Below are 61,533 nucleotides of genomic sequence, written 5' to 3' on the forward strand. Positions count from 1 at the left end.
TATATATCGGTGGTGATTGAAGTGCAAGCTCTGTGGAAGAAATCAGGAGTCTTCTCTCAGCCTCTTTGTTAATCCCTTTTTTGTCTCAAAGGCTCAAATTAAAATACAACTCTTACCAAAGAGTCTAAAAAAACCACCATGGTTTAGTTGTATCGTTTTTAATACTTATGCTTGTCATCCCTTTAAGGGGCTCGAAGATGTGAACCTACTACTCACCCCTTGGGCACTTCTACATCATGGCCTGAAATAAAAATGATTGTCCATGGCATTTCCAGCTTCTAAACATTGACTTTTTAGCATATATATTATACATGGTCATTACTACAATATAGTTATTTCTCTACGGCCCATAATGGAATGCCATCAGCACTTTTAAGACGGGCTGATATGTTTTACACCCCCCTCCCTCTTTAACAGCGGATGAACTAAAATTCCCATCATCCCCCAAGAAAGATGCATCCACTCCAAGGCCATCTTCAGTAAGCATCTACTGCATAATGGGCTGAGCTGGGAGATCCAGTGCATATTTAACTATGCATTATGCAGGGCCAGCTAAGATTCTTTTCCTGATTATTATTGGGTTAAATCCTGTACTGTCAATTTGATTGGTTGACAATTAACAGTATAAATAGAACTATATACCATAAGACTTTTTTTTTTTTTTTTAACCATTGTAATGTAGAGTGTGGGTTGTTGACCCAGAATTGTCGGAATAATTTCAGGTTGTGTTATACTGTGAGCGTGTATATAGTACATTTAGGCTAGAATTATATCATTTTCAGTATTTCAGTTATGTGGATCTATGTAACATTGAGCCAATACAACTCATGGGTCAATAAATGCCATTTTTTACAGTCATTAACCAAGGAACTTTTTTTGAGGCGGAAACTGTGGAATGATTAACCAAGATGAGTTTAATTTTTAACTTGTACCGTAGTTGCCTCTGCCGTATAGTCCGATTGCTTTAGTTTTATATCGTATGTTTATTCTTTGGAGAAGGTGAACGACAATGGGTTTTCCGCCAAGCTTGATGCTGGTTATTGTATTTATGTGTTTGTATCAAAGTTTTTTTTTAATTATCTTGTAGAAATCGTAAAAAAACAACAAAATGGAAATAGAAAAACGAGGGGTGCTCTTTTAAATGTAAAATAAATCTTCTTCTGTGATATAAAATCTCAACCTACTGAATCAATGTTAATGTGTAAAGGACCTCTGTGTCCTGCAACAAGCCTGAAGCCACATCATAGTTTGTTAAAGCGCAGACAAAGCAGGGTTAAAAAAAATAATGGAAAAAATCTTATTTTCAGTTAAGCCGCCCATGAAGTCCTAATTCCTGTTTGTGAAGGATCTACGTCCGTCCCCTTAGTAGTCCTATCTCTAAGTGTATCCAAAAATATATAATAATTCAACTAACTGAAAACAATATAAAAGGTTAAATGTGGATTATAATAATAGTTAGATGTGACACATACCAACATAATCTTAATGGGAATGATGAGATTTTGTTTGGTTTTTCATTGCACCATCTTTGAGACCTGGGTTGCTCTCCAGCTAGCTTGTAACAAAAGCTACCGTGATGTAGCTGCTTGAACATAGTTGCTCCAGCGTCATAGTTGTTATAGTTAGAGAGCTACCTCTGCTGTTGAATGTTTTAGGTCCATGCACCTCCCTGAGTATCTGCTTTCCCAATCAATCAGTAATTAAACAATTAACATGTTGGATCAGAGAGCAGCGAGTTAGATCATCCTGAAAACCAGCGGTGTCAGTCCCTGGAGGTCTGGAGTCGGATTCTCATCCCTAAAATATGGATCATTCGCCATTCATTCATCCACCTACAACTTAATCCCCTAAGAGTGGATGAATGTTTCACAGTTGAATAAACAGGTTGAATTCTGGTCTTTTGCTAGCAGGTTTTTGTGTTAAGGACCTTCACACGAGAAACAGCACGGTCACTTTAAATGACACAAAAAATACTAAGGGAGCTCTTACCCCCTCACATTCTCGTAACGCATGCAATTAATAAACCGGGCCTCACATATGCTTACATGGCCAAGGTTTTCCGGTGTGCCCTAAAGAGCTTGCAATCAGTCTGCAGCAGCTCAAGAGTTTCACGGTTTAGTTCACACTTGAGCGCATCGGCTTATCTATTCCAGCGAGAAGAAAGGGAACATCCTTAAAGTGGGTGCCCTGTGCATATGGTAGACCCGCCATGTTTAATGGGAAGTCCAGCGCTATCCTGAGTATAAGGCACTTTCCCACCAGAACGTGTGTCCGGATCCCAGTTTCGAGAGCAGCTGTTGGTAATTTTCACAGGTTTCTATTAAAGAGCAATTGTTTAAGCCTCATCATTTTGGAGTATTATGCCCCTTTAAGGGCTATGGTACGGTCGTTAACCCCGTAAATGCCAGAAGTGTATACAGTTTTATGCAGCGCGTTCCATTTGGTTATGTGCTCACAGATCCAAACCCTTTTCTACCCAGAAGTACACGTTTTGGAGTGAAAATTTGATCATTTTTAGGCTAAAATGCTAAATTTGTTGCAATCAGCATTTTCATACCTTGCACGACACCTGCAGGTGGAATCGTTCACCGTTTAGGGCTCCTGGAGCAATGAAGAACATGATACTGAAGGATCGGCAAAGGGTCGTTTCCACTTACTGCTTACATGATTTGTGGGTTCTGTCCGTGTTGTAAAGCATCGGATTTATGGGGAAGAATAGATAATAATAATATCTACAGAATCCAAAGACATGAGTGCGTTTCTCCTTCATATATTTTAACCAAATAATGATCAAATAATGAAGTATAATGCACATAAATGGCATTCACTTTCGGTATCACATCAAGTAAACATATCAATAACAAAACAGATAACCCATGGACCTAGACTGTAATCGAACGCCAACTCCCATGATCCTCCGACAGCCAGTGACCCGTTTCAGAGCAGATCCCAGATCTACATTGCTTTATTATTTAGTTATTTGCTTTAACGATTATCGCTTTCCCATCCAAACGAGAGAGAGAGAGAATGTGCAGCTCAGTATCCGAGCCTTTAATTTGTTTCAAGCATTTAAATACAGAGGCAGACAGAATAGATATTTAAATACAAAAGAAAAATACGGTAATAACAGTGTTCGCAGAATATATAAACTATAGAGGTAAGACATTTGGACACTTTGCTTTTATATTGGCTTGAGACAGTAACAATAACAGCCCCGACCCAATCCTCAATTGTCAAAAAACATAACTTTGATTATGACCCCACGGCCGTTCTTTCAGGATAAATTTCCCCTCGTTGGTCCTTCATAATGCATATTAGTTCAATGCTTCAACTCATCGTTCTGTTGTAGACCCGATTTGTCTTAAAAAAAAACCCCAAAACCCTAAAAATGTAATATTTTGTTATTTTGTTCTCTACATAATGCACAAATCACACCTTTTGACACCATGTAGTATTTCCAGTAGCTTGACACATACAGATGTATCCTTAGTTTCCCTGTTAAATTTAATCCACAGAGCCGACCCCATTGACTTGCGTGGGGTTTTGTTGATGAATACTAAGACGTTGCAGAAAAGTCTGGCTGCATCTGGATTACTGCGGCCCCGCGTAACGTTTGGTAGCATGAGATATACGGTCTACAGAACCGACTTATTCTCACCCAGTAACGTATAAAAAATAGAGTCCCAAAAATAGAGTAATATTCAGTTTCCTCCGTGCCTTCAAGGAGACTATCGATTAGCGGCAAAACATCAAGAAATACATTTCATTAATGCCGGAGGCTACAACGAGTATGGATTTTTCTGATTTGCCATAAGCCCATAAAACACTGTAATTGCAACCAAACCATCCCATCACGCTGAGCGGAGGAGAGGAGGACACCTGGCGATAGGGAATTTTGAGCGCGTAGTCCTGGGGCGAGCCATATTTCATGAATGATTTGCAATTAGCCTTCAGTTGCCAAGTCAATGTTTAGATCATCTTGAAAACGTCCAACCTCCAACGTCCTCGCGCTTCAGATAAATCGCGTCTCCAGTGGAAGTGATTGGATCTGGCTTATGTTTCAATTAAGTACATTTTTATATATATATATATATATATATATATATTCTTATTTATATAAAATAGATTCATTCTTTGGAGTGAGTTAAATACAGTCTATTAAAAGTTCAAGGGACCAGATGAATCGTTCCGTATTCTCAGAGGCTGACCCTTTCCATTTCACTGTCCACCTTTTTCTTCTGTCTCTCCATCACGGCCTCGAGTTCTGTAGTTTTTTTAGAGTCCTATGAAATACGTAAAGAAAAAACATGTATATCAGGGGTTTGTTAAAAATATTCCAGTTAAGACATATTTTAGCAGGCGGCACATTCATGGAGTCCAACATAAGATTTTTTTTTTAACAATTTTTTCCTAAAATGTTCCAGGTATCTTTGAATATCAACAAAATCAAATCATTTTCAATTTTCTATTTACATTTTTAGTAATAAAACTATGTATAAAAGTTGTAACACAATATACCCTGAAATCCAACATTTTGGCCAATTTTTTGATCAGTTTGATTTGTGCATGCGTACTATTTAATCTGAATGTTTAAGACATTTTCATTTATTCTATGTTCCACTTATTAAAAGGTAGGAAGTGAACAGGTTCATGAAAGGTATCTAAAGATTCTTTTTTACATATGGCATTTGTTTATTTGGCAACTTCCTGGATTTATCCGATTGGATGAATTTAGGCCACCAATTTAGGCAACACACAAAGCATTTGTTTTATGGTAGGTCCCCTTTAATCTCTGTAAATCAGGTTTTTGATATATAGATGATGGGAGTGTTACCTCAAGAAGGGATTTCTGCACCATCACTTGGCTGTATACTCTGGCTCCTTCTTCAGGACTCACTTCCTTAAACTCCTCCTTTTTGAGACTGAAGAGCTGCGCTCCATTCAATATCCCCAGCGATCGAACGGTGCTAAAACAACACACAACCATTAAAAGTCAACTTACATATGGCAGGGAAGCCAGCTAGCCTTGCGCGGGACAGTACTGATTTTGCTGCTCTATCCAACTGTCCAGCGAGCTCTACCGTCAACTGTCCACCGAGCTCTACCGTCAGCTGTCCACCAAGCTCTACCTTTAACTATCCACCGAGCTCTACCGTCAACTGTCCACTGAGTTCTACCGTCAACTGTCCACTGAGCTCTACCGTCAACTGTCCACTGAGCTCTACCGTCAACTGTCCACTGAGCTCTACCGTCAACTGTCCACTGAGCTCTACCGTCAACTGTCCACTGAGCTCTACCGTCAACTGTCCACCGAGCTCTACCTTCAACTGTCCACCGAGCTCTACCGTCAACTGTCCACCGAGCTCTACCTTCAACTGTCCACCGAGCTCTACCTTCAACTGTCCACCGAGCTCTACCTTCAACTGTCCACCGAGCTCTACCTTCAACTGTCCACCGAGCTCTACCTTCAACTGTCCACCGAGCTCTACCGTCAACTGTCCACTGAGCTCTACCACTAGCCCACATTTCAGGACAGAGGTTGAGCTTGATGGGAAAGCACTATTCGGGAAAGTGAGATGTCTGTGGAAAATGCATGAGCAAAATTGTGCGCACGCACAGTACCGCTGCCAGTTTGAGTGATGCTCCTGTTGGGAGGTATGAGCTAGTAGCAAGGCACGAGCCAATTTGGACTCCTATGCTGGAATGGTGGAGGTGCGATGAGCCACACTCAACCTTAAGTATATATGATACTAGGTGAGAAAGGGAGGTGGCGCGCCTGCTCATACCCCTTCACACTGCACAAGCCGGACAGAGCCAGGATCAAGCTAAAGATAGCTAAATATGGCATCTCCATTTGCTAATAATTTGTTAGAGGTTTAGGCCGAAGAAGAAGAGCACCACTGATAATTATTTCTGTGACATGAGCACTAAATGTACCATGCCTTATGGTTCCTTAAATTCACACACTTATATGCATTTAATACTCAAGACTCACAGCGTGCTGAAGCCTTTGGCCTGCAGCCATGCCGTAACCTCTGAAGGACTGGACTCATCTGTCAGGGGGATGGAGGTGTCGGACATCTTCTGAATGCTGAGGGGTCTTTGTGGTGCAGTGCGTCCATTTGCAAGTCTGATAAGGAGTTCCTCATTCATGTTGCTCATTCTCTTTTCTGGGGAAATAAATAAAAAGTGGTTATTTTAAAATATTTAAACACAAATTATTTAGAAAGTGTAAAAATATATTGTGGTAGAAGGACGGATAATTTATGAAAGTGTTCCTTTGGGCCATGTTCCTGCTTAGTAAGTCTTCCAGAGTTTAGTGGCTGCAGATGTTACAGCTAACGGGATGTCTGTGGACGGCGTAGGTCCAGGAGTTACTGTTGGGGCAATTGATGGAAGACAACTGTTGGTATGAACCAGAAAGTCTTGGTGGTTTTTAGAAGGATGAATCATGGAAAGGTCTAGCAGACCGATTTATATCTCTACACTGGTGGAACTGATGGAGCGTTTCTCATTCTCCAGGACATTCAATACCACAGTTTTTAAAGTCTACCAATAAATATGTATCAACAAACCTCTGCAAATGGAAGAGCCACCATTACATCATCAAGTCCAGTCACTCAACAGTGAATTGCAATGAGAAGAAACGTAACTTTATCACCTTGACTGGCTTTGCAGGGGTTGGCCCTACAAGGTGTCATTAAGCTTCCCATTAAGAGAGAAGACAATCCGAAGTTTACTCAATAGAAAACCAGTAGCAATACTACCAACAACAACCGCACAATATATTATCCCTTCCAGAATTTTTGGGGGTTCCGACACTGCTGCTTCATCCCGTGTTCCCCGTTTTCATTTGCTGGACATTACCTTGTGTAGAATTCTGTTCTTGGTTCAGACCATCCGTTGTGTCCCACTGACCACGGCTGCTCACACTCAATGGTTTCTTTGGGGGAGTAGGCGGGGGTTGTGATTTCTAGGTAGGTAAAAACATATGCGTATATCTGGTTACAAATATATCCAGCAAAATAAAACAAACTTACTATCTTAAAGTTGCTCATATATACATTTGCTCCACAGGTGTTACCTGGGAATAAGGAGATTATTCACAAAGCTGGAAGTATGCAGGAGAGCTGCAGTTTCAACACATTGATATAACTATGTATCATAAAGACCAAAACCTGGGGAGCTTCACATATAGAACAGCTAACTTAGCCCTATATAATGCATCGGACTGGCCTTCTGGCAAACTGGGCAAATAGCCAGGGGACTGGCACTGGATGGTGCGGGTAACTTATGTTTACTGTCATAGATCCAGTTCGTTAGTGTGATGGCTGCACGTATATAATTTATTCCCCAGTCTGACCCTGTCACCAACTGGACTTTGCATAACGTATAACGAGGTTGGAGTTAAGATTAAAAAAGCAACAATGGTGTCCACGTTGTTTCCGCCCTAGCACGAGAGGAAAATAAGCTGTCTCCCTATGTCAAACATATTTTGGTTTACCATTGTTTATAGGTGTCATAGAACACAGTCAGAATGGATTGTGGCAAGATATATAATGCTCCAAACTATCTCAGATGATGTACCTTCATCGGGCTCGAAGGTTGGGAGCCATTCTGTTTGGCTTTGATGATGTCCGCTTCGGTGGCAGGAGCAAGGATGTTAAAGGGGACGTATCCGATTTGTCCGAAGCGATTCTGCACCTTCCACCACTTCTTGGAGTCATCTATAACCTTAACAGAAAGAGCAAGATAGAAATAAGTAAAAGTAACATTTACACGACTACTGTTCCAGCGTCTGGTTTGAGTAATAATATTATTCACAAGTAAACCTGAGACGGCCTTTCTAAGGAATGGACTTTCTGGTCTTCTAAAGGAGCGAAGCTGTACAATTCCTACAGTGGTTATCATGGGGTAGCGCACGTCAATTATTACTTTGCTATTTGTACAATCGTAGAACCTTATAGGGAGGTTGTCAATATACATTTGGATCCTCTATATTATTTAGTGTGGTCGTATTCTCTATGACAGGACATCCTTACATACTTTGAGAGCAGAGGACAGTATAGAATGAAGAAGACAGCTGGGATTTTATTATATTTGTGTATACTCTATATTTTCTCCTTTTTGTATAAGGTGGTGATCCAGTAGCATTTATTTTAATAGATTAGGTTTTTTATTTTTATTTTATCTGACTTTGTTACGAAAGTCTCCGGGGTTATGGTGTAGGGAAGACCCTCTTGATTTTTCAACTAAAGGGGGGCTACAGGATTTCTTTGCGTTATACCGACCTCTAGAACCTCTCCTTGTAACACTGATAGCTCGTTACTGTTCCTCGCAACAAAATCGTAAGTACAGCTCACAAGTTTCCGGTCTGTTTCCTGGTGCCTGGAGATGGTGAGAACAAACCCAGTAAGTACGGGACAATTTATTAAATTACTTATTTAGCAATCCTACTCTCAGAACTCTTTCAAGTGAGGTCTTGAGACACATTAGCCAAATTGGTTAAAAAAAACCTGTTTATAGAATTCTTTAATTTTATTTTCTCGCATCTTACATATCGTGCGCAATCTTAGGCAGGGGCTTAATGTCTCTATGGGAGCACCGGCTCTGTATCTGCACACAAGTTAATTTGTAACATAATGTTTTTACTGGATCATAAAAAGCTTAGCAAACTAAATCTAAAAATAACAAATTATAATAAAACAATTAAAAAACAAAAACTAAAGGCGGTGATATTACATACCCGTTTAGAGCAGGAGGAGGAGTTGGCTGAAGAATCTGAGGAGCTGATTGCTATAAAGTAAATAAAAATACTTATTTAATCATGTAAAATTTTGCCTCATTTAAACTTTTTTTTTTGGGGGGGGGATAGTATAGACTACTCTTTAACTCTTAGGGAATACCTATTGGTTCTAAAGTTTGAAAAAAATGATTGTCCCCACTAAAATATTTTAGATGCACCTACAGAAACACAATATCACCCCTGAGGCTGAAACTTGACCCATATGAGAGCAATTATTTATCCAGCGGAAAAAAACAGCGTATACGAGCGCTACGGGTGCAGATAATTCAAAGGTGCACCATATACAAGCCAGATTTCTAGGCATATGAAGTTGGAATTGCAGATCAGCCTTGGTTTACATTAGACGGAAACAATCCTAGCGCGTCCACCAAGTGCACCTTATAATATGGAAATATGGAGTGCTCTTCTTCACCACTGATGATGTTGTGGTCTAACACAATGTATCGGCCGTTGGTTCTTTCATAGAGTAACCTACTGGAGTGTCTTTGCCTAATAAGCATGTTCTATCCCACAGTTGGGAAACAAAAATCAAATAAATGAATACAATATATTTTCAATCATCTTACCTGAGACCTCAGTTCTTCGTGACGGTGCTGCAGTTCTATGGGATCATCCCAAGGTTTGCCATCACTGTTGGTGGGTACCCAGCCGCTCCTGAAGGTGGGTGTGTAGGCCTCTGAATAGTCACGCGGTAACTCCAGCCTTCCAAAAACAAAACATAATGAAGGTGATACTTCAGCAGACCATCCATGGACATGCTCTGATCTCAATCATGAATCATGGAGCATTATCTGGCAGGGTCCGCAGTAACAAATAAAGGGGAACAAAATCAGGGCAGATTTACTAAGACACGCAAGGCTGTTCTTGAAACCACAACCATTAAAATGCACCGTAGACTATGTATGTTTTGCCATACCTTGGCTTTGTCCAATTGGGGCCCAGGGACGTCCATAGTTCCATCTCATTGTCATCCAAGCATTCATTCAATAGCACAACAGCCTCTTTTGTTAACATAGGACTTTTTACTGCTGCCGCCATCTCCACACCTCCTGAACTGTCCACCAGCTGAACCAGGAAAATCGGAACAATACGTTTAATAATCAGTCTTTACCGATATTTATTATTAAAGCACAATTTATCATTCAAGGCCCAGTGCCTGCTGGAGGAATGAGTCTCCAACTAGGATAAGGAGGGCAAACGTCTGGGAGCCTGAAAGCTTCTCATCCAAAGAGCATGAATTCTATGGATCTACAGATATCCACAGATATCCACACAACCAGTATGAGATCACTTCTAGTTTTGGAAACAGGGTTATGAGCAGTAATTGGGGATTTTGTAAAATAAAAAATTAAATAGCTAAGTCGATTAAAAATAAGTCAAAATGAATTAATTCACAGCACATATTAAAATATGATTATATTATTTGTTTTTTCCTAGCTTACCGTTTTAAGTGGACCAAACAAGAAGTGAATGAGCTCAGTTGAACTTGGGTTCATAATGTTGTATTTAAGTCTTGCCTGAGAAAGGAAACATGAAGCTTTTTAGGTGAACTGGTACATAAATACAATTACAATTACATACACTATCGATCTACCTAATGATCCAAAACACTTCAGTATGATCCACACACTTAATACGTTCTACTGAATTGCCATATAATGCAGTGGATCCCAACCATGCCGTGGGGGCCCTTCCTAATTCCAAAGATCAGCGGACCCCACGTCATCTGCACATGATGATTATAAACCCTGTGGACCATCTTGTCAATATTCCCAGCGTATTAGCCTCTTGCTGATTGCATTATTTGGGACTTATAGCTCACCAGAAGACAAAAGCTGTATTTGAACTTCTGCACAGCATCCTCGTACTCATCCAGCGAGGGGGGCTTTGCCCGAAGTGTCAGAAGCCCCTCTGTCGTCAATGACAAAAAGAGAAATTAAAAAAATAAGTCAACATATAAATCAGTCTAGAAAAACAGAACGCCAAAAGCAGAGACAGATAACTACTAATTATCCTGAGCAGCTACCTAGGGCCAGGAGCACACAGGGGGCACCGCTATGAAGGGGGTCCAGCCAAGGTGTTAGTTGGGGAGATAAGAGGAGTTCTCAAACCTGATCCACTAAGGACACGAACGAGTTGGAGAGATGTGATGGGGCTTGTTATATTTTGGGAAATACTCTGAGGGAGAAGCTTATTATGGATGAAGCCTCAAGCTCCATGAATTAGTCCTCCCCATCCGCGTCTACAAATATGAATAAGTAAGACTGGGGATTACGAACATATTTTAACATTTTTAAGGGGTATGGAGGGGTTTAACGATGCAGACTGATGTCTATGTGTATAAGACTAGATACTTTTTGCTTTACAGGTCATTTATCCATTTCATTTACTGATTCATATTGAATAATTCATTTTTGTTCCATATATATCTTACACATTTCTTCTATTAAAAAGGTTTGCTATGTGTGCTTTTTAGTATTTGTTTTTTAACCCTTTGAGTGTCTTATGGCAATAAAGCTCTCATTATACACTCGGCGCATTTAGCCACATCCACTTTTATCGTGCCAGCGTTTGGTGGTTTATTTCATATATATTAAGAAGGGTTTATTTATTATTGTTTCATTCATTTCATTCATTTATCTTTAGCTTTATGAATGAAAGTAATATTGTATTATATCATTTATATCTGGGTTTTGCGCATTCTTTCTTTGTTTATGACGACACATGGATGTTGATCTTCAAACACATTAAGCAATGTCTACCTACGTTAACGGGGGAAGTAAGTAACAGGGCTCACTGTTAAGAGACCCACAGCAGGTGAACACACGTTGCGTTACATGTGTCTGTACGGCAATTTTTACCTCCGGCTTCTTTTTTCTTGTTCCTTCTGGATTTTTTTCTTTGGTTCAGGACTTTAAAAGCCTCGGCAGATTTCTGAAGGTTTCCCATAAAGAACTCAATATCATCAAAGCAGTGGTTCAGCAGATCCTGCGTGGGACAAGCTATTAATTAGCGTCCATAATACCACCAACAAGTTAGAAAGATGCAAAATATGCCTTATGAATGTTCAACCTCAGATTTCTGTTGCCTTCTAGTGTTATGTTACCGAATTAAAACCCTAACTCCCTGTTTAATGAGTAAAGTGATGGGCATCGTTATACCCGACACGTTACAAAGCCTCAAAAAAACACCAAAACCAATTTCCACCCACTAAAGCGAGGGATACTCAGTGGGGAGAAAAACTCTTCTTTAAACTGGACATCTCCCCTGTACCATATTACTTCACGCAAAACAAAACCTTTTGGACCGTTCTCCAAATTCTGAACCATGGAAAAAAGTTTATGAAATAATGAACAAACAATTGATTATTGTGGGAAAATGCTTCATCTCCATGCGGGTAGATTTAAAACATCCATTTACAATATCAACGTTTTGCATCCCAAACATCCCAATTAAAGAAATCCATAAAACCAAGACCATTGGTGATCCTTGAAGGCCTGTTTGGGAGCTGTTGTCCTAAGTCGCTCGTCTTGTATATGTTACTTGATAATGTTTGCGTGGCTTGTACTATATTTCACAAAGACTCATGGGTAATAATATGCAGCCCCCCACATTGAAGACGTGGTCAAAACTCACCACCTCGCGCCCAGCTTTGATGGTCATTGGATCTAGAGGTTCTCCATCGACTGAAAGTGAAAATTATTGGGTCAGTCCTTTTGTTTCCATTATCAATAAGTAAACAGTAAAGTTCTGCCTTTACTCAATAACCCAAGACCATAATAAATCGAGAAATTAGCTCAATTCGTACGCTAAAGACAGTTCATGAAATAATAATGTTATATCACACAATGCTTTGCATAAAAATATCATATCATAGTTACCAACTGTCTGTTGAGCAGAGTTGTTCATCTGTTTCTGCTGCATCTGTGGGCTTCCAGAATTTCGGCTGACTTTCTGGGATCGCTGTATTTGGCTATATAACAGATCCTATGCGATATAAAAAATATAATATAATAATAATAATAAAAAAAATTTGTATCTACCAGACCGATCTGTACTGCATGATACCGGCACAAAACTCTGCCGATTATGTCAATAGTAAAGTTCTGGGGCAAAGTTCTAAATACAGAGCAGTCACCATGACAACCAATAAAATGCTCTTGTTGATTTTTCCAAATTTAGCTCTTTACCCCAGAATCGCTGATCGATATACTTCAGTTTGTACAAAAGGAGCAAAAGGTTTAATAAACGCTGGTTTAGGTTTAGTCACATAGGAACGATGCATTCGTGTAAAATAAATTACATTATCTATAAAATCCTTTTTTTGGGGTTGTTAATTAGATTTTTCTGTGGTGTGTATTTCAAGTGACCAAGATCACAAGGAGGAGGTGGGATGGTTGTCGGACATATTATGCCTGTTATGGTTTCCTAAATGTTAAAAGTTAACCCTTTATCGTAACGCAGACGGGAGCAAATTGCGTCACCCTACCTGTTGTGGGTCCACTGACTGCTGGATCTGAGGAGTGGGATTGATAATGACTTTGGGGTTCAGAGACGGGCTGTTTGTCTTTGAAGTCGGTCTTCGGAGTGCATCCCTCTCCAGAATTTCAGCAGGAGTCACGTACTGGGTCACCGGCTTCTTCCACTGTCCTTGCACGGGGACAGGAGAGGCCTCACCGTTGCTCTGCTGATTTATTTTCTCCTGGTTATTCCTTTAAAAAAATCAGATATGGTTAAAAAATGAGAAAAGTGCTAGAAAATCCCTAATATATATATAAAAATACATTGCAAACACACCAAAATAATACAAAAAACACTGACTCAAGTAAAAAAAAAAAAAAGTATTTTTTAAAAAACTATTAAAATGCTTTTTAAAAGTTATTGTGTAATCTGGACCCGAGTTGAGTTTCATGACTTTATTCCATAATTCTATTTATGAATAATAGTTCCTGTTCTAACAACTACTTTATTCCTCTAAAAACACCACCGTAAATCCTGGGTCTTCACTATTATTATTCTGGCGGGGAGGGTGCAATACAAAAATGTCTATTCCTAATTTTAAATAGAGAATAGAGAATAGCCGACTTACCTCAATGCTTCAGGTCTTTTTGAATTGTTGCCTGTTCTAAAATCAGACACAGCGCTAGTAATATCTTCCTTGATTAACTCTGCCTGCAAAATAAGAAGAAGCTTTCATACACTGATGACCACGATGACATATTTTGCTCCAAGGTCTCATTCAAGATGGCTTACCCCTACGTCATCGCACTGGAAGAAATGAACATCGGCGTTGGGCTGGTATTTGTCCTGGCAAACCAACAACAGCAGGCTGCGGGTTCTCCTTTCCGGCAGGACTGCGTCACATCGCTGGACAGCAGAGAGTGGAAACACTTCCAATTCCTCCTACAATGGTAAAGGGTCAATAAAATATGGCCACAATCACCCATGCTATGCCATTAGACCTGACATCCTATCTTAGCCTTGATGAAATGGAACTCTCAGCATTAAGTCGGTAGACAAGACATATTGTGGGATGTATGGAGAGCAGCGGTTGGATTGGGTTTATGTGTTATTGCTGTGGAGGATGCTAAATCACTTACATGTTGGGGGTTCTATGCCTTTGGTCTTGTGGACATATTTTATTGTGATTCTCATTTTTTTAGGGTATTACGTAACTGTCCCAATGGACTGTCCCAATGGAGTATTGGCAATATCTCTATTAGCTTAATTTCCAGTGGTAGACTGCATGTTGAAGAATACCCGGATGGGCTCACCTACTGTGGGCCACTTACATGCCTCAATAGACCCATTATTTCCATATTCACAAATGCTACTGTAACTGTGGTTACAATTTGTTAAAAAGAACGACAGGTCCGTAGATCCTGCGTGACAACTACTCGTCTTCCGTGAGTTTCAGTGAGCTAAGGAGAGTGTGTGAGAGGTGGCCGCACCTTGTTCTCTATGTCGAGAAGCTTGACAGCAGAAGTGTTTATTTGCACGATCATCTCCTGCACCCAGACTTTGCCCTTGGCATCCATGGCATTAAGTTTTCGGATGGCATCTTCCACTGTGTGAACGTCGTCGTCTTCATTGATCGTGAACGTTACCAAGTGCTGAAGGAAATACAGATAATCCTAAATCTATGTTCACAAACGGGATTCAACTAGGATTCTGCAGGTTGTTTGGTTAAAGCGGCAATTTATGTACCCACTACGAACGAAGGTGTCACCTACCAAGAGCTCTGCCTCCTGCCAATACCCTACATAAAACTAATTCAGCCTAATATATATTTATATTTAATCTATATTATATTTTAATATATATCACTGTCTATTTGCAACTGCTGGATTAGCAGAATATTTCATGGCTCATTATACAGGATTATTAGCCATAATAAATCTTGGAGTGGGTGCGACATTATTACACAAGAGCTGACACGGAACAAGCTGCGTTTCTGATATTTTTACAGTGACTGTGCGTTGCATTAACTTACTCAGATTTATTTGCATTTGCAAAATATTTTTTAGGGTGGGGCGAACATCATGCATTTGTATCTAGGAGCCCAGCCCTGAAATTCTCCTCCGTGACAGGTATAAATAATCTTACACACCTCTGGCAAATACATGTGTCAGTACCGAAAATAAATATCACATAGGTTCTAAATCTGGAACATTACGTAGCATGAAAAAATTCTGCTATCGGCAAATCATTTCCATTTTTTATAATGTTGTTGGTAGGTAGATAATATATTTTTATTGTTGGTCTGGGCGCTTATTTGCTAAATCTGAGTATTAAATAATAAATCACTTAAATGCCTTGATATGATAGGAATAGTCTTGAAAGCAGGACACAAGGAACATGGCACTAGGTGGCCACAGTGTGACATGATGTCTAATTGCCACCCACACCCGACGTCAACATCACATTCTGTCCCAGGAGGAAAAGAAATGTACACAAAGCAAATGTATAGATCAAAAGACAAGGTCCACGTCTCAGCTAAATGGGTCTCGGGGCTAGTCCTACAAAGTAGTGCCCCAATTTCCCAACCTCATAGGTAGGGCTTGGTTACTCCAGCCCTCTGCTCCCTATTAATGTATTAAATGCTAATAAACAGCAATAACGAAAAAAAATTAAAATAGTAAGAGAAAGAATAGAAAGTAGGCGAAGAATACATAAAATTGGGTCGATCATCAGTATATCGGACATAATTTTTAGGTTAACGTTATCAATATGTGAACGTCACAAACATTCCATGGAATGATAAATGATTGTCCATTAATAATTGTCCTGCAATGTGCCACGGCTAGAATAATATATTATCGGGAGTCACGTGGGACATAATGGACGGGTCACAATCCAGTCCTTTGTAATTAACCAAAGAATGGAATGGCTCACATTCTTCACCGGTGATTCAGACTATAGTTACAGCCACGTGACTTACATTAACTTGGTACTGGCTAACATCAGCCATGATGATATTTGAATACTTCTTCCTCTGTTCTGTGAAGAAATAGAAATAATATGTAAGGTTCATAAGGGAAATACACATCATGGTGTATCACATAACAGCGTAATAATTAAATGTCATTTTATAGATGTGTTCCTTGGTTTTCTTGGAAATTGCAGATGAGACACATGTGTTTTAAGTAACGTTTCAAGACATTTTACAGGAGTTCATTTTATTCTCTGCATTCACAGAGATTTACCAGTAAAAAATGAATGTTGTTCTGCATGCTAGAGAATGTTGTTCAAGAAGAACGTTTATTTCACTCCACCGTTTTGTGTGTGGTTGTAAAAGCGACATAAAATGTAAGGTAAAGAAGGGCGTCCTTGAAGAGAGATACGTGACCAAGAAATCCAGAATTTCTGAATTGCTTATTCAGCTTTCCTTGTATGCTTGCTTAAAGCAACACTCTAGCCGTCATGTGCACTTCAATGCATGTGTCAGCTAAGTGGCCCCTACGTTTTCATGTGGTCCCCATCTGCAGAATCCCGTTCCCCATGCATTTGCTCGTTTCCCATCCTCTAGTTCCTTGGCTTCCAGGAGATATGTTTGGACCTGAGAAAAAGTAGTATACTCAGCTCCAGTCAGTTTCAACTCTGACATGGCGAGGGTCGTGGTCTAGCGAGACCCCCCCATTATGAAAGTGGGCCCCGGATACACAAACATCAAAGAAGGGGCCGCATGATCAGGCCTAGCATGATCACCTCATGGCTAGGTTGCCATAGGTCAAGAGTTTATGGTGGGGTGGGGTTAAGGGTCTTTAAATGTGGCTGCTTTTCTCTGACCCTCTACCATTTTTTCTTTAAACAGGAAGGAGAGGCAGTGAGAAGCGTTTCCCTCCCACCCTCCCTTGTGTTTTTTCTGATGGTTTTTTGGTGTGGCGGGGAACTGAGGTTCTCGTCAGGTTTTATGGTTGGTTTATTCATGGTACGGGGTGAAATTGTCGCGGTTTTCATCCGAGGTATGGAATCCGTGGTTATTGTGAGTTATGGTGGGCCTTTTTTCCACGGGCAGGGTCCCATGGGAAAGGGAGGGCCTTCGTTTACACCACGAGCTAGTGCAGCTTTACGGCTTGTGGTTGGTGTACGCGGCAACATGTTGGTGTGAGTTACCTGTGTTGAGGTATCGATGTTAAGTCACTTAGTTGTCGCACGGTCGGTGGTTGTAACCTCCTTGATTCTAAAGGGTTAAGTCTGGCGGTTCGTACACTAAGGTTGGAGGTTACACAAGTTTAAGGAAATGTATGTTTTAAAGTTTGAATAAAGTTTTTTACGTGTCACAGTACTTTCATAAATAAAACTGTGGCCTTTCAAAATCCAATTTGGTGTCTGTCGTTATTTATTGAACATACACTCTCAACATGACCCACAAATGTATCTAGTGCCTTGATCATGTCTTAAGTCCCAGTGATGGCCAATCATTCTATGCCCCACAATGTCTGTTCCTGGTAATTGAAGTCCAGAGGACTCCATCTATCACTCCATGTAGAGGTCAGGAGAAGGGACCTGGGGAGGCAGAGCTGGTTGGACTGAGGGGCATGGAGTGATAGGTTGCCTGTAAAAGCTTGCGCAGGAGCGCACATAACCATGTGTGGGGCGTGTGAGAAGCCACCTTGGATGGTTTCAAAACCTGTAACAATGTCCTGTGATATTCGGAACCGCCAGGGGATATTCCTAGAGGTTTAGCTGCCAGTGGCAAAATCCACTGGACCAGTTCTACAAGGATTACAAAGATGTTGAGGTTTTTTAGGTGCTTTGGGTGCAAGGAATTTGCGTTTCCCTTGACCCCATTGCACCATTTTTTTGAGGATTGCATTTAGTTATTTTTTTAAAACAGTTTGGAACCCCTCAGGTTAATTTATAACCTAAGAAATGTATTTTATGTCTTCTAGTGTTTGGACTGAGACTAGGAGTTTGGAATTTATTCATATACAAGGGAATTCATGCAGTCATATGGGTCCAAGAGAAGATGGAGACTTTTTTCAAAGTTGACCTTTTACTGGGTCAACATAGAAAAAGATGTTGAGTCACATATGTTTGAGGTCTCGGCTTTAATATACACAAATAACCCCTTACAAAAAATTACTGCAGTTTTTCTGAAGTAATACTGCTGTTTTTTGGACATGAAAAAACTGCAATACTGCACTTTTACTGCAGTTGTACTGCATTTGTACTTCACTGTACTGCAGTTTTACTGCACTTTTTTTTTTATATTGCAAACCTACAGTTGTACTTCAATGTACCGCAGCTTTATTGCATTTGTACTTCCGTACAAAAATAACTGCAGTACAACTGCAGTACAGTGAAGCACAAATGCAGTACAACTGCAGTAAAAGTGCAGTAATACTGCAGTAAAAGTGCAGTATTGCAGTTTTTTCATGTCCAAAAAACAGCAGTATTACTTCAGAAAAACTGCAGTAATTTTTTCGTAAGGGACCAGGTCTATTTTTGGAAATATTTTTGGAGTTCCCTGATATTTTACCCATAGCTTCTCTTCCAACATGATATAGTTGTAAGAACAGAGGGTAGCCTTTACTCACCGGTGACACAAACACCAGCTTGTCTGCCTTCCTGTACGGGACCCACCCTGGTTTTCAAGGTACATGAGCATGAATATGAAGCTAATGACATGGATGACTGATGCACATGCATACAGTCGGAAGGAAACGCAGAATGTGAGATTTATCAAGCACTAAACAAAACATATAATACAACAGACTGGAATGTTCATGAACAAACACATGGGTAGGAATGCGGCTCCATCGCTTTAGAACGATAACTCTCAGCATTGGTGGTCAGTATTTGTACATAACTAACCTACAGAGCCAGGGTTACGGTTTCAATGTGGCCCCAGAAGTCTCCACCACCTCTCATCATACGAAGGCAGGGATAGGGAGGACCCACTGCGAAGATGGTGGGTCAAGTATGGTATGAAAATGTATGATTTAATGTTTAACCCAAATAAAAAATAACTGGTGCTTTATTACAAGCTTTATATATGTTTTATTGGAACAACTCAATGAAGACAACAAAGATGTACTATTTAGTTATTTTTTGTACCAGCCTTTCTCAAATAATAATATTATTTTTAACAGATTTTATTGAAGATCCATTAATCACGATGCTTTATAACCAATGATCTACTTTACAGTACTCCCAGCTTGCAATAACAGCACTTCAGCTGTTGTCAACTTATCAAAGCAAGTACAAGGAGTGGAGCTACTGGAAGCCATTGCACCAAGGGGCATTTAAAAAGGTCCTAGTGGTTATAAAAGACACAAGCCACTTGCTGAATGGGGTTAGGCAATAAGACAGTTTAGTTCTTTGGTTTGTTGGACTCCAAGGACTTATACTGTGTTTACTAAAAATTAGACTTGGGCACCAGGGGGCTCTTCGTGTTCGTCTTCGTGCTCGTCTTCGGCAAAAAAAAGAACTTCGTATTCCGCGAATATTCGCCTGGTCCTGTCTTCTCTTCGGGCGAATATTCGCGGACATTCTTCGTGCTCGGGGTTTCTTCGTTTTCCCCGGTTAAGGGGTTAAAACGGGGTTAAAGCCGCTCTGGCGCCAGGAGTTTAAATGTCCGTATGAGCAACTCTATTGGTCGTCAGCAGGGGGCTCGTCTGCCATTGGTTGATGGCAGACGAGCCCCCTGCTGGCGACCAATAGGGTCGCTCGTACAGACTGTTATACTCCTGGTGCCGTAATTGTCCGGCAGATCCCGCTGGTCTCCCTGTTCTATAATTTATTAACTGATAGAACAGGGAGACCAGTGGGATCTGCCGGGTAAGTTACAGCATTGGGGTTTTAAAAGTCTGCACGAGCGACTCTGTTGGTCGCTCGTGCAGACTTTTAAAACCCCAATGCTACAACTTACCCGGCACATCCCACTGGTCTCCCTCCCTGTTCAATTAATTAAATGTCCGTACGAGCGACCAATAAAGTCGCTCGTACGGACATTTAACTCTGTACAGGGAGGGAGACCAGTGGCATCGGCAGGGTAAGTTGCAGCATTGGGGTTTTAAAACCCCAATGCTGCAACTTGCCCTGCCGATGCCACTGGTCTTTAACTAATTGAACAGGGAGGGAGACCGATGCCACTGGTCTCCCTCCCTGTTCAATTAGTTAGTCCGTGCCGGGTTAAATGTCCGTACGAGCGACCAATAAAGTCGCTCGTACGGACATTTAACTCTGTACAGGGAGGGAGACCAGTGGCATCGGCAGGGTAAGTTGCAGCATTGGGGTTTTAAAACCCCAATGCTGCAACTTGCCCTGCCGATGCCACTGGTCTTTAACTAATTGAACAGGGAGGGAGACCGATGCCACTGGCCTCCCTCCCTGTTCAATTAGTTAGTCTGTGCCGGGTTAAATGTCCGTACGAGCGACCAATAAAGTCGCTCGTACGGACATTTAACTAATTGAACAGGGAGGGAGACCAGTGGCATCGGCACTGCCGATGCCACTGGTCTCCCTCCCTGTTCAATTAGTTAGGGGTTAACCTTTTTTTAAAGGGTTAAGGGGCCGTGCAAGTGAGCCTATTGGTCGCTTGCACGGCCCTTTAACCTATGGATTTCTGCTCCCGTTAACCCCTTCGATGCTGTGTTAACGCAGCATCGAAGGGGTTAACGGGAGCGGAAATCCATAGGTTCGCTGTCAGGGGCTACAAAGACCGTGCGAGTGAGCCTATTGGTCACCTGCAGGGTCTTTCTCTGGCATCAACCAATTGGTTGATGCCAGAGGAGGTCCCTGTAGGCGACCAATAGGCTCATTCGCACTGCCCTGTAACCCGTGACGGCGAACCTGCGGATTTCCACTTCCGGGAACTGCCGCGATGCCGCGAAGCCGCGAAGACAAGACAAGGTAAGATGAAGGGGGGGAATGGTAGACGAAGACGAAGACAATCACGAAGATCTTCGTGGTGTGTGTCTTCGTCTTCGCCTACGTTTTACCGCCGCCGTCTTCTCTTCGGCGTGTCTTCGGAACGAACACGAAAACGCACTCTTCGTGTTCGTTTCCATGTTCGCCCGAAGACGAATGCACAAGTCTACTAAAAATATCAACTTGCAAAACCCATTGCATTGGGCAAGAGCTGTCCAGGGTTTCCTCTAGCTCTTTAGGCAGATGGGGAAAAAGCCAAAGCTTTTTGTTTTTAAAAAAACCCTTGTCTGCCCTTTTTGAACTCTACACTCTACACTTGTACAGTGAAGACATTTTCATGTTGATTTTGGAAGCCCTTCTCACTGTATGCCTCCTGCTGGTGGACACTGGCCTTCCAATTTAAAAGTAGGCATGATATAAAACAGGGCCCATCAGATGCACCACGTGTAGTTTAATGGAAAAAGTCATGAACAGGATGTCAGAATTAGACATGATCAGAGTATTGGGGATCGATGTGCAGGACAGCATCGTCAGAACTGGCAAACTGGAGAGAACCATCAGCAGAAGTAGCTGGGGGGTCATGGTCAGAGTAAACGAGACATAGAAGAGGATTATTGTTGAGGGCACCAGAATAATAAGGAATGACCCTTTCAACAAGAAAGTACAGTGGCATTGTTGTCACATGTACAGCAGTAAATAGTGAGGGGACACACAAGTACTGTGGCCCACTGAGGACGGCGGATAAAGATACATTTCCCCTACTGAGAACTTGATGATACCATGACAGCCACACATTGTATAAGCATTCTTAAAATAACAATGAAAAGAATGTCAGCCTCTGTTGGACTGAAAGTTTCTGTAAAAGAACCAAAACCTACCTGATTAGATCAGATGTTGCAAAGGAAGATTCTAAATGATCGGCCAGTAAAATACTAGAAGAATGTAACTTGAAAAAACAAAAGGAAAGAAAGGAAGACTCAACCAAAAGTGAAAAAACGTGAATGAATGAATGGCTGTTATATATAAAGGAGTCCTCTGTATATCAGGCATTCAGCTACAATAATGTCGATATAGGGAATCTTAATTTCAAGTAAAACAGGAGTATTCTATAGACATTTTTTGTAAATTATTCCCTTTTGTCTGCCATTGGGGTTTGTTCATGCTGAACTTAAATCTCACGTCTGTAATGCATAAAAGATGGGGTACAGTTTAAAGGGAAACTCCTAATAATATATTTTTATTACTAGTTTGAAATAAAAAATGTGCTATTTTTTTGTTTAAAAAAATCTATTTTAATAAAGTATGTTCTTAGACAGCTGCATATTAGTTATAGGTTATCTACTAGACAAACATCATATACTACTGCCTTGTGGAAAACAATAGAATAGCTTAGTATTAATCAACTAGCTGGACACACCGAATAATAGAAGTGTATGGAGAATAAGGATTCATTGCACAAGCAGGACTTCATTAGCATTGCCATAAAGCATCAACTCAGTGTGGTGTCTGAGAAGGGAAAACCACTCAAAATATCACATGGCTGACAACAATGGCAGCCTCCAGGTCTGCAGATAAAGGCAATTTATTGGGACAAAATGAGATAAAAGCATGTTTTTGTCAAAGCTGACCTATATTACTGTGTATAGCACCACAATGATCCAATAAAAATGCTTGTTTTTCTATTAACCTTCTAAAGGCATTTTGACCTATAAATATCTAAGTTTCACATTCTCACCTAAAAAAGTTTATATATATATATATATATATATATATTATATATATAATTCAACAAACATGAGCAGTTAGCATACACATTCATGTTCCCATAGCTGATACTTCTGAATACCCAAAATAGAATAATTAGAAAAATTACAAAGTACCAAATATTCTATTTGTAAATATAACAGATTGACAGACATATATATACATATATATATATACTTACTTTTAAATGGTTAAAACTAAGCAATTGCTGTGCACTCATTTATGGGTGAAACTAAGAGCGATCTGTTCAAACTGCCGGGAAAGCATCAGTAATTCCAGTTCTCAAATGTTTCAGTAAATGGCATTTCCCTATATTTATCTTGCACAGAATCCGAAGTAAAACCAGATCCGAGGTCGCTCTGCGCACGCAACAGAGCATAGCATGGTGGCAAATACCAAATCAGCCAGTGGAGTCACATTTCTTTCTGGGTTGGATAAACACCCTTTAAGTCCAGGTGTATCTTTGCACACTGGATGCAAATAATGGCCGTGAAAGATTTAACGCCTTATTATTGCTCTGTAGAACCATACAAAGTGCCAACAAAGTCAATAAAAGAAGAAGACCACAGGGTTTAGGGAATAGCTTAACTATGGGTTTTTTTTTTACATGAATCCTGACTTCAAAAACAGTTTGATCTATTGACAAAGTGAAGTCTCAGGGTCCTTTCCTGGACCAGATCGGGGATTAAAAATCTAGCCTAGTACTTTAAGAACAGTGGCTGATAAAACGGCATGTGTGCAGCGCCTACTGGACATGCCGCCACATTCTATTCTCTTCCACCAAAAGAGAGGATCTGTTGCATTAATGGCAATAAGAGGTAAGTGAGCAAGGTCATCATGCAATGGCCCACCAGACATTTGCCTGGTTTGCCCGATGGCCAGGCCAGGCTTCGTACTCTCTAAGCTCCAACCCAGCCCAACTCACTGAGAGAGACCCCTGGTAGACTTAGTCAACCCCCACTTGTGTAAAGATATTTTGGATGGTTTGAGCACCTTTGAAATGTCACCCTGCCAATCACAATATTTTACACATGTAAACATACGTTAAGGAGGGCTGGAGAGTTAACCCCAGCTGGAAACACATCTTAACAAAATAAAGCAAAATGCATTGGGCGTAGAAGGGTACCTGCGGAGCTCTTGTATGGTCACCAATGGGATATTATAACTGATCAGAAAAAGGTGGACATTTCAGTAGGTTCTCAGTACGTATCAGTGCACCTTTCTTAGAAGGGTCACTCCAGGTTGCCAATCCAGTTCATATTAGAGACAACTTGGCAAGGCTTTCAGTTGAAGGACTTGGGTGTTTCCCATGCAATCCAGCAGGAGATTAAGTCCACAGTGCACATAGGACATCACAGGACAAGCAGGGAACCCAAACTCATGGAAACCCAGGTGGCCTGGTAGTCATTCTCCGTCATACAGAGATCAGCAATGGATGCGGCTATGATCCCCCCATGTTGCTGGCGTGCTAACAAGCCGAACAGGCTTGCGTGGAAGGTGAATGGGGCCAGCAACATTGTCTTAACACTAAGAGTGCAAAGCGCAGGGGGCTACAGAGACTTCAACATTTACAAACTGGACAAACAAGTCGAATAGCTGATGAGCCACGGAAAACATGTGGTAAAGAGCCATACAAACATAATATTATAATAAACAAATATATATATATATATATAATGTTACCACTGCCCTTTAAATACATCATCCTCTGCCGCACAAATACCTATTGGTTACATTAATGGTCCTTCATTAGACCAGCACTTTTTTGCTGCATATATTATTCCCTGCCATCATCAATGTTCCATACGTTATATTGTTGCCGTTTCAGCGCCAGTTACATACGTAATTCTCCGCCAGCTGTTACATTCGTAGTACTTTGCTTGTTATCCGACGGTGAGGTTAGAAGTTTTTTATATGGTGTTTAGGTCTCCTGGCAGTTTGACAACGCCTTTCCACGAAGAGTGAAAGTGAACTAGCTGAGATCAGGTTAGCTGCTGGCATGTTTGAGTTTCTACTCCCTGTCCCGGCAACACCCAGAACGCAGGGCTAGGTGTAAACTGGGTGCATATTATACGACAAACTAAAGCATTGAGCAGACGGGGAATAAATTGAGCTCTTGGGGGAAAAATCCACTTTATCCAAAAAAAAAATTTTTTTTTTATTTTTTTTTAATTCATTCACTTTTAGCACAAAAGTGTGTATATGTATAAAAAGCATTTGTTATAATGAAAATATATATTTTATCATATAATTAATGTACGGCTATGAGTCAGGAATTACAGTTCAACAATAAATAGTGCAGAATAATTACTTTTCAGCCTAAAGTACCAACTAATAAAATATTCTCCCACCAAACTAGCACCACGTGAGATGTACGGCTTCTTAATGTAATCACAGGTAAGGATTAGTACAAGGAACATAAGAAGGCTTTCTGATTTCAGGTATCAAGTAAAAAATATGGGATTTCTTCAACAGAGTCGTCTCCCCTTCGCCAGATTATTTACCTTTGGCCAGAAATTGTGCCGGACAGGTGTAATGTTGTATCCTACAGGAACTGTCCTCCTCCTGCTTTCTGTGTTCGCTCGGGATTTGGAACACCGTCAGACAACTGCAGAAGGAGCTGGTTCTCCTCCAGCTAAACCAGTTTGTCTTGTGACAGAAGGAAAGGTTCGGGATCTGGCACCCCCTTCCAAAGCTTGATTACTCAAACTGCAGTGTATGATATACACACATAGGACATTAGCCTTCACCATCCACAACTTCCAGTGTTACGACGCTGACCCCTTTTGCATGCTACGTTCAGGTCTTTGAAGGGTTAAGGCACCTGTAAAACTAGGTGTCACACGATACAAAAATAAGGACAAGTGGGTTTAAGACATGTGGCGTGGCAGGTAATGCAATTCTAACTATTTCAGATCTGAACACCTGTGAAGAAGGTCAAGATGACCATTTATTGCTGTGGAAAAGTTTTCCAATGAGACAGAGCGCCATATTTGTAGGGCTGTTGGTCAATGGCAGACGGGTTCTGCACCCCTATAATAGGGGTTTTTCTTTTTATGAATGAAGGATCTTGGGTTATCTGAACCTACAGATACCTGGAATGCACTATGTATTCTATATTATTAGGCAGGGTTAGGTAGAAGCAGATATCCTGCAGCCCAAGCCTGGCATGGAGGTACGCCTTGGACCAACTGACCTCTGAACTTCATGATTCTTGGCTCCTGTCTAAAGGCTTTTACGGTATTTCTTAAAAAGCCTCCAGGGAGTTTAGATTTACAGGAACTTAAACGGATATTACAGCGCACACGCATCGCCACCCATGAAGAATGCTCATTAGAGATAGTATAGAACATTCTAGAAAAATGGCTGCTCTGTAGATAACTATTCCATGACACACTTCAGCGGTGAGGTAGAAGCCAACAGACTTTAATTCGCTTTAGGAATTCATTTTTTAGAGTTGCCAACGCTTGTTCTTGTGAAGCAGTAAAGGCATGTACCGCCAATATACCAGTTTATTTAAAAACTATTTTATTTTGTTGTGTGCAGACATGTTTAGCTGCCGCACAATGGTTAATTGATGGCATTGATGTGTAAAACAATGGGGATTCGATGCACATGACAGCTTCGATTGTTTGCGTTATCCACCGCTGTGCAATACCTGTGCTTATACATACATCTTTCTGGGTTGCTACGGAAACCGGCCTCTGCAAGAGTTCCAACTCTCTTGGCCCAGTTTACTGCTTTTTGCAAGACTGGCTGAGCTGGAATGAGGCCAATATTTATAGGAGATCTTAATTTGTCGGTAAAACACTTTCCCAACCAGAAGAAAACAAGAGATTGCAAGACATACTCTTCCTTGGTGTTTGCACAAAGTCAGATGTCTGATTAACTCCTTCTGCGCACCTGCATACAAACACCAGAGCATTATTGCCCACATCTAAGGCATAAATATTGGGGATTTGGCCACACTATAGGGCCATATATTGCTTAGCCCCCCACTATGTCAAAGGATCCCACGTTTGGCGAGTCCTATTTAATGTTCATCGCTATATTGCTGGGACAGAACTGCACCTTAACGCAGTGAGACTCTTGTGTAATGTAAAGCCATCTCTGGACAGCTTCTTGGTAAGTAATATAGCCATACAAATTAGATAGGACTTGCCAAACTTGGGGTACTTTGACGTAGTGGCAGCTAAGCAATATATGGCCATATAGTGTGACGAAATCCCAATATTTATACCTTAAATAGGTGTTTTTTTGAATGGTATTCACTGGGTATGCGCTGAATTCTTGATTTGTTTGGGGTATTGTTGGTCATTCCAGCAACCCCAGAATCTGATTGTTTTTTGCCTTTTATGCTTTTAAGGTTGTACGCCCCACAAATCACAGCTATGTCACAGGATTAATCATGAACGATTTATAATGTAAGCATTTTTAGACACAAGAATTTTGCTGTAAATTGCTAAAGGGACACTTATTTTAGCCCAACATCGCTCTATACAAACCCAATCTGCCATTTCAGCTGGATACGCTCCATACACACCCGGCTGCACGCCACAAGGGCAGAAAAACTGAATGTGCAGCCTGTCGTATCCAGCCGTCGGCCACCCTGGTGTCATCAGGTGGTCGCTGGCCTTAAAGTGCCAGGGCGCCTTGTTATCTCCTTTAAGTAACTAAGTGTAATTTATTAAGGAATTTAGTATTTCTGCTGTTTCTATATATATCGGATCATGAATTTTAGTCTGGGATCCATTCATACCCAGCAAACATTCTAGAGCTTCTAGAATAATGGGACATCACAGAAGGAAAGAACTATCTGGATCCCAAAGGATGTGATATAAAGTAACCCCTGCTAAACTTAGACATGCTGCACCTGACGGGTTATTTATCACAGGAGACCGCTTATAATTTCATATTATTATTATCTACTTTTGTAAATGTCTGTTTAATGAAGGTGGGGACACGGTGAGATAGGAACAAGGCTAACATTAGCATGCGCTGAGATTTTGGTATTGGTTAGCATGTAAATAGTGCAAATATACCTAGAGTAACACGCTTAGAAAATCATTTTTTAATCATTTAAAATTTTACCCAATTAAGAATTTTTATTGGAACATTAAAGTGTCGCGTGACACAGGAGCAGGGACTGGTTGGCAACGTGCTAAAACATGTGTTTGATGTGTTTTAACCTTCAGAAGATACAATAAATGACAGGTCTGCTAACGCTTATTTGCGTAACATAATAGACAGTGCCATTAATGTTTAGTTTAAGTAGGACAGCGTGTTTAAGTTTGGTCCTGGATCTAAAATGTTTACTCACTCATGGCCGACCTAGCCCTTGTGTACAATGAGATGGTAACCAATCAGTCATTCAATTCTGCATTCAATTCAGATTAGGAGGGTCTTGGGGGTTTGGCAGGTTTGCTGGGGGGGTCAATGACAGAGCCTAGGGCTCTTGGTGCCTGCGCAGAGTCAGAAGTCCTGGCTCATGTTGACGTCCCATCTACTTCTGGAGCCAGGTGGCTGAAGTGCGCCCCCCGCCATGTAGAACCTAGGGGCAGCAGCTCCTCTCGCCCCATGGAAGTTAGAACCCTGGCCATTGGCAGCATAGTTAATGCCTACGAAGGTTCAGCGACAGACGGTGTTAGCAAATGAACTTGAGAAAGACAGTACTGCCAGCTGGCCAACAACTCTAACTCCTAAAAGTAAACAAAGATGGGGACTATAGCAGATGCCGAGAGGCCAGCTAGTCTTTAAGGTGTGTGCAGACCTGTAGGCCATCACGGCACAAATTGTTAGCATTTTACGGGGTGATGTCATCTTTAGCTAATATTTGACAAGCGTGTGGCACACTTATACAATTGACTTACACTGCCTATAATAGAAAAAACACTTCTTTATGAAACCACTAAATGTAATAATAGTTTGATTCTTTATGTATAAATATTAACATGTATTGAGTTTTTGTAAAACCTCGTTCATATTCTCATCTACTATATACTGTTAGATATTGGGGCAAAGCATTTATAATATGGCGACCCTTGACTTTCTTCTTCAGGCCATTGTAAATTGGTTTAATGTGATTAGAGTTGCATTCACGAAGTAAAGCAGCAGGTTGTCCGTTGGTTGTGTAGTGTTACGGCTTATGGCTGGGTAATTAGACTGGTGCAAGAACAGGTTATTCTCGATAATTAACTGGGCAACTAATTACTGAACGGGTAAATTTGGGCCACCCCCTAAGATCTCAGTTTACCATGACATGGCAGTGAAACTTCTGACCATTGTGACTTATGGATACATAGGGAAAGAGGGGAACTTGGAAGGTATCACCCACGTGAAGAAGACCATGAATAGATATATACCTGCAAAGTGTATCTGATGGCTGGAACACCCTAGAATTGCGGCTCTCATGCAGAAGAGACAAAAATATTCTTAAGACGAAAAAAGTATATTTGCTTTTGACAAGCAAAGGAAGAAATATGAAAGGAATGAAACGAAACAAGGTGCGGTCTGCTTACAAACACTATATCCTTTTTTACGAGGTGTGGTAGAGTTTGAAGCTGCCCAGTAGGGATAGGCAAATATGTCACGTTCAAATTAACAGGGTCGAAAAAACTAAATTTCTGTAAAAAAAAGTTCACTTTGTGACATAATATGATTTTCAAATATTTTAACCCCTTAAGGACAATGGGCGGTCCCTAAACCCATTGAAAACAATGCATCTTGAGCCCGTACATGTACGGGCGTTGTCATTAAGGGGTTAAATAACTTAATTGCAATCAAAACATAAACAGTAAAATGGTACCAAACTATGCAATAATAGTTAAGCTGTGCTTAAGAATATACAACATATATATATAATGACATATACATATAGATGTATAGGTAAAGATGTATAGGTAAAGGCACAGTTTATCCCGGACAGTCCCACTAAAGAAGAATGCATATTATAATAACCCGTGAGCACATCGATATACATTCTTCAAAAATTCCAAAGAAAAAAAAACAACACTCGAGGTAGAAGCTGAACTTTGCAGTTGCCCTTCTCCTCCGTGGTTTGACGATAGCCAATCAGCTATTGGAAAGTGTTCCTTTTGAAATTAACGGGAGTGCTGTCTGTGTATGGTGGTAAAGTGGTCAGTGGATCACGTGCAAGAAGATGTGTTTGACCACTGGGGGGGGGGGGCAAAGGGGCAAACGCATATGAGGAGATTATCCAGAATCCCTCCATGCATTTGAAAGGGGGACACCATGGAAATTTAAAGGGACCGCTCATTAGTCGGTTTAAGCACGCAGGTCTGTGCATCCAGCATCTAGCACAGCTCTCATGTGGCCTAATGAAGCAATGTGTTGGGATATGATGTCATAACCCGGACTCCTGACACTCTGCTTCATTAGTCCACCAAGACCACTACGTTTTTATTTTACCTTTAGTGTACTGTGTCTTAACTAGTCGCATACTAAAAACTTTGCATGCATGATCATTTTCAGGGAACATGGAACAGGTTAGTCTGACCACCTTACTTTATGACAATAGCTAATTGTTGAGCACTATAATGAAATGCCCTGTCACGTTGTCAGAGTAGAAATCGACCTGTTGTCTAAACAGGGAGGCTCTGGTTATATTGAGATCAGAGCGTACACTTATCCTGCCCGTTCCTGTCTACTTGTAATTTATATCACGGCTGATTTATGTGTACACAAAGTAATGGAGAACTGTCTACATATAAATGAGGCTGGAACCACATGTACCCTACACTCCATAACAGCTCACATAAAAATACATTTTGTATGATGGGATAATTGATTCTAAACTGAGTTTTAAAAAGGCTCTTCACATAGTGGCAGCAAATGAACAGGTCAAGTGCAAATGCATCCCCCATAACATTACATATATCATGGAGAAACTATGGTGGCATCTAGTCTCCAGATGGTCAACAGTCACCCTACATCCACTGTGTAGGTCATGAGCCACCATAACTGTCCATTATTCTACTAGGATCAAACTTCTTTGAGCAAATGTACACAACAGACTTTACGTGGATGTGGACAGGTACGCACACCGTATAAAATCACCTAAACCAGACGGACCAGCTAGTCCTGTATGTGACTGTCACAGGCAAGAGGCTACCATGCATCCAGCTGGGGTAGAAGGTAATTTGTATAATTCCAACATTTGGTCTAAAATCTATAACCCAGTCTCATTCATTTTCTATGAAGTGATTAATGAAATATTTTATCTAGAGTAAAAAAAAAAATCAAAACCCCCCAAAACAAACGCTCCCGCATTAAAGTGCTAACCAATTGAATTATAATTTAACATAGTCCTCTATTGTCATTGATTGCAAATCTACACATCCCAAGACCCTCTGCAAGGCAAGGATTGTTAAACCAACCATCAAACCATAGTAACTTTTAAAAAATAAAAGATCTGACACATATGTGGGGTATTATATGTATTCTAAGAGGCGACAACCTTAAATAACTGATCTGAAATATTCTTCAGACTTACCATATATAGATTTAGCGTTCGGCTTGGACACCCCATTCACTCTGAAATAAAAGAAAAATTGTTAAAAAAATACATAAAATGTATTTACTGTATGTAACCCTGTGAGACCATACAGATGCGATAATATCTATATAATATGTCTACATGCTTACAATATAAGAAGGCTTTTGTATGGGAAGACTGTATTGATACAGTAGCAGGTGAAAGTCGGAGACTGCCGGATGTTTTTGTGAAAGAAGGAATCCAGAGAGGGCTGTTTAACCAGAATCTGGGCACCTCTACCCACCCCCAGTTCCTTCAGATGCAAGTAATCAATAACCCTGCTTTTCGGCTTTAGCTCAGATTTAAGAGATAAGAGGGGCTACCAGATCAGGGTCACTGTACCTAGAACAATAAAAACGTAGGTAGGGAACAAACTTTAGTAGCCAAAACAGAAACAAGCCCATTAGCTGACGGGAGTATACATTTATCAGATCTGGTTAATGAATGTTCCAAGGCCTCCCCGATGAACAACAGGTTTCTACTATGTGAAATCTGCCAACATGGATACACGTATGTATTTTGGCATGATCCAGAGAATTGTATATAAAATAAAATGTTAAGTTATCAAAAAATGACCAAAAAGGGATTTCTGTTTTCTAGTTTGTTAATTTAAGAGCCAGATGTTGTAAACACTACTACTACTAATACTAACATTTTTGGATGCTATGCTACTAGGCCACCTGGCTGGGCTGCCCATTTGGAATGTTGCCACGATGCACAAAACCCCAGATTCCACATTTGTTTTACTCTCGGGGGTGGCCGGTTTCTTTAATTCATACGCTAACGTCCGCTAACGTTTCATTCTTCTAAGAATATAACTGCTGCTCTGGACATCGGACGTGATGAAGGGGTCCCATGAAATGGTAGAGTTGGAATAAACGTGATGTTTTGGAGGCCAGGCTAGTAACGATACAAGAAGTAACATACTGAGGAAATGTATCAAGCACCGTTATTTAATACTCACCGAGGTGATGAGCTCATTTTGCCGCCTCTTCTCTTCTCCCTAGTAATGAATAGGAAAATACGTTATTGATCTTGTAGCTATACGTTGGAACAACATTGTGATTCACTGCTGAAGTCTCCAAAAATTCTGAAACAATAATTTTTATATGTGGACATTTCAACATTCCTACCGCGGCTCCAGTGATGAATAGTGAGGTGCAAATCAAAGCTTCAAGATCAATTTAAAGTGTTTTTAATCCATGTTCCCAATCAGTGATACTCAAGGAGTGCATAGGGAAGGATTGAGTGCTTAGTCATTCATATGTGGGCTGCCCGGGGCCGGGGGACCCCACCTGGTTAGGTCCCATTTCTTCAAGCAGAGCAGACTCAATGTGATCTCATTAGATTGGAGGTTGGACCTCAGTCGGGTCAAAATAACAAACCCTTAAAGGACTCTGCTCTTGAAGTTTGGTACCTGGCACCATATGGAAGCAGGAGAGGAGCGAGCCAACCTGATATATAGTAGTGTTTGTGTATAAATGTTATCTATAAACTATACTACATTACTGCCATGGCTATGCGTCAACAGACGTGCAACACCACAATCTAAGGCAAGACCTGCATAGACTGACATAAGGAGCCATATTGAGACAGGATCAAAATATTTACAGATCCTTGAAAGCCATCACACCTTCTACAAAGATTTGGGTAGGAGTTCATAGAACTGATATCAGGTTAACCTGGAAAGGTTTGAACGAAAGTAACAAAATTAATTAAAGGAATGTTGGTCATGAATACAGGCTTTCCAAACCTGGTGTGTGTGCACTCAGTAAGAGGTACGTACAGTATAAGAGGATAAGGTTATTAGACGCAAATATACTTAAGGGTAATTGAAAGAACTTAACGAAAGGACTCTTCACATAGCAGATGGTGGAGGTGACACAAGATCACCTTTCATTTTTCAATTAGCTGTTTTCTTTAAAAAAGACTGTTTTTGCTATATGTTGCTGAGGCCTGTGGCAAAGGTGGCCATACCAGCATTGCATGATCCGTGAACAGACTGGCAATGACGTTAAGGTGATAACAAAAGTATGGCCTAGAGCTGGATATGTGCTACCGGAGCATGAAAACATAGCATGGGGTCGGGCATATCCAGCCGCTGGATGCGCGCTGCAGCAACTCATCTGCCCCCGGAGCAGCACATTGTGTGAGTGTATGGCACTTTTGGCCAAAGTTCCTACCGGGTACATAGTGTATTAATACTAAATAATTTGGACCATTAGTCTGTAAGATACAAACAATCTAAATATTTTTATTATCTTTTTTTTAAATAGGCTTTAATTAGCTCAAAACCAACAATAGAAATACCATTGTCATCCTCTCTAGGAGCATAACTTACATCTTGCTTATATTTTATAAGCATTTCTATGTGTTGACACTCTCTGAAGGCCCACTAAGTATTCCTAGAGTACCTTCATCCTTAATGAAGTATGGGGCTTCTTTCATCTGGGTCCTTTCTTCTTCAGGACAGGGTTCACAAGACATCCTTCATGGGGCCTATCTGACTCCAAAACACAACTCCTAGTGCATCCTCAGTCTTACTGATGCTGAGTGCTGCCTTCACTTCTGGAGCAGACTCACCATACAGAGCACCCTCCTGAGCATGGAGCTCCCAAAGTGGAGTAACAGAGTTGACCTCAATCTATTGTTTTAGGTGCAGTTGATAGCAATATTTATAGTTCCTCTCTAAATCCTGGTACACGGTAGGAAATCCTACACTCACCATGCACTCACACTCAGCTCCGCTCCAAGAATAAACAGTGCCTGTCATGCCAAGTCCCAACGCACACAAATTACATAAACAAACCCAAATAAAGTAAACAGAAACCATCCTTCGCATATTATTTCCCAAGGAATAACAGACTCACACCTTTTATCCCCTATAATTAATAGATATTATTGGGATGACTAAACATTTTATGAGGAGGAGCCAGGGTGTAGAACTGAATTATCAATGCACCGAACACTTAACATTCAATTCTGAAACATCATTCTTCATTAGGTCCATGGTTAAACTTAAAATAGCGAGATGACACTCAAGGTCAAACAGAATCAGTTGCATGTGACTATTAGAACTTATATTAATTGCCTTTGTGAAGTAGGACATGTACTTGATACGTGTATGTGAAATCAGAGGCGATAGACACCCCTGTGCCCTTCCATTACATGATTCTAGGCTTCCAGCAGCCTCTTTCCTGACTCTATATCAGGGGCGTCCAGAGCATCTGGGCCTCCAGATGTTGCAGGACTACATCTCCCATAATGCTCTTTCAGCTAAGGGGCTGGCTGAGGAGTATGGGAGATGTAGTCCTGCAGCAGCTGGAGGGCCGCATGTTGGACGCCCCTGCTCTATACTTTAATATAGCGCCATGAACAGAACCGAATTACCGCTATGGGCTCTGAATCTTAGACATGTGAGAAGCTTAATGAGTCTGCATTTAGCATTGAGGCAATTGAAATGATCTTGCTGGTTTCATGGAGAACCTGGAATCCATTTGTAGAGGCCAGTTTTGTAGAGCCCAGCCTGATTGGTCACAGCAGAACTTGTCAGGAAGTCCCTGACAGGAAGTTGATTAGACATGCCACAGATCTCAGGTTGTCTAGGCAGTTACGTATTGGGGTCCCTCTGCCGGGCCAGTTAAACCCAGAAATAAGAATAGCGGTGCCGAGGAGGCGCCATTACCCTGGGTTTGGCCTAGAGCAGCGCCAAAGGAAAATACTGGTTCATAGATAAAATAGTCAAAAAACATGTTAAAAATAGATGCCTAAAAAAATACAAGATAACGGTAGATTTAAGGAGAAAAATTTAACTATTTATCACTACGAGAAGATCACAGTTACCCTATAAGTGAAACTGAAGATTGATCTGAGGTCTGGGTACATTAGAATTGCAAAATGCATCATATGAATAAACATATAGGGTTATACATAACGCGTTTTATCCAATAGCTACTATACCGTGCAGTAACTGAGTCCTTAGTTCCAATTAACTTCTCTAAAAAGCCACAATTAGGAAAAGATCCAGCTTTCTCAGCCCACTCACAATAATTCAAGTGAACTCATGCCCATATTTCTGCAACTCCAAAGAACTATACTATAGTTTATGCCAACAGTGATATCATCGTCTTATTGCTTTTTTAGTTACACCTTAATATAAACGGCACATAGAGGCTACAGTAAAAAGAATAATAGAACTTAGAATAATAGTCATATAAAGATGATGAATGATCTACAAGACAAGGGGTAGCTATTGGTTACTACTGATGAACAAGGTAGACCAGCAAAGGAAGTCCCTACCAGCGGTGGGAAATAGATAATAGACAGATTTAAAAGTTCCTTCCACTATTAACTCAATCATATAGTAATAATAATTCAACATGAAAACTGTGGTGGTCCTACTAGAGCAGAGTGTTTGGGTACGATCCATAGGTTTAAACCAATTTAGAGATTATAGTTGGGCGAGTTTAACGCAACTTTAGCTATTCATGGGAAACCAGTCAGCATCTCATTTCAGGTACAGGATGGGAAAACCCAGGCATAACCTGAGGCCATGGGCTAAGAGATACAAGTGGAGCGAGGTCAGAATAAGGACATAAAAAAGAGAAGCATGCATACTGAAGAACGCTTATGAGTCAGTGTTACTCCTTGGGTAAAACCAAATATCCTAGCATGTGGTGATGATTCAGTGATATCAGCCATTCTTATAGAACCCGTATACATTTTATGTTATTTAACAACACTGATAAAGTGCTGCCCCCTACAGTTTATGGAATTTATAACAATACTCGAGTCCTTTCTGTGACCTCCAACATCTCACATGCTACAGAGTAGCACTACAAAGGTCAGCAACATTTATATATATTTCCTGGGGAAAAATGGCCGATGTGGTCACCCGTGGTCACATCTGGCCTGGCCTGGTCCACTGTTTGGCCTGGTCCACTTCAATAGGTTGCTGGTTTGTAAATCCTACAAAAGCCAATAAAGCCATGAAAAGTCCTGATGACCTGGGATGTGATTCTTAACATTTTATATCAAAAGCCATAACATTAATTTGTCTTTCAATCAGAAATGTCCTTGAATAAGATGTCATTAAACATACACTTCACAATCAGCATTTCCTTATGATTTATCACTAATCTACAGACGGCCAAACAATAAGAGCTGGCGTAGATAATGTTAATTCCGAAAGACGTGTGCCTTAAGAATGTAGCCTTTTATATTCCAGCCCAGCATTAAAGCTATTCTGGCATCAGGCAAACAACGTGACCTCATCTCTGACGCAAGGCGGGGTGGACTGATTGACAAACGCACGCATAGTTCTCTTCTGAACGGACATTCCGAAAAATGGAAACATTTTTATCGCAATGATTCTGAATAGTTAGGAAAAAATACGGTGGACTTGCAAAGTGCAAAGGTGTTTGTTGTCCGTCAAGTCCAGGACATTCCATCTCCTATTGTCTCCATTCCTGTGGTGACACACAATGGTGACTGTATGGTACCTCCTTACATTGTCCAATTTTTCACAGTTCATTCCTCATCCTATACATGGCCGTGTTTTCTGGAGGTGGTATTGATCCTCCTGGAGGTTCCCACTGCAGAATTACACCATTGTGTCGCCTTTTGGTGAGGAATGATCCCTTGTGGTCTAATAAGATGGAGAAGTAAGATCTTTTTCAAAGGGTTCTTCCTTTTCCTTTCTATGGCTTTTCTAGAACACTGATTGATGGCACCAGGGTAACATTTCATATCCTCATGCATCATTGATATAGAGGGGCAAGCCAGTGGACGTAGAGACATTTTGACAATTAGAGGCACAGAACTCTTCTTTCTTCATAAAGGCCACCAAGAAGAGAAAGGCAGAGCTCCCAGGTCTGTGATTTTTATCTCACCCACATGCCCTCCTAGTGCCATCAGTATTGTTAATCTGCTGCATTCATACACTTATACAATTCATGGATACATATAAAACATCTTTAGAGGAACCACCCTTCATCAATGAAGACTGATGAAAATTCCTAAGAAAAAACCTAAAGCATCTTCCAGTAAAGCTAACAGACTCCAAAATCTTGCGGAATCAGAGATTTCGTTTCTCTGTAACATAAAGTATTTGCTTTTTTTATACACGGGACAGAAAAGTTAGTAAAACCTAAAAATAATTTGATAACTTCTCCAGGAAAAAAGTCAAGTCAGCGATGCTTCATGCCACAATAAGTTTCATGCTCCTCTGTCCCTCAAGACATAAATCTCTGTTTGCTTTTGTAAATATCTGGGCAATTACTTCTATATGTACTTTGTGCCGCAAACTTCCCTTCACAAATGTCTCGGGGCAATTAAATAACAGTGACTCTGTGTCTCTCCCTTCAGCACAGCCCGTCCTACAGGTTTGTTTGAAAGGTTGATAAATGGCTTCCTGAATTGTAAGAGGATCAATAGTCAAGATTTTTCTGTCCAGCCCTTACATTCCAGAGTATGAGCGGTCCCATAAAAATGCTGATCATTAAACTGGGATTATTACTTGGAATCCTTGATCGGCGCCATTCCAAAGTGCCAGCCAAACACAATCAAAAGAATGTTCATTATCTTCCAATTAAATGACTTTCTTTTCCTTGTGCCTATCTCATTATTCTTTATTACATGATATGCTGACAAACAGTGTGAAATGTTTAAGGTATGTTGAGTAGCCAAGACATCCCATTCATGGCCACTCACTGTCCCAGCAGTTGCTGAAATTTTAATTGATGCTAAATAAATATGGAGGATCCGAAGGAAGTCTTTCCTAAAGCCTAACTCCAGCTGTTGGGGTATATGAATATCAGGGTTGGATTGAGATGACAGGGCCGGTGGCCGCCAGATGACATAAATGGGGCTGAAAGAGGGTTTTTATGCTTCTGTAGCATATCCAGCCGCTGGCCGCGAGCACACTATCTGCCGCTGGAGTGGCAGATCGAGTGAGTGTGTGGCTCTGTCGGCCAGTGGCTCAATGGACATATGCCAGTTATGCCAGATGGCTGGTCTGGACCTTATAAATACCCCCTTTAAGCTCTGAAACAGATAGTTATACAGAACTACATGCAAACAATGCATATACTACCATGGTCTACTCAAACATGTTTAATAGCAGCGTGGGGGGTATGTATTATTTGACTCTGTTAGAATCATGGCAACCAATCGTATGGTCCAATCAGCAGGAAAAAAGCAGTGGTGATGTTAACTGGAGACTCGCTTGGGAAAAGCTCCCCCGCGTCTGCTAACATCACTGCTTACTCTGAAGGGTTCCTAGACGATTGCATGCTGGCGTGACATTTTTTCATACCAAGTTTTGGACTAACTCAACTTGCTGTATGCCCTTAGGCAAGCTTCTGAGGGTAACCAACAAGTTTTAGGAACACCCTCCCATGTTACCTCCTCTAACTCAGACACTAACTGCTCTCTTTTAACCCCCTCCGTCTCAAACAAAAGGCACCAGTGGCATAACCAGGACAACTGCCCTTTCTGCCAGCCTACATTTTCTTAAAATCTTGGAATTAGCCTTTCTGAGTCTTCCTAGAAGACTACTAGGAGAGAACTATCAGCTGGACACCTGACGCTTGACTGGGTTCCCTCGCTGAGCCTGTGTGTCACTTACTGCTTGCAGTTTAACTCAATTCATGTAATCAGCGCCTGCATTAGTGACTAATATACATAGTAATGCTTTGCTTCTCTTTGGGTCATTCTACATGAACTAAGATAACTAGTAATTAAATCCCAGATTAATTGCAGGGAATAATATGTAGCGGCTAATTTGGGCTCAAACAATAACCACATTCCTTTTTAACTATGCCAATTCTGGAGAAGAGAAACTATAATGTGAGAATTGGAGAATGGCTGTACTTATTGACCCGTTTTTTGGGCAGTGTCCAAAAAGTTGCATCCATCTACTATTCTAATTCCAATTTCAATTTGTTTAAAAATGTGTTTTTCCAAGGAAATTGACATATGTTTCTTTGTGTGCTCATCCAGCATTATATAACCAATGTCCTGTCCTTCAGTTCTCTCCCTTCTCCTTGTAAAGGTTGTCTGGAACCAAACAATAACAATCAGCAACTTAATATGGGAGAGAAACCAACATGTGGTGGAATAATCACGCAGATCCTGAGATGACTACTCCCATGGACAAGACATACATTGCATACCTGACAACAGTCCCTCATTTCCCAAGACAGTTCCTTTTTGGGGGGGTCCTATACCAAAGTGCGTGCACAGTGCGTTATATCTCGTAGTAATATCTATAGGACTTGGGAAACATAACAGATCTGCCTTAAATGGTATAAATGTATGCCAACCAACATCCCCAAAGGGGATGTATCGCTTTCCCATATCCAGACACACACTCACTCTATTCCCCCACACCCAGCCAGACGCTCTCTCCCCTAACTTCCTTCTCTCCACACTCCTGAGATGTCCCTCCGTCTCACCGTCTGTATGTCCGGATGAGACGTGACCTCCTTGTGGAACAGGACTGTCCCAAATAAAGTGAGGTCATTCCTTGTAAACTAGAACTGGCAGCTACATGCCGTGAGTTTCCTTATTTATGCCAAAGAATAGAAAGATAGCTATATCTCCAGATCTATTGTCTCCAACTGGTATCGGTTACAATGCACACAATGCAAATCTGAAAAGCAAAAGTGTATTCCTGGTCAAATCCTTTCATTTGATGCTTGGAGGCAAACAAATCACTAGGCAAGCGATAGCATTCTTGGCTTATCTTTTTCACACTTAAGGAGAAAACAATGATTAAAGTGCTTCTGATTGCACGTTACTATCTCCTGACCTCCGTGCTAACGGCGGCACATATATGATATAGGGGACTGATCAATAGGCATGTCAATAATATGGCATCTTAATGTGGAATAAGGAAAACTAGATAATACTATTATTGTATTGCAAAAAAACAAAAAGCAACGTTATGGGTTGAGGTTGACCTAGTAGGGATTGCTCCTCTTAGCCCCTTGGACCCTGATTTTTAGGACTGTAGAGGGGCAGTTAATGCCCCGAGTTGAAAATGACCAACGTGGACTGTTCCTGGCTCAACGTGTCTCATAAGAGATCATATATTTTTTTTTTTATTGCTTTATCTACAGTAATCCAATTTCCAGAGTCTTGGCTAAAATGGCTAATATGGTCACCAAAGAAATGCCTACAAAACTATAGCTTGATATACAGTAATATCAGCAGGCGCGGACTGGCCGTCCGGCACATGGGGCAAATACCAGTTGGGCCGCTGGCCAACAGCGACACACACTAACCTGATTGGGCTCATCTACTTTCTTATTTTAACCGCGTATGATGTGAAGATTATAACAGAGGTGACAGGTTGATGGCAGTAATGGAACAATGAAAACCGAATTATAATCCAGAATGGCTTCAGATCCACATTGTTGTGCTTGATATTGTGTGTCATGGGGCTGCTTAGTCACTAAAGGAGGGACTGTGTTATTGCCACAATTAGGGCAGTTGACATCATGATATCGCTATCAGTGCACATACGTTTAAATGCCAGCTATACTAAAGGCTAAATCAGATTAACGTGTGGTTTAAAGGCAGCCCCAGTGGACACACAACATAGATCAGATATACAACAGACCTTACCGACTTATTAAAGCCATAATGAATCATTAATATGGTGAGCAGATCACTAAGCGTGATAGGAGTTGTGGTACAAAGGCAACTAACAGACTATCATTGCCCAGGTATTCATATTGGATGTCTCCTCCTCTCTCTCTATATATAAACCTTATTTAATGTTTAATTATTAACTGTTTTAGCACTTTGTTTTTCCATGATTGGTTTTGAAGTCGAGATCGCTTCTTGTAAGCGCAGAGGGGTCTCCCAGTCTCAGGACGCGATTAGTTATCCATATTTACCAACTGATTCTGGTGACCAAGTTCTAGAAGCAGCGAGTATCCCCTAACTCGGTGGGTGTATCAAAGGGTCACAATGACAACGAGATTGTTACATCATCGAGGCGCTTCTATGTCCTAAAGCAAGAACGTTCATCATTTTTAGTTGTGTTTGTACCATGGAGTGGAGTGAAGTTGACATACAAGCCGTTGAAGACCTGGCAGACCACTTGTGGAGCAGTAGTGTCCTACACTGGCCTACCATTGCCCTATCAAACATGGCGTCATTACATGGCATTTGAACGCCAGCAGATTCCGTAGCGTCAGCAAATAATAAACAGATACAATTTAGAAAGGAAAACCAGAGGTGCTTAAATACTACAGAGGCCACCTACCTAATAGTCCTACTCCATGAGGCCACCACCCAGATAATGAACGTCTGTAGGTCCCTGACCTCCCCGGCGTGGAGTGGCTCTCAGAATTTGGGGTTTAATCCCATCCCGGCTCCACTCCCTGCTATTAACCTTAACCACTGCTTCTATTCTTAGTTTTTACCTTTACTTTTTCAGTATATAAAACATGACCTCTGAAGATGTAATGAGAAGACTTGTTCTTTTGACATACTTTCCGTAAACCTAACTTTTTGATGATGGTTGATGCAGAGAAAAATAGGATTTTTTTCCCCAAACAGAGCTCAAATGACCTACCGCGCGCTCTACAATAACCCCAGGTGCCTGACACGGCTCGCTGAAATGCACCGGTGGGATAAGTCAACACAACGTAGAACTTATCACTAGAGTGAGACCCTGGTGAACAGTCTACTCGTCATCGTTTGCAGAAAAACCAACAAAACACCTGTAATCTTCATAAAAACAGTGATTGGCAGGCGTGCCCCACTGATGATCACACCTGCGGACTTTCTAAATGAGCCCACCCTCAAATATTAATCCTTTCATGGCCCGCTGTGAAGGTTCCATGTAGCGACTCGCCAAATGCGTTACCCAAATGGGTCTAATATCCGTCTTCATGGAAACCTTGACTTATCATTATTAAAAGATACCCTCAATTGGGTCACCTGTATTCAAGCAGGGATATCCGACCATAGCACACTGGTTGAAAGGGAACTAACTGGGACAATACAAACGCAAGCTTTTTAAAAGCAAAAATACAATTTATGGCCATTTTACGCATATAATCTTTTATGGGGTGGAGATTTTTTTTCCTCATTCTGTTGCATTAACTCTTGCATGACCGCATGAGTATATTAAGCTCTGGGTGTTGTCTAACAAAACAAACAAATGACAGCATTGTTTCCTATGACATCAGCACCAAAACTTACGTAACCTAATTAATATGCAGGCTATTAACGTAACCTAATTAATACGCAGGCTATTAACGTAACCTAATTAATACACAGGCTATTATCGAGCAGAGCCAAGATACTCTATTTGGCTTAAAAATAACTTATCCAGTTGTGATGAAACATATTATTCAGAATATACAAAAACCTCTATATCTGTATAGATGGAATTATTAGGAAATTATACGGTATATGCGGATTTTTGTCAATAAATTACAATTTAACCCCTTAATGACAAAATGCATTAAGGGGTTACACAGGATTATCGCACACATGAAGAAGAAACGCCGCAGGCGACGGAGCCAGCTAACATCTCTGTAGCTGAAGATAAAGTTTACTGCCGTACTTTATGTTATATCAGGCGATAAACGATGAATTCCACATTCACATTATACGTTCTCTTTTGTGTCTGGGCTACTACTGTGATAAAGCAGAGGACCATCAATACAGAGAAGAACCCTGATCTGCCTTATTCTAGATTCCATCTAGGGGCAGATCTAGTAAATGGTGATAAAGCAGAGGACCGTCAATACAGAGAAGAACCCTGATCTGCCTTATTCTAGATTCCATCTAGGGGCAGATCTAGTAAATGGTGATAAAGCAGAGGACCGTCAATACAGAGAAGAACCCTGATCTGCCTTATTCTAGATTCCATCTAGGGGCAGATCTAGTAAATGGTGATAAAGCAGAGGACCGTCAATACAGAGAAGAACCCTGATCTGCCTTATTCTAGATTCCATCTAGGGGCAGATCTAGTAAATGGTGATAAAGCAGAGGACCGTCAATACAGAGAAGAACCCTGATCTGCCTTATTCTAGATTCAATTTAACGGCAGATCTAGAAAATTTAAAGACATTTACAAGTCGTTGGCCTCGTTTTAGATTCAGGAGCCATATGCCTATCCCATGAACGTTTAAATTCCCTTAGCCTCTACCACTTCTGACGGAAGGCAGGTCCGCTTATCTACCACCACGGACCATCAGTATTCTAGAGAGATTTCACACTACAGTGCACAACGTCTCATCACAACATCACACAATATCTTCACGTCTAAAATCTAAACGGATCGTCCTTTATGCCAACAGCGCCCTGCACTTTAAAACAGACTGAATAAAGGACTTGTGCTGCTCGTTCTAGGCACCCTCTAGCTGCCCATACTAATACGCCGAAAGGCTGGCTGAGAATTATGAGAGTCACAGTTCATTGCAGATGGAATTTGAAGAGATCTACCCAAAATCATCCTACCGGATTGGAAATGGCACTCATTAACTAACATGTCCTTAGACACCGAATCCCCTGGACGAGAAGCCAAATCAGTTCGTTTAACTTTTACGATCACCTTGAAACCCACCCTTTCCTGCCCAGAGAGGACAAACTTTTGGATTGTTTTTAGAGTTTTTTTTCAAGCACTAGCAGATCTCTCGCACATAGATCAGCGGTGATATTGTATCCCATATCGCTTAATCGCGCCGGCGTCGCTTACAAACATATCCCTTGTGTGACAGCAGAAACAAAATCTACTTCATTCCAACCTGTGATCGATCAATCGCTTTCCGAAAGACGGGCTTATGCCAGGAACGAGCAGCGAAGAAGTATTGACGTGCCAACCAGACAAACGAAATGAGAAATGAAAGTCACTATTGAGAATCCCAAAGCCTTTTCTCTACTGATTGTCAATGAAACGGACGGGCAGATCTACCTTTTGTGAGGGTTTTAGAGCCCATAGGGCACGATGGCACCAGGATAATCTTACGTGCCCAAGAAAAGCTCACCTTTCAGTTACGGCAACCAGGTCCCAGATGGTTAATCCAAAATCCCCGAGCTGGCGGTAGAAATTCCTTGTGTTAAAGTCCCAGGACGGCTCCCTGCCTGCTCCTTACTCACGTCCCCAGCTAGCAGTGTGACAGGTGCAGCCACGGCCACGGTATTTCTCCCATGGGAACACACCCACATTCCACAACAAAGAGACGCAGGTGGCGTTCGGCAACAAAGTGACGTATAGAGCAGTCGGGGGATATTTTGAATATCAGATGCCTTATTTTTTTTGAAATTTTTTTTTATGAGCCGCAGGCAGTGTCGGTTTTAACAAAAGAAAGGTGGTTTGTTTGCTTTGTTGAACAGTAAAACATAGAAGCGCAGGATCTGATGGCAGATAAGAAGTGCGCTCTGCCTATTATATGAATACAGAGAACGATCAGGACTGGGCATTTCAATCACTGTACCAGGTCCTTGCCACGTATGGGAAATCCCTGCTTGAACACAGGTGACTTCATCAGAAATGTTTAAAGGTGAACCATATATAAATATATATATATATATATTTCATAATCTGTCTTTATTTCCAGCAATGTATATGACATCCAGATGAAGGCAAGAGCTGTCACCACGTTCACGTTCAGCTGTACCTGCACAGCTTGGGTCACCTGGCCAGGTGGGACAAAGAACACAGCGCCCGACTCTCGGCCTCAGTAAGACAAAGGTGCACCTCCGCTTTATAAAATTAGTAGTCATTCCTGACAAAAAGGCTTAGGAGAAAAATAATAATAATAATAAAAAAAAATAATAATAATAATAATAAAATATATATATATATATATACATGCAAACACACACACACACATATATATATATAATGGATTTGGGATTTTACCATGAAGATGAACTAAAAAATAATATGGCTAATTACAGTCTGGCCCTATTTCTTTCTTTCTTTACGTAAGCCACACCATTGTTGCCTGAGTCATATTTAACGTATGCATGACATGATATTGAAAATAAGTGCTTTTGGAAGCAATCAAACTGCATTCCACGTTGAGCAATAAATAATCAGGAAGGTACGTCCGTAAGCGGCCCTGACTGCCCTTCAGGGTGTCGACATTTCACAGTTTGCTGGATTAAAGGCTTCGCCTATTGAACGAACGCTCAACGCTCCAACCATGGAGGAAATACAATCGATAGAATTCTTCACCGAGTCTTGGCTGGGCAACGAGTCGCGGTCCAACAGATCTACACAACGACTCATTAACAGGAGGCGTTGATTGACCTCTAGCAATAAAGACGGAGGGAATCTTGACTGTGTTTGATGCACAGGTTACCTGGGCCACCGATGTTCTTCACGTTCCTCCATAAACCCACAAAAAGTCCAGACGCAGCCCATTGGACATGGAGGGCCCTGCGCGCAGGAGCTTACAATCTAGAGATCAATATTGTATTATTATTATTATTAGCATTATTATTATTATCGTTTACTTATATAGCGCCAAGAATTTACGCAGATCTTCTTACAATACATATATTCACTAGAACTACCAGGAAAAGACGAACCGATGCAGTAGGTAAAGAGGGCTCGGCTCGCAAGCTTACAATCTATATCAGTGGGGGTGGGGGAATTATTCCAGTGAAAGTCCATATGATGGCTGGAGTATTGCCGGTTGATAATAAATGACGTATTAGTTCACAGAGCACTACTTATTAGTTAAACATAGGAAACCCCACTTATTTCAGAGTCTGGGGTTTTACAATCCTTCTTGTCTATTTCCAAGGAGCTCTGAAGTCTGAGTACGCGTTTATCACATAGTTCATTTAAATACAAACGCTCTGATCTTAACTTACATGATTTCTCCAGTTGATCACAAAAGGATCGTAAAGAGAGTTTAATGGCGTCTTGACAAAGTCCAACACCCATCACAAAACCAAAAGGTCCCTTTGTTGGCCATTCAGAATATCGAAAGTTTCTATACGTAAGAAGAGTCTCAAAACAAATAAAAGCCATTTACTGCCAAATAAATTCTACTTTGATATTTAAACAGAGCTATAGCTGGAGATCATATGGATTTATCCAGAGTCGCCTATGAATTATTTCCGCTTCTCACGTTGCCTTTGGCCACGATTATTGGCAGGTTACGGACGAAAGGAGAAACTAAAGGTGCGTGACAAAGGGAGGAAGGGAACATGAAATAAATGTGTTGCTCATCCATCTAGTAAGTAAATAAGATGAAAATACTGGAGTTGTTTAACCCTATAACCCCAGAGAGGAAATGCACTTCATCTTTTAAAAGGCTTTCACGATGTTCTAAATGTCCCTTTAATACGTTCTTCCTCCATAACGCGAGGGTCTTGTACCGTGAGGGACTGAGGGTCTTGTACCATGACGGATTGAGGGTCTTGTACCGTGAGGGACTGAGGGTCTTGTACTGTGACGGATTGAGGGTCTTGTACTGTGACGGATTGAGGGTCTTGTACCGTGATGGATTGAGGGTCTTGTACTGTGACGGATTGAGGGTCTTGTACCGTGATGGATTGAGGGTCTTGTACCGTGAGGGACTGAGGGTCTTATACCGTGACGGATTGAGGGTCTTGTACTGTGACTGATTGAGGGTCTTGTACCGTGACGGATTGAGGGTCTTGTACCGTGATGGATTGAGGGTCTTGTACCGTGAGGGATTGAGGGTCTTGTACCGTGAGGGATTGAGGGTCTTGTACCGTGACGGATTGAGGGTCTTGTACCGTGAGGGTACACACAAGGGTACTGGTAGACACAAGGGATGTTGTCTATCCCAAATCCTACAGTTTTAACACATTTTTACCATCACATTCTGATTTCCCCTTTGCAACTTGATTAGTTAATGAACCCAACCTATTAGGCAGGTTGGGTTCAACAAAAAGGTAGTAGCCTTCAGGGCCAGACCGGCCAGCTGGCACACTGGGCAAATGACGGAGCCACATTGGAATGGCCGCTTGGGTGTAGCAGTGTGCGGCCGTGGGCTGGATGCACTGCCGTGTAGATCGACCGCAATTACGCCATCAGACGGCTGCTGGTCTTAAAGTGGCAGGACCCCCTTGTCATCGCAAGTCCTTGGTTGCTTTACATGGTTTCTCATCCAATCATGGAGAGCACAATGATCGTGGTGGACTTTAGTATATTTTTATTAAATGTAACGAATTAAAACAAACAGAGGTTCACACATTCAAGGTGCAGCTGCTGGCATCGGCTTCAGGTGTACTTTGCATTGAAGTCACACCTATAGTGGATCAAATAACTTGTAATTCGTCTCCTGGAAGTAGCGCCCACCAAATTTCTGGAATATCCACACTTTCTATACAACAGCCGTGACGTTTGTCTCACCATGTGGTTTATGGGCTTGTTGGTCAAACTACACTCAATAGCATGTTGTCTACATTAATGGCCTGCTTGCAGCAGAGGACAAAGATAAGTCCGCTGGTGCAAACGTTTGTTCAACTACCTATGTTTGAACTTGAGGACTTATCTTTGTCAAACAAACAATTTGTCATTTGGAGACTCCTACGGTAAGTGAAACATTATCGTACAAGTACCAGACGGGCGTTCTGGAGTGGAAAAAGAGTGGCACCACTACCCAATTGACTATATTACAGAACAGGGTGCTACTATTGACAATAGTAAAGACTCAAACTTTTATCAGTTCTTGGTCTTGCTTAAATCCAGGAGCCATATGACTATCGCACGTATGTTTAACTTCCCTCACTGTTTTAGCCTTTACCGCTTCTCCTTACTTTTGGGTGAATTGCCACATTAGTAATTTAGGGACACGTGATGTCCAGGTGCAGAACCTCACTGATCACTGTGTGACACCCCAGACCGGACAATGGATGAATGATGCTGCTAATGCTGCGGCTGGTCTACTCTATAAAGAACTGACGCTTGTGCCTGGTGCCTATAAGACATGCCCTGTCAGCATGTTCTTTTTCTTAACGGATCATAAAAGGTGGTACACTGTACCGCTCACCATCTGATGTTAGACCGGATTTTTGTCGGTAACAGATCTTTTCCAGTACAACGCTCCAACTGGGAGATATGGCTCTGGATGGAAGGTAGCCTCTCACACAGGCGAGCGCACCGGCAATCACCGGCGTCTGGCGTAATAGTCAGATGATATCCGTCAGTTGTTAACTGTATGTGGAACGTTCCGGCCGATATCGCAAACACAGACCAACTCAGTGATGGTATTCGCTGGGTGTTCGCGTGGATTCCACAGTCAATCAGCATACAGCCAAAAAGTGCAAATAGTGCCTCCCAAACTTTCACAGTTGCTGCCGGCTTGGCAGCCAGCTACTGAGGAAGGGGACTGCTCTTACAGCTACTAGACCCCGAAACGCGTTTGGCTTGTTTTTAAACACACTTTTATATTGGACACTGTTCAGATACTGGCTGCAACTGTGAAAGTTTGGGAGGCACTATTTGCACTTTTTGGCTGTATGCTGATTGACTGTGGAATCCACGCGAACACCCAGCGAATACCATCACTGAGTTGGTCTGTGTTTGCGATATCGGCCGGAACGTCCCACATACAGTTAACAACTGACGGATATCATCTGACTATTACGCCAGACGCCGGTGATTGCCGGTGCGCTCGCCTGTGTGAGAGGCTACCTTCCATCCAGAGCCATATCTCCCAGTTGGAGCTTTGTACTGGAAAAGATCTGTTACCGACAAAAATCCGGTCTAACATCAGATGGTGAGCGGTACAGTGTACCACCTTTTATGATCCAATAAGGCACCGGCCAGTGATTCTATAAAGACATAGTGCTTACTGCCTACCCCAAGGGATCCATACCATCAGCGCCATGTTTTGAAGTATTCAGTGCTGAAACACTGTTGATACAAATTTATGTTGCAGGACAATTGCCACAAAGTTTTTAGTTGGATCCAATTTTTTATAGGTTTTTCTTATATGGGACTTTATACTTATTAAGCCTGAACCGTGTACCAATATTGATTAGGAGTGTTATATTATTATATGTTTTATTATATATATTTTTTGGTTTTTCTTTTTTTTGTTTAATTAAGCAACTGAGTCTAGCCACAAGGGCCCTGTGGTGTCTTAGACTGACAGTTGTGATTTTAGTAAAACTGGTTTTTATACTGTCACATATATTTCTAGATTTTTCTTATTTCCCTAAACTGCCATTTCCAAATGTCAGCGTGGTTTACTGAGGAATGATACAATTGTTTTAGTATTTTTCAATAATATAATATATCTATTACTGAAATCTTTGTTTACTTGAGGATTACAGCATTTTGAACACTATATTTTAATGTATTCTACATAACTATAGAAACATTTATTCTCAATTGAGAATGTCACAGTTTAAATTTAAAGTTGACCACTATTAATAGTCAATTTAAGAATGAAAAGGGACACGTGTCTATAAGACACACCCTGTCAGCATGCTTTGATGATGTCATAATCACATCACTGCATTTGTGTTGTCATCAGAGAAGGCCACAGAAGGCCAGGCAGCCAGGGTGCTGCCTCAGTAGTGAAGTGGGAGTCATCCCGTGCACTACAACTGCTCAGCAGTAGAGGATTTTACTGTACGATTGCGATTCATAAACCCTATAGTGCATTAACTATAGGAGCGAGGTACGATGGAGCTTGAGGTCGAAATGGCCCATCTGAAATTTGAGAACTATAAACTTCTTCTAATGGTTTCCCATCAGGCCGACCAAATGAGGGAGCTTAAGAAGAAGTTTTCAGATGAAGTCCAGATGTTAAAGGCCGAGAACCTCAGGCTTGTGGGTGAAGCAGAGAAGAAAGAGCGCCAACACCAGGAAGAGACAAAACAGCTTAAGGAACGACACTCTAAAGAGTTGTGGGCTCTTGACGCAGTTGACAACATGTCCCTGGTGATGGAACAACAAAAGTGCAAGGACTTTGAACTTAAAATCAAATGTATGGAGTGTCTGAGTGATATTTATAAGTTGAAGATCAGAAATCTTGAGTTGAAGACTTCATGCATTGAACAGCTAAATAGTGTCATGAAAGATGAGATCAGATCAATGGAAAACAAAATGAGCCAGCTCTCCGCCGACTACAACAGGCTTAAGGAGGCGCACGACAACTTGCTTTCTGCCAAGGACTCTCTTGACATAGGTATTAAAACACCAGGAAAGCAAATGCAGCCCCAAGATGGGTTTATAATGGTGAAAGAAGAGATCATTTCCCATTACGAGACCAACACAGTGGAGGAGGCTATATTTTGGATTGATCTTAACATCAAAGTGCCGCAAAAGCAGGTAGAGTCTCAAGAAATTCTGGATCTGAAAGACTTACCAAGGAACCGAAAAAGAGAGGAGGGATCTGAAGCCATGAGGGTCATGTGGGAAGGGGGCAGATTGGTTGACCGCAACAAAATCACCGGCAACCGAGAGAGACGAACCCCACAGACTCCAAAGGCACCTGAGAGACCCCACACAAGCCTCAGGACATGGGTTTAAATCCAGAGGAGAAGACAGCCAGGGATGTGAAAGTCAAAAGACCACCTTGTGGATTCAGATTTGTCATCTTTGAGACACAATAAAAAAATGTTTTGGTTCATTCAGTAATGTTTCAGCAGTCTTAGTAAATTGTATATATTTATGTCAGCAATTATTTAACTATTTCATAGCCATCTATTGCGAGGTGTGTTGTTAAAAGATGGCAAGAAAACCCCCGACCCAAAACATTTTGCAATTCTCACACTAGTTCGCCATTCGTTTATTTTGTTATTTCTGCAAGCAGTGGGTAAAGTACAAACAGAAAAGAATTATTAAAAAGCATTGAATGATGTATAAAAAGTATATAAATATGTAATGCATAGAAAACATATGAGTGTTTTCAACCAACATTATGACATTTCAAAAATGTCAAAGGAAATCCATGATTACAACATACATGTTTGAATGTTACATGTGTGCAACCTCCACTATTTTATATTTATTTGGAACCATTTAAGTTACGTATTTGAGCCCCCCCCCCCCCCCCGGCAAAGGACACGGCAAGGTAGACCTCTGAGCAACTTGGCCTAGGGAGACCAATGGCTTCGGCTCCAGGATTAAAAAAAAGGTCTGTAAGAGTGACTCTATTGGTCAAACATCAACCAATGAAGGGAGACTGTGTGTGCGCGCATGGATGTGTAATTATGTGTGCCAAATTCAACTGTATTTAAACCCTGACCTCCTCATACACTTTTCTCAGGTATCAGCTCTTCCCTATATCTTAGCTATTTGGAAGACCCTTTTTTCATCCCAGCATGACTGCCCCAGCACACAAGGCAAGGCCCATAATGACATGTTGGGATGAGTTTGGTGTGCAAGACCTTGACCGGCTGCACAGAGCCCTGACCTCAACCCCATCGAACACCTTTGGGATGAACTGGAACGGAAATTGTTAGCCAGGCATCTCGTCCAACATCAGTGCCTGACCTCGCATATGCTCTACTGGATGAATGGGCGAAAAAAGTCCATGGAAATGTTCGTAAATCTTGTGGAAAGCCTTCCCAGAAGAGTGGAAGCTCAAAGACAGGGGGTAATTCCGTATTAATGTCCATGCTTTAAAAAATGGATGTCCTACAAGTTCATATGATGGTCAGTTATTATGAGTACCAAGCGCCAGAGTGGGAACAATAAATGTAATTCTGTATATTTGTATATTCCATGACATATAAATATATATAATTCTATATGTTGTTTCCATTCTGCCTCTTGGTACTCACAAGGTTAACACAGAAGTTCAGCCATTCATTGATCTTCTTACTGCTTGACCTCTACACCAAGTTCTATTTATAGTCTTCTTAGGTGTTTCCTGCTTTCTTAATCTGCACTCAATATAACAACAATCACACTCCTATTATCTGATGTCACAAATCGTTACGCAACTGCACAAAATGACCAGCAAAAAAAAAAAAAACAGGTGCGTGATATCATCTTTAATTATACCGAGTTACTTATGGAAATAGCTCATTTATAGCATTCCGGTTTAACTCTTCATTTACAGAGATTTTTTTTAACAAAAACTTAATAGTGCATCTCTATACACCAACCTATCCAAACCAGTAGGATATCGTGGCTAAAACTTGGACCAAAAACCAACCCAGGGTTATGAGCTGGGTTACTGGAAACCCAGAAAAGTTTTCCAATTTTTTTTTTGTATTTCTGTGAACAAAACTGTAAAGGACGTCTTTACACATCATAAATTTTTTTATAACTTGATTTTATATCTGTTCATATCTTGCTTACAAACAAAACAATTCCTCCTTTGGATTTCCACATCTAGAGATGGGGTCTGAATAAAGAAACTTGGAGTCCAACCCTGAGAGCTCTCAGCTATGTATTTAGAAGAGCTGTCCACAATTAAGAGATGGGCACGCCAGGGAACTCTTCTAGATTCGCCCAAAGTCTCAAGTCAAAGAGTCATGCACTCCTCTGCCACCTCCCCTACAACACCCTCGTCCTGGGTGTGGGGCTAGCTCTGTGCGGGTCAGTGGCACCGCCCACTTGTGTCTGCAGGACCCCCCACCGGAATATGTGGGACCGCCCACCAGTGTATGTGGGACCGCCTACCCACATCCCACAAGGGGAGAGCTCCAGGTAGCCAAAGCCTCACTATCTACCCTGCCCTCCCTTTTCTCATCATCAACCCTGCCCCCTTTTTTTCTCACTATCTATTTTTGTTACATTAACATTTTTGTTTATTCAAGCTAAGGCTGTGAGGTAATAAACACTCAAAAACAGCATGTAATGCAAAATTGGGTTCTACCAAATACTAAAATGTCATCACTGTAGTTGAAAACATTGGGAATACGATGAATCATATTCATTATAGTATCTTGAAAAATTTCTGCAGCAGAGCAAACCCCAAATGTTACCTGTTTATATTGTCTGAGGCCTAAATGTGTAGAGAATGTTGTCAGGTATCTGGATTCCGGGCTCAATTACAGCCGATGGTAACCCATATTAAGGTCCATTTAGCAGATGGATAATGTTATTTATTGTGGGAGAGATGTGTCTCTTGCTGAATGGCAACATTTGGAAGGCGCACGTCAACCCAAAGTCTTACCTTGTCAGGACATTTTGGTGTCGGAACTACCACAATTAGAGAAACCCGTGGAGTGGGACCAGTGACACATTCAATGATGACTTGTTCTACACTTTGGAGTTCTTCTTCTTCCACTTTTTGTCTTTTTGTTGAACTTGCGCAACTGGGCGAATGTTCTCATCCACATGAAGATGTACCTGAACGTCTTTACATTTTCCAAGGCCAATGAACAAAGAAGAAAAATTCATTTAGCATAAGTTGTACATCCTTGTCATGAGGATCAGCTATTGTATGAACGATCTGCACGAGACCCAGGTTCATCGCGGTATGGTAACCAAGAAGACAGCCTTCAGAGCATTGTCCTCTGACTTTTATCCTTGTAACTAATGTCAGCATCAAATTTTCCCATAGTAGGTAGTGGGATTTGTGATCCATATGGGAAGATTTTAGTAGGAACACTTTCCAGGACAGGCTTCAATCTCAATAGGTCATATGTATCACTGATGCTCCAGAGTCAACAGTAAATGCAATGTCGGTGCTGAATAAAGTGATCGTAACACTAGGAGACTGTGCACATTTACTTGTGGAGGTTTAGCTTTGTTTGCTGAGTTGAACGAAGTCTTGGTATTTGTTGATTTGCAGACAGCAGCAAAATGGTTCTCCTTCCCACATTTGCTGCATGTCTGACCTAAAGCTGGACATTTATTTATATGAGGAAAGTTCTTCCCACATCTGTAACATGTTTTATTCTTTTTTGTTTGGTTGTCGGGTGTAATTTTTTTTGTTGCATGTTATACACATGTAAATCATGTCTGATAATCCACAATCTCTATAGAACGAGCCATTTTAGGAAGGTCGGGCAGAGTGTAGTCTTGCTGTAGTGCTTTGCGTCGTATAGTAGATGATGTGCAAGATACAATTACTTGTGTGATAATTTCATCATCAACATCAGCAAAAGCACTCTTAAGCGTGTGACATATGTGTCCATGGATTCTTCTGGAAGTTGCTTAGTAATCTTAAATTTGTATCTCTCGTATCTGATGTTCATACCTGGGAATGTCTTAGCTTCGGCTACCCGGAGCCTTCCCTTTGCAGGACGCGGCCAGGACTGCCCACTGACGTCAGCGGGAGGTCCCGTTGACATCAGTGGGTGGTCCCGTTGACATCAATGGGCGGTACCGTTGACATCAGTGGGCGGTCCCATTGACAGGAGCTTTACCACTGATCTTAGCAGGAAAATGGGCAGGGAGTGGGGCATGTCAAGAACCTGCTCTCGCGACCCAGAGGATTCAGGTGTTGACCCGGAGAGTTCCCAGGTATGCTGATGTTCTGTCATGGGTTGAAATAATCTGTTAAGGCTTTGGAGCAGCCGCATAGTGCAGTAATAAAGCTCTTTTTTAGTTTATCACCTTTTATGTCCATAGCATCCAAAAAGTTGTCAAATCTAGTAAGCCGTTTCTTCCAGTTATGAGCCAGGTTGTTAACATCAGTTGGATCAAACTTTGGGAACATGTGCAGAAAAACTGCCATCTTAGCTTTGCTCACCAGTGTGCCGCAGAACTGTTTCTGTGTGCAGTAGGCCTCCAATTCTTCTCCTCGTCGCCAATTGTAATATTGTCATGAAATGCAGACACTCAGAGATGAACTTTAACAGCAACTTTCTTTATTTTTCTTAACATCACCATATTCCGTCTTCCATGCCCCAGCTCCCAGCAAGCCAAACTCTCACCTCCTGCTTCCCGTCTCCTTAAAGGGGAGAGAGGACTCTTAAAAGCCCCGTCTCCTGTGATGGAGCCCCTGAACCTCCTCTGCTCCGGATCTCCAAACTCTCCTTCGGCATGGTTTCCATAACCTCCAGCAACTTGGCTTGCATGAGATGCTTTCGACGTCTCCAGCCTCACCCATTCAGAAAGGACTCCACTGAGTAATCCAAAACTGCAGATCCCTCCAACGGGGAGCAAAGGACCATTTAAAGGGACCGCTCGGCTACCATATGCATTAAAGTGTATATGATGGCTATTAATGACTGTAGACTGTCCCTTTAACATGAAACCTGCAGATTTATGTCATCATCGGCATAAATATTTATTAAATATTAGACATTTACATAGCGATAACTATCCGAGGCCCAGATTTCCAAAGCACCATAACCTATGATTTAAAGCAGGTTCAGCTTGTTCATCCGCAACGGGGAGGAGGGAACCTGTTCAAAGTATTCGGCTCTGAGTGTACCAATAAGATTAACCCTTAACGTCCTCAATCTTACAATGCGGTATTTCTCACATTCCAGGCCTTTCCACCAGCATCCTTGCCCCTAATAATAATAATGAACTGTCAATATATTTAATATATACCCTATATATCTATCTATATATATATACATATATATCTATACATATATCCTATATATTTAATCTGCATAATAAAATATAATTAACTTTCCCTAAAATATAAATATTTAATTGTGAAATATGAACTGAGAACAATATTTCACAGAATACAATGTAAAGACTCTGTTAAATGTTATGGCATCGTAAAGAAACTTTATAATTTTATTACTGCTAATTACAGTTTCTCAACACAACTAAAGCTGCTGTTTTACCTACTCTGTCCTGACCAATACTTCCAGTACAAACTGAAAGAAAAGCTTTTTTTTAAAGCTCTTGTATTGGCCTTATGTGATTAAACTCAGGTGCCTTGGGTTAAATTTTACCTGTTTATGAACTTTTTGACTGTAGTTTGCTGTTCCTGGACAGATCAGGGGCTGGTAGATGGTAGAATGATCCTGAAACATTATGCTTCACATCTTGGTTCCCAATGAAGTGACTTGGAAGAACATAAAAGATGGCGGTTCACCACTCAGCTTGCACACATTATTTAATTGATATGATCAGTTATGTGGACATCATCAACTTAATGCACGTTTATATGCAGTAGGTGGACATTATATATAGCCCATTGTTTCAAACAATTCATGTGTAACACGTAATAAAACCTGGATCTAAAAATAAGAAACAATGTGGTCAGAGTTTGAAGGTTCTACAGTCTACGTCTTTGACGTCATCTACAACTGAATATCAAAAAGAAAATGTACATGTACCTTTACAACAATATGATTACAATATCTTCACCATCACTAGTAGGTAGTCAAAGTTTATTAAAAGGTAGACCTGGCAAGACGCTTTACCTCCAGGTCTAGGGTGTCAATGTAAGGTTCCCGTTTTTTCCTTTATTGTAGAACAGTCAGCCCAATTAATCTGAAATAAGCGGGAGAGCTTCGCTCTGAGAGAAGCAAACGAACTTTAAGCAGTGACTTAATTCAAGTCTACGGAGGAAAGGACTTCACCGGCATTGCCATAAAGAATCAGCACATCACTGACAACAATGGCTGCTTCCAGATCTGCAGATCAAAGGAGTTTATTGATATAAAATGAGCGAAAACCAGTTTTTGTCAATGTCGACCTACGTTACGGAGTACAAGACTGGGTTTTATACTCAAATAATTGTATTTCATGGGACTTCCGCTTTAACCCCAAGGAGGAGCATTTGTGGGCAAGATACGGCCAAGCTAATTGATTGGATTCCATGTGTTGTTTCACCTGGTTCCAAAATAGTTGTAATGATCAAGCAAGCCCACAAAAATGCCGTAAGTCAGCCCCTGGGGTCTAATATTTGGGACCCCATGTAGAGACCAGTATGCCCTGTGAGCTTTTTTTGAGGGCCATCTCCTCCTAGGATACAGGAGGAAACTTGGGGGTCTGTATGAAGTTTTTTGCTAGCTTAGTACACGATACCCATTACTTCTGTGAGTGGTCCTTATCTTCATCAGAGGTATGGAGCATTTTAGGTATCGGATACATATTATCTAGGGCGTTGGTCCAATTGACTAGAGTAAGGTGCCATGTTACTCACCTGGTGTAGCTTCCCATTTGTGAGTGAGAATACCAGTGTTAGGATGGACGGGGACTTTAGGCTAGGTTTCCACTTGGTTTTTTAATGCTAAAAACGCCCATAAAAACGCCAATAGCGCCACCTGGCGTTTTTTTAGTGGAAAAACGCAGCAGCCAGATGTTAGCTGTTCTTCAATAGGAAATCGCAGAATGCCATATCCACTTGGCGTTTTTCCGTCTGGCGTTTTTTCAGTCCTCTTTGGCGTTTTTCTGCTTTTTTGGGCTCTGTGGCAGTTTTTCAAAATCGCAGCATGTTGACACTCTGGCGTTTTTTGCAAGGAAATCTTGGCGTTTTTCTTCAATAGAAGTCTATGGGAGAGAAAAAACGCCATGAAAAAGCCATGTGGGTTTATTGCCTTGGCGTTTTTTATGGCGTTTTTTCCACAGTTACAATGCAGAGGATGGACCCAGTATCTGTGTGAACTACGAGAAATAGGCTGGAAACAAACAGTTTCACACAAAACAAAGTTCATATTGAATTCTACACCATTTGGAACAAACATGCCATTACAAACAAACATACGCGACGCATCAACTGGATCCTGCGTGCCAAAAGCAACAGCAAACAATTTGCACCATCATTTGGGGCCAATCTTCCTAGAGGAGCAGACATTCGGAATAAAGCATGCCTTACAAACCACAGAAAAGTGACAAAAGGGTCCGCCGGGGCGTTTAAGTAGAACTCTACCAAGTAAATGACATCAGGGGGCAGATACTTGCCATTTATCCTAATCCCTTTTAGCTGGGTGAAACGTCTAACTTGTAAAGGCTGGAAAAACTGCCTAAGGTCCAAAAAAGCAATTGCCACAGAAAGGCTAAAACGCCAGAAAAAACTCCAGAAAAAAACGCCAAAACGCAGGAAAATGCAGTGGCAGTTTTCTTGGCGTTTTTCATCAAGAAAAAAAACGCAGGACAAAAACCCAAGTGGAAACCTAGCCTAACTGCTCCGAAGAGTTAGGGGTCTAGTTGATTGAACGGTTGTGATGCGGTATCTCCATTCAGAAAAGATGGGGGGGTTCCTTCTTGGAAGTTTGGGTTAAATAAGAAAATATGCATGGAATAACACCAGTGTAAGACTGAACGGACTATCTTCAATGCTTTGGTTGTCGAGTATAACAGTGGGTCGTTCTTTAAATGTTCTGACAAGATGGAGCAAATTGAACCGTGTTAAAAAATCTCGATTCACTTGGTAGCCTACCTCCTAAAACATGTGAGGTCGGAGTCCCTAGTGTCTGGTAGATCAATGAACATTTGTTATAATTTGTAGAGACTGATGCGTGAGTAGTTTATCCTCCGCCAGTGTTAACAGAACAGGTAGAACTTAAGGTAGTAAAATATATGTTTTTCTTTAGAAAAACATAAGTAATGGTCCATGAAAGCTATATGAAGCTTTCTAGATTAAGTGGGTTCCATGTTTTGAGTTCCTTTAGCACATTCTAGATAGTAGGGACCATATTAAGTATTAACTTATAGTCAATATAACCTGGCGCTCATCGTACACTAGAAAAAGGGATGTGGGGAGGTCAAGCCATGGGCCCTACTGAAGAGGTTCCAGTTTATCTAGGTTAGATCCAAAATGGCAGGTAAGGATTTGAGTCCGAGACTAACAGCACTAATGCCGTGAAACAAATTGCGTTGTTTCCTATGTTAAAATCTGTAAACCCAGAGCTCAGTATTCTTAAAATTAGCTGTAGGGCCAAATTAATGAAAACTGGAGAATTGACACCCTTAACAAGCCCCTTTGTAACATAATCAGCGCTCTATCTTTACGGTTAACAGCTCTAAATGTTTGAGGCGAGTCAGATATTAAAAATAAAACTCAAGAACCGCTGTTTTTCCAAGCATGAGTGGTGGCCCTCCTTGGGAGCAGTAACGCCGCTAGGGCCACTATCAAATTGGTGGTGGAGGGGGCAGCAATGTTAGCAACGTATTAAGGAAAGATCTAAGGGCAGTGTGATCAAAAATTAGTTTTTGGCAGGTGATATAGTGGACGCTCTCCCACTTGGCCATGTTACCAAACTCTAGGCCCCATGGCGCTCTTTCCTTGTAGGTCTCTTCTTCTGTCCTTCAGGACCATTGGCAGATGTCACTGATGGTTGGTGGAGTCCTGATAATTGGCAGATGGTGAAGTGGCCTCCTATGTCCCCCCCCCCAGCAGAAATCTTACATCAGGACCCCCCCCCCCCACTAGCTGGACTAGCAGTGTTAAAAATAAAACCCAAAAGAACTGAAGACAGGGCACTTAAGACAATTTAACATATTTTTTGTTGTATTTTTAATTATTTTTTCCATGTGCTTAACTTCTTCAGGTACACGGCATTAATGGCAGACGCTGCACACAACCAAGCTGCACCTGAGAGACAAACTTTCAGCTTTAGCCGCTGTAACAAATACAATATATATATATACATTTATATTTCTCTGGGAAAAAAAAACAAAAAAAAAAAAACAAACCATGCATATTGCACATTGCGACACTATATAAAATAAGACTCTTTATATACAGATAAGTAATTTGTTGACTTTTTTTTTGCGGTTTTGCATGTTTTTTTTGCGGTTAGCATGGCACTGTTTTCCCAAGTCTTTAAACGCAGGATTCGTGACCCGGAAAGGTCGGACCTTGGCATAGAATAAGCGAAGAGTTGGCAGTAGGACCCGGGTTATGAAGACACAGCGATAGACGGGGACATGCAGCAGACGCCTCTCGCACACAAACAACCTCGATAAGGGACCGGCTAACATAGCAAGAAAAGCGGTTCTATCCTAAGGTGTCGAGCTGTTACCCATGCAGGACTCGGATTACTACGCAAGTCACTTAAATTCCCCATGCCTTACGGAAACAAGTGGATTTTACTACCATGATTGCTTCCACTATATGACCCGATGTATTCTTTCGCTACAAATACATCCGCAGCATTCCCTTTAGGCGAACATACGTGTGCTAGTGTATGTTCTTATCTACGAAGGCAGGTTACGGACCTCCGCTCTAGAATAGACGATATCTCTCTTTGAAAAGGGACGTTTAAATGGCGAGCACGATGCAGGTTTTCAAAGTGATGGGACCCAAAGGGTTAAAGCCCAAGGTGTTCACAATGGGAGTTTTTTTTGTTTTTTTTTTACATAGTTAACTATTTGTTAACACGAACACAGTTCAGAAAGACACGGGTTTATATATTTCAGAATCAGAGAAGACGTTTGCGACAAGTACTACAGATTTTAAGTTTCACGGCTCACAAGCCAGACGAGCTTTTACCAAACCCATGAATGAAATAAGATGCATCATTTAACTGTTTGTTTTCATATATATATTATATATATATATATATATATATATATATATATATATATATATATATAATTCTTAACGGTTCCAGATTTTCATTCCCCCGGAGAAGTAGAAACAGTGAAGCTGGAGGTAGCAGGGTTCCTGCGAATGCAAAGAATCCTGTAAATGAAAATGAAGACGGGGGGGGGGGGGGGCGACTGCATTAACAAAAGGTTTTTTTAAAAATAAGTCATTTGTAGGACCTTACAAAGTATGGGGGTTTTTTTCGCGGGGGATCAGCGATTTACTGTAGGATCTAGCGCTGCATCTTAAGAAGGTGCTTTTCTTGTGGGCACAGCTAGCGCCATTCATAGATCTGGTCAACAGATCCGGACAGACAAAAAGCATATGTACGCAAAAAGGAAAACACTGCAGAGTCCACATCGGTACTGTAAACCCATCTGCTATGAAACAATACTCATTTTGGGTAAAAAATACTTAATATATTAAAATAGAAACATACTGGTGAACGGTACATAAAATAGTCACATTTGCGTCATGGTAAAACATTCTTTAAAAATATATCAGCTTAATAGTCATGTCTGCCCAACAGCCCATACTATAGGTAACACGTTCTGGGGACCTTTAAAACCCCCTGAATGAAAAGCAGATGTTTATAGGGGAGCTGAAGTCCCAAAATATGCTTTGGGTTTCTGGATAATGCAAAAAAAAAAAAAAAA

At 41.2% G+C, this 61,533-nt stretch overlaps 1 protein-coding gene across 1 annotated transcript; it reads right to left on the reverse strand.

Annotated features, from left to right (window-relative positions):
- Positions 1–4,196: 4,196 nt before the first annotated feature.
- On the reverse strand, positions 4,197–49,348 carry LOC149274399 (epidermal growth factor receptor kinase substrate 8-like protein 1). Its single transcript, XM_089505538.1, has 19 exons — positions 49,337–49,348; positions 46,810–47,242; positions 16,248–16,306; positions 14,758–14,919; positions 14,060–14,209; positions 13,896–13,978; positions 13,296–13,518; positions 11,668–11,794; positions 10,629–10,717; positions 10,249–10,323; positions 9,723–9,871; positions 9,373–9,508; positions 8,558–8,616; positions 8,292–8,388; positions 7,588–7,734; positions 6,885–6,973; positions 5,996–6,181; positions 4,835–4,967; positions 4,197–4,283 (listed from the first exon to the last, which is right to left on the reverse strand). The coding sequence occupies exons 1-19, from the start codon at positions 49,346–49,348 to the stop codon at positions 4,197–4,199; spliced, it is 2,496 nt and encodes an 831-aa protein (XP_089361664.1).
- Positions 49,349–61,533: the final 12,185 nt, after the last annotated feature.

The sequence above is a fragment of the Sceloporus occidentalis genome, unplaced genomic scaffold (genome assembly GCF_023333645.1).
Source record: "Sceloporus occidentalis isolate IW3139 unplaced genomic scaffold, rSceOcc1.0.p SCAF_333, whole genome shotgun sequence".
NCBI classification, from domain to species: Eukaryota; Metazoa; Chordata; class Lepidosauria; order Squamata; family Phrynosomatidae; genus Sceloporus; species Sceloporus occidentalis.

What these genes read in the sequence shown, in the direction of transcription:
- LOC149274399 (XM_089505538.1), bottom strand. An exon ending in CCTAAGATTGCGCACGATAT is followed by an intron (nt 8,389 to 8,557) that starts GTAAGATGCGAG and finishes CACCATCTCCAG; the next exon opens with GCACCAGGAAACAGACCGGA. An exon ending in TGCAGAAATCCCTTCTTGAG is followed by an intron (nt 4,284 to 4,834) that starts GTAACACTCCCA and finishes CGTATTTCATAG; the next exon opens with GACTCTAAAAAAACTACAGA.